Source organism: Tauraco erythrolophus, chromosome 2, assembly GCF_009769465.1.
Source record: "Tauraco erythrolophus isolate bTauEry1 chromosome 2, bTauEry1.pri, whole genome shotgun sequence".
NCBI classification, from domain to species: domain Eukaryota; kingdom Metazoa; phylum Chordata; class Aves; order Musophagiformes; family Musophagidae; genus Tauraco; species Tauraco erythrolophus.
Window position 1 is genome coordinate 93,913,313 of NC_141466.1, and position 72,089 is coordinate 93,985,401.

At 44.0% G+C, this 72,089-nt stretch overlaps 1 protein-coding gene across 1 annotated transcript; it reads right to left on the reverse strand.

The window, feature by feature from the left end:
* Nucleotides 1-18,546: 18,546 nt before the first annotated feature.
* Nucleotides 18,547-50,674, reverse strand: SRD5A2 (steroid 5 alpha-reductase 2). The gene is given in 9 exon segments (XM_086627998.1): nucleotides 18,547-18,613; nucleotides 19,181-19,271; nucleotides 19,274-19,306; nucleotides 19,309-19,329; nucleotides 20,290-20,322; nucleotides 20,325-20,387; nucleotides 22,310-22,475; nucleotide 49,359; nucleotides 50,385-50,674. Coding segments are annotated over 9 exon segments (759 nt in total). The 5' UTR covers nucleotides 50,669-50,674.
* Nucleotides 50,675-72,089: the final 21,415 nt, after the last annotated feature.

Sequence of the window (72,089 nt, forward strand, 5' to 3'; positions counted from 1 at the left end):
GGCTCTGACAACCCCCTATCACCTTTCATATTGAAACAAAGGAATAATGAATTTGCACATTTGGAAAAAAAAGATGTGAATCATAAAGAGTAGGGTCTCAAAATCTAAATTTGAAATACAGTTTCCCCGTTATTTCTGGTACAGACGGATTTTTAAACTCAATTTGTGTGGCACAATAGCAGCAGACAGTGCACTGGAACTGAGAAGTGGGCTGCTATGCTGAGGTGCTGCAAACTAGCCTGCAGATGCTTTCCGAGGTCTGAAATAAAAATGCTCCAATAATTAAAAGGAGTGTTTGTTTCATTGGCACCAAAATCACTCTGCCGACTACAGTTCATTATCACTGTGCAAATACTGCATGTGTGAGGTGGTTTATAACGTGTTCAAATTCTGAGTGCCCTAATTTAACACAGCTTGAGCTGGGAAGGGATCAGTCCGAGATTGTTGGTATTAGGCATTTTCTTTGGTGGTTGTAGTCTCCTCATGTGACCTTAGGTCAAAATACCAAAAGGTGTAAACTAGAAAAATTAGAGACAATCAAATCCAAATTTGTGTAGCAAAAACCCGAATGCTGGAAAATACAACCTGAAAAAGGGAAAAAAATCAGACCAGCTTCTTCTCGTAGGGAATGTGGTCATAGATGTTGAAACGACTGTCAAGTACAGATTTTTAAAAAGCATGACGTGCACAGCAGTTCCTCTCTAAGCAGACAAAGCAAATTACAAAAGTTCCTCGTGGCTGTGTCCAGGAGATTGGCAATCCATATTGCATCAAACTGTCTGCATCACACTGTCTCTTGAAAACATTGAGAGAAAAAGCCATTTCCCCGTGCAGGTACGGTTTAATGTCCGTGTGCCCAGCTGCATGAGAAGCACTGCCGAGTGTGAGCGCCTAATACATTTGCCAGCGCAGCAACTGCGATGTCTAATTTATTGCTGTGTGGGCTGTCTGGGTAGCTTAGCCCTGCAGCCTTTTCTTCTGCCAGATGCTGATCACCTCCTGAGAGGTGCGAAGACACCTCATTCGTCAATGGGTGCTCGGCGCCTTGCAGAAAATGATCAGCGCCTTGTTGGGTTTCACCCTCGAGTGCCGACAATAAAGGTTATCCATCCTCTGGTGTAGAGAGACAGCTAACACAAAGCCGGTGCCCTTGAAAGAGCCGCTGTGACCTCTGGTGTGAGCAATTTGGAGGAGGAGACATCACTCACTCTGCTGAATCTGCTCGTTAGCTGCTGGAACAAAGATTCACTGTGAATAAACAGTCCTTTTAGCTTCTCCTACTCCACCATTTCAAAGCTAGAAACTGTTTCCCTGGAAGTGGCATAATGGAAGTGAACTGAGTGCCACCAGCTTGAGGGTCTCCACAGGCAGCCTCAGGCACGGGGCGATGCCCCGCCGGGCTCCAAGGGATGCTGCGGAGGTTCACCCCGTGCTTTGCCCTCCTGCCTGGCTGCCCCTGCCTGCATGCGTGGGTTGATTTGTGCTGGGACCATGTCCCCGGCATGGCCGGGGCAGCTTCCAGCACTGACACTACCTGACCTGCATCAGACTTTGCTTCTCTGCCTGGGGCTCCCAGGGGCTTTCTGGGGAGGGGTCTTTTCCCTGCCAGAGAGCTCCAGCTTGTATGTGGCACTAGCTCTGCAGAAGCACATCACCTGAGGCAGGGATCAGCTGGATAATCTCCCTGTCTCCACTAGAAACTCCATCAGCAGCTTGTACTATGCTAATTAAACAAGTTAGTGAAGCTTTCAGGAACAAAACGGATGCTAATGTCCTACAACGAGCATTTGAAAGGAGTTTATTTGCCAGCTTGTGTTGCTGTACCTTTGCTGATTGTAAGAAAATGTTTCTTTTAAGTCAGGAAACAAACAGGTATAGTTACTATTTTCTCCCTTCTGCTAGCAAACGTTCCTGCCGCAGGTAGTATGGCCTTCAGCATCAACCAGTGGGAAGAACATGGGATTTCCTGAAAAAATGCTGACAAAGAAGTAATTTATTTTCTTGTTTCCTTGTCTTCTCCTTGCCCTCTAAGCCTCAAACAGTGGATAAATTTAGGGATTATTTTGCTAGCTCAATAGGGACACAGGGCAGGGCGCTGCCTCCCTGCCGCCAGCGCCTCCAGCAGAGCCAGCTCCTCCGCCTGGGTGCCACCCCATGCAGCACATCTACATGGGACCAGCCGTGCTGCAGTACCGTGGCTGGCACCCTGCTGCCAGGTAAAATTTAAAGGCTAGCAGGGATTTCCAGAGCAAGGAAGAAAAGTGACCCACAGCTGTTTGAGAGCAGGGTGTATGATCTCGTTTTCGATCATTTGTGTTACAGTAGTGTCTAAACCAGCACCAGTGAGAGGACTCTGTTTGGGGATCTCACTTGAAAGATCTCACTTGAAAGCAAGTTTTGCCTGGTTTCGCAGTCCTAGATGGGATCCTAGATTTCTTTGCAGTCTCTCAGTCACTTCAGTATGCCTCTGACTCTCCTGCTGCTGGCAGACAGGCTGCTGAGCCCTGCCTTTTTTTGGGTGTACCTAGCTAAAAAAGCTAAGTTCAACAAGTTTGGTCTGGATGCACAGGCTGAGATCAGAGTCCTATTTCATTAGGCTTCATATAAAGACAGGATTATATTCAGCCTGTCTCACAAAGTGCTTGCAACTTGACAAACTGGAATGGAAGCAGCTATAATGAGAAATGTCTTGCCAAAATTCGTGCAACAGAGCAAACGCTGAGCCAAAAACATTAGCCAAGTATCCCAGTTCTTGCCGTCACTCATTCGAGTAGACCTGCTTTCAAAGTGGGCAGCAGGTGGATCTTGTGTATTTATTCATACCCGTGGCTGCTGCCTCTTAAGAAATATGCCTAAAAAATTATACTACTAATTAAAAATACTTTGGAGGAATTGCTGGCCCCTGGCTGAGCAGCACTTCAGCCAAGGAACCACTCCAGCAGCAGCTGCTCGTGCTGGATGATTAACATCACCTTCCTAGAATTTTGCAAAGCTAACAGTATACAAGGACCTACTGAGGGCCAGATGGCACCATTGACTTATAGTCCACATTCACCCTTCATTTCAACAGGGAATTCTACCTAAAAATAATCACTATGACTTAGCCCTGGCTTTGGAGAATAAAGATGCGTAAATTTTTCAAGCGATAAGAGGCTAATTCAGTATTTCAGTCCCTCTTTCTGCACAAGAACAAATCACTGGATTCTACCTAGCCATTTCCACATCAAGAGTGTGACTTTTTGTGGAATGACAAATTATACTGCTATAGTATGCATGCTAGCTGAGCGCCTCTTACTTCAGCTGGAATTAAAACATGGGAGTGGGAGTCCTCCTCCCAAACTCCCCTGCCCTTCTGAGTGAAGGTGGTTTATCTGAAAGTATCTGAAAGTATTGGGAGTCCTGGTGGATGAGAAGCTCAACAGGAGTCAGCAACGTGCGCTGGCAGCCCAGAAAGCCAAGCGTATCCTGGGCTGCATCAAAAGCAGCGTGGCCAGCAGGTCAAGGGAGGTGATTCTGCCCCTCTACTCCGCTCTCGTGAGACCCCGTCTGGAATACTGCGTTCAGGTCTGGAGTTCCCAACACAAGAAGGACATGGAGCTGCTGGAGTGAGTCCAGAGGAGGGCCACGAAGATGACCCGAGCGAGGGCTGGAACACCTCTGCTATGAAGACAGGCTGAGAGTGTTGGGGCTGTTCAGCCTGCAGAAGAGAAGGCTCCGGGGTGATCTTATCGCAGCCTTCCAGTACTTAAAGGGGGCCTACAGGAAAGCTGGAGAGGGACTTTTTCCAAGGGCGTGTAGTGATAGGACAAGGGGCAATGGCTTTAAACTGAAAGGGGGCAGATTTAGATTAGATATAAGGAAGAAATTTTTCACTCAGAGGGTGGTGAGGCACTGGAACAGGTTGCCCAGAGAAGTTGTAGATGCCCCATCCCTGGAAGTGTTCAAGGCCAGGTTGGATGAGGCTTTGGGCAACCTGGTGTAGTGGAGGGTTTTCCTGCCCATGGCAGGGGGGTTGGAACTTGATGATCTTTGAGATCCTTTCCAACCCTTCTATGATTCTATGGTTCTATTACAAATTATTTTAGCTCCTTGCATACATGATAGATTCTAGCTGCTCTGCACCTTCCGCTTTATTAATCGAAACCAGCTCCCTGGGAAGGAGGATTAGGGCTAGAATTTGCTTTTGACCATGCTGCTCATTAGGTCTACCAGAAAAAAAGTACTGCTGTAACTCCAGAAACATAACCCTGGAGACAGATACACTTGATCCCTGGGCATGCACTTAGAATTACATACTTGAGAGTTCTGCTGTGATTAACCTGCTGCATTTGTAATGAGGGAATTCAAAGTTCTTAATACTAGTCACTCTCTTTTAAGACTATTTTGCAGTGAGCTGATCCAAATTGTTTCACCTCAGCCTGAAGCCTGTTTGGACAGTAGCAGGATATAGTGCAATCTACAGGTGAGACAGACAGAGGGACAAAGGTGAGGTCCTCAGAATGAAAAGGAGAGAAAGAAGGAACTGAACTGTGGAGGTTACATACAGTGTTAAAACCCTTCAGCTAACTGAGGGAAATCAGGGGTGATGCGGAAGATGGTAACTGAACAGCTTGGCTGCAAAAAAGAAGAAAAATCAGAACTCAGGGGTTGCCTGCACTGAAAAGGTGATTTTTTTTTTTTTTTTTTCTGTGATATATAGTAATAGGGATTGGGTTTGCTCAGCAGAGGTTTAGCTGCCCTGTAGGGCTAGCTCTACATGGATTGCTGGTTGCAGTATTACCCAGGCTGCCTTGACAGAGCTTCTCCTGAGAAAAACTGTTCCTGTGGCCATGACACTGAACAATTACAAGAAAAAGCTGTATGCATCACCAAAATGATGTGTTTCCATCTACTTCATCAGCTCAGGTAAGGAAGCATCATGTTTCTGAACCAGACAGGGCTTACAAGTGTCTGTCAGCAGCAGAGAGCCAAGCAGGTGAGCAGCCACACGCCAGGGATCCCCACTGTGCCCTTTAATTGTCACGGGGCAGGTGTTTTCTCATGGCTCAATGTAGAACAAATAAATAAAGCTCCTATCAAGAAAGCGACTTGCAGCCAAGAGGGAGAAGGAGCGCGGTTGTTGATGCAGCAACAGAAAAGGACTTGTAGGAAATCTGAGACAGCGCTCCACCGAGTGACAAGCAGTGGTAATTTCTTCTGCTGCTGCCCTTCTTCCTAGTTTAGTGAAAGCGACAGGTCTGGTTTCAGGGCCATTACGTCTTCATGTGGCCAGATTATTCTTTTTTTCTTATTTGGGTGCCAACTGTGAGAAATGAGTTCGATTCATTGCACAACTTTTACCATTTCGTTGTGTCTTTTTGAGGGTTTTGTGTTTGTTTGGTCTGTTATAAAATTCTGTATGGGATGAGCATCAATAGGGCAAAAATTGCACTTGCCAGAGGCAACAGCTGTTATACTTATGCTTCAAAAGGAAGAAGGAAAATCTTTTTGCCATGACTGCCAACAACTTCTTCATGCTTTTTGGATAACAGTGAAACAACAGCTGGTACAGACATGTGTTCCCCCCTCTCCCTATCTTGCATTATTAGCAACTGTTAGTGCAAGTCAAAATAACAGTCATTTACTGGTAATAAGTAATTGCATCTGACAATAGTTAATTCCCTACATGTGTGAACACGTTCTCAAACGGAAAGATACAAATTAGTCATGGTAATTTTATTGAAGTAAATGGGCTTTTAGGCTGTTTGGACTGAAACTTGCTCAGCATCTGATGTTTATGGCTATAGCAATAAAACAATAATGATATTTTCCTCAAATCATCTGAATGAGAGGTTAGAAACCTGCAATGCTCTGTCTGAGAAGCTAGTAATGTGGCAATACTCTGCATTAAGCAATTGTGACATTGCAGTTGGTAGGAAGCGAGACTGTCAACATCTCCTCAGACTGAGGGACAAAACATCACCAAAACACACTTTGCAGCAATTGAGAAATCCTTCTGGTGAAGAGAAATGAAAGACAATACCAAAGGATTTCAAACCCAGCATCAAGAGCAGGCGACACGCAGCACTTGGCCTGACTCAGGCAACGTGCTGTTGATGAGCGGCTTCTCTGTCTTCTTCGCTCCTTGCGCCTCAGAGAAGAACAGGCCTGAAACACCTTTGCCTCCACCACTTCCACTCAGGATAATGTATCATCGCTTCTGTTACCTTCCTCAACTCATGGAAAAGGCGGGAAAGTAAATCCATGTCCTATCTTAAATGCTTTTTTTTTTTTCAGGGTAAGGAGTCTGCTTTACTCTTTGAGCTCTTCTGAATATGTTTCTAGCCTTTCCTGCCGTTTCCTGTGATAGCAACTGGGTGACTGTCTCCAGCAGGATGAGGAGGGCATTGCATCCACCTCAGGAGAGTGAGCATGCATCTGGCTTTCACATCTTCTCTACGACAGCTCTGGCTGGAGGGTGATACCAAGAGCTGCTTCTGCGTGGATCAGCTGGTAAAGCTGAGCAGTTCTCCAGGCTGGATGAAGCCTCCACATGAGGTCCTCCACTACAGAGATCTCTTGAGCAGGTGTCATGGATGGTCACCACAACACATTAATCAACCACAGGACTATGATGAGACCCAGTGTGATACAGATATGAAACAAGGTAAATATAGTTGTCGGATGTGTCAGGCCAGGCATTTGCAGTAGACTTTGGTGCTATGGCATAGAGGCACAGGTTGAGCCCTCGCCTGCAGTCTCACGACTAAGCCTGGTCACTTACTAATGGGAAGATTAAGTCGGATGGAAGCAGGTGAACATTTGGGACATTTTTTGACAGAGAATGTGCTATAGGTGCCAAGAAGTCACTGCATCCTTTGTCGGGGTTGCTAGTGAGGAGGTTGTGCTGGGAGCTTCTCCAGCCTCACCACTACCTGAGTCAACCGCGCCAGCCCTGTGATATAAGGCTGCAGCAGGCCTGTGAGCCAGCTCTACCTCTGAGTCATGCCTGGTCTCCAGCATGGCTGTGAGTCATCCCTCCTTGGCTGTTCTTCCTCTCAGAGCTTCAGCATGGCAGAAAAACCCAAACAAAAGTGTGTTGGGTAGAGGAAATGTGGTGCTCTCATCAGAAACTGTCACACGCTTGCTACCCTTCTGGAGGATGCCCAGGCAGACCCTCTGTTTCAGTTAAGGTCTTTCCCTCTCTGTAACACGCTAATTTCCCAGGGCATCTGGCATAATCAAATCGTTCCTTTGATTTACTCAAATTCCAGTTTACTCAGTTCCCAGTCACTGCTTCACCCAGGGGAGCAGGAATGGCTGGGGCTGGTGAAGAGTTTGTCATGCCTCTGAGCAGCAGCAGTGACACTGTGTCAGTAGACCTCAGACAGATGTGCTCACAGCTAGAAAAACTGAGGAAACACAGTGCTACAACACTACCTGCCCTGTAAAGCCATGGCTTGGCCAAGAGGTAATCTCTTGGATTACGAGAACAGAAGAAATTCAGACAAATGGATAAGTCTGGGGCAGCGTCAGAACCCACCTTATCTTGTAAAGGAAACTCAATTAGGAAACTTTTTCTTGGTAGCCTTTCTAGCCAGGAGCCATTCATTCAGTCTGGGATAAGTCAAAGATAGACTGGGTCTAAAGAGCCCTGTCCGACAGGGAGTCCCAGGGGACTCACAGCCTGGCATTGCCCACTAGCATCACCCCACTTCAGGAAACATAACACCATGCTTGGAGCAAGGATGATGCCCTGAACACATGGAGCCATCCATTGCTACCTATCAATCAGAGCTGCTGTTAAAGGCACTCCTTTATCCTTAGCTTGAAGAGCTAAGTCTGGGAGTGACTTCTCTGGGCAGGGAGCACTGACTCTGGTGTGCCTTCATGCCATCCCGAACTCCCTCCTCAAAGTTCCCAATGACCTTCCCAGCCACGTGCATGTAGCTTTCCTCTTTCTTGCTGTCATTGAACGTCATATGGAGCTCCTTGTCTGACCTGAGCTGATCTCCCAAGCAAGCTGATCCTGCCACAGACCCCTTGTCCTAGACCAGGAGATGACCCTTTTTGCCCCTCCCAGGGGGCACAAGGAAGTTGCCCCTGTATTCGCCTCCTCCATGAGCTGCTGAAAGGTGGAAATTCAGCTCTCTTCTGGTCTCTTCCAACTTAACTTACTTTTAGAGCAGGAAACTCCATTAGTTTTCTTTCCTCCTGTCCTGGTTTTGACTGGGATAGAGTTAGTTTTTCTTTTTAGCAGCTAGAATAGTGCTATGTTTGGATTTAGTCTAGGATTTGTTATGAGAAGAACGTTGGTAGCCCACTGATGTTTATGATTGCTACTGAGACAGCAAGGACCTTTCAGCTCGCTGTGTTTTTGCCAGCATGCAGGAGCACAGCAGGCTGGGGGAGTGTAACCAGGACAAAGGGCCCACAACTCTCCTTACTTTTTGAACTGAGACTTGGGATTGAGGGTTGAATTGGCCAATAAAGTATTCCATATCATGCAACGTCATGCCCCCGTATAGAGGTGAGGGTTGACTGGGAAGAAACTATTTTCTCTTCTAAGGGCTCTCTCTGACTCTTGATCTGTCGGAGTTCTTTCTCTCTCTTGCTCTCTTTTCAGGCCTCTCACTTGTCTGGGATTGTGGTGTCAGGACTTACCTGTTTTGGGATCACTTGCTGGGATGGGACAGGTGTTGGTCATCAGGTGGTGAGCAATTACACGGTGCATCACTTGCTTGTATATATTATTATCATTACATATTTTTCAAATATTATAATTAGTCTTTCATAATTATTATTTTTAATTACTTTAATCTTATATTTTTGTTATTATTAAATTGCCCTTCTCTCAACCCACAAGTGTCCTTGCCTTTTCCTCTTTAATTCTCTTCTCCATTCCCCAGGGGTGGGGGAAGGTGAGCGAGCAGCTGCATGGCATGTAGTTGCCAGCTGAGCTAAACCATGACACCTCCACTGGCTTTTATTCACCATCTGAGATTGTAGGCTGCATGCTGGGAAGGTGCATAACAGAGGTATGTAGAGTACAGGCTTGCATCTCCAGGATGGCAAAATCCCAACGGCAGCATCCCAGAGAGCCTGAAGCTCATATCCTCCAAATGGAGGGCAAACACTGAGATCTGTTTTACAGGCAGCAGAGGAAAAGCCCAGAGGAGTGGTGAGGGGATGGTAAGGGATGGCAGGGCATTGACCCCACAGGGCCAAGCCACAGCTCAGGGTCTACCAGCTCAGGAGGGGTCTGAAGGGTGACACTGGACTTGCTGACACAGACCCAAACAACACACCACGCGTTTCAGAAGACTTTAGAAACCTTGGAAGGGATTGAAGGAGAGGAGACTCTTCAAAGAGGTTCTTCTTGGCAGGTGAACAAGAGAAAACCAATGAAAACTGTAAGTTAATCAAATGGTATCAAATGCCACAAGGTTTTGCCGTCACAGGATGCTGAGAGAGGAAGAGCTGGTGAGTTGGCCTCCATCCTCAGCTGGGCTGCAGGAGTGGCTGTCTCTGCTTGACCTGGTGGCTAAACCAGACCGGAAAGCGTTATTCTGATAACAAAAGGAAGGGAAAGGCATAGGGGTACAAGCTCAGTCTATTCTACTCCCCCTTGTAGGTAATGCTTTGAGACCCCAAGACTTCAGCAGAGAAATTCTGAAGTTCCTGTGAAACAGCGTCTCCATCAGAAACGTGGGAAAATGGAGATACTGCTTTATGAAAAGAAGCTTTCCTGAGTTCCTGTGGCTAACACATGGCAGGATGCTGGGTAGGAACAGTGCTGAAAATCACTGGCTGCAGGTGACTAATATATCTGAACGAGAAAACGCAGGTGAAACCAGAGCTTTGCTGACATCAGGGAGAATTTTGCCGTTTGACGTGCTGCGAAGCGCTGTCTGCCAAGCCCGAGTTCAGCCCGATGTTACTAGTTCAGCTCCAGGGCGTCCATCTCGGTTTTGGGACAGTCACTGCGTTTTGCTGTTTACGACTTTGTCTACAGATCTGCTAACAACCACCTGGGCTCAGGCTCTGGCTTGCTGGCTGCGAAGCCAAAGTTGTATCGCACGTCAGAGGGCTGCCTGACATAGCTCACTTAACACCCCCAGAAACATTTCTCATGCGAGGCTGCCACAGGTTTCACCCCGCTGCATGGAAGGCAGGATTAGTATGTTCAGTGCTGAAATACCCATTTTCCTATTTACTACCAGAGTGCCAGTTATAAATTCCCAGCAGAGGGAAGAGAGGATTTAGATCAGGCAGCTCCATTGATGCAAATGTATTTTAATTCCTCCGAACCAGCTTTTTATCCCAAGAGTGATGTTTGCTGGTAGTTTAAAAATGTCTGTGGGCCTGCTGGAGCCAGCTTCCCACAGCTCTAGAAATCCGCCGTGAACATTTTCTTGGTTTCCTCTACTTGAATGCCTTCCAAGTTTGTAACTGGTGAAAGGACAGGTTTTCACTTCCTGCGGAGATCCGAGACACAGATTTTCTGGTCAAATGGCAGAGATACTATTTTGGCAGAGGCAGGTTTCCAAATCATCTGCAAGCTGCTCTCTTGCTGAGGAGAAGGAAGTCATTTCAGGAGTTTCCATCACAGAAAACAGATTCACTCAGGATGGTGTGCGTGTAACTGGCCATGCTGGGCGAGGAGAGCTTCACTCTGTTTTAACATCCGGTTAAACCTCTGGTTTAACTGTGGCAGTCCCCTATTAAGGAGGACAAGGATGAGGAAGATGAGGATGAGAACACGGATGATGAGGAGGAAGAAGACTCTCCCGGGGTTACTGGAGAACTGAGTTCCCCTTCACAGGTGTAATACCCTGAGCCCTGTGGGCAGGGGGAGCCCATGGCCAGCTCCCGAGGGCTGGTGGGCACAGCATGGGGGCACAAGGGGCTCATGGAGCTGCTCCTCCTCTGACCGCTTGGCCGGGCAGGGGAAACCCACTCCACCCAGACGGGGTTCAGACCCAAGCAAGGCTGCTGTGAACCCATTAAAATGAACCCCTCAGCAGCCGCCTCCTCTTTTACCACAGTGTAAAAATGCAACACGTCCCTAGATAGTGAAGGGCCTTTCCTTGTGGCAGCAATGCTGCAGGGTGAAAAAAACTCAGCCCAAACAGACATGATGTGTTTGGTATAGTAGGGAAGTGTGGCCATGGCAATATTATGTGTGATCTCACATGGCAAATTTGGGAAAAGTAGGCAAGTAGACTGGAAAGGAACCTGGCAGGCGCCTATGATGCTGGAGCTGATATGAGAAGTGTTCAAACAGGATAACTCAGTTTCTGGGAATGACACTGCAGGTCAGAGTGCCCAAACACAGCCATCTCCCACCTGGCCATCAGCAATGCATATGTCGTTAGTGGATGGAGTAACTCCTGCTCACTGGAGTGTACTTCTAGCATCCCTGACTCCTATGCGGGATTGTAGGCTTCTAGCTTGGGTGTTATGAATTACTCCCTGAAGGAACTAATGTCTCCATGGACTCTGTTGAGGGGGAGAGGCCTCAGCACTTAGCTGAAGGGCATGGTGCTGAGATTATTCCAAACATTGCATAGGTTAAGCTCAGTCTGTTCTCTACTGAATACGCAAAGGAACTAATGTAATGAACTTCTGAAAATTGTGTCATTTCTTTCCCCTTTTAGACTCACAGCGCTAAAGACAGGTTCATTGGAGAGGTGTCGGGGAAGTTTCCCGGCTGCTACAATAGAAAGCACCTGTGCCTTGTTAGGACAGGTGCTGTGAGTCACGTTGGTCAACCGGAAACCACGTGACTCATGGATGGATAAAGGTGGGACACTCCCAGGAGGGAGGGGGGCATTTCCCTCCTGGAGTTTGGAGTGGCAGGAGTCCCCTAGAGAGTGAGAGTTGGAGCTCTCTGTTGGACTAAGATAGCAGTGAGTTTAGAAGAGCCTTCTGACTGTGGAATACGTTGTGGTCGCAACAGCCGTTTGGTTGCGACCCATTGGAAGAAGACACAGGCGGTCCGCGACATCTGGTGACCCTGACGTGATTCGTCGAAACGCGAACTGCCTGAACCGCAGGGTGAACTGCGGTGGAGATAAAACCCAGCGAAGCTTGAGAGCAGCAGGAGCTGCGGATTGACCAGTTTTGACCTAGACACCTGGAACAAGGTGAGCTGCTGGGAATGGACATGAGACAGAACTCTGTAAAGGAAGGCCAGACTTTTGCATTTCTTGAATCTGCGATAATGGCTGCGGGGGCCAATATAAGAAGCAAGGATCTATATAATTTACTTAACTGGGTGGCGGAGCATGAAGACCTAGTGAGTCTCAATACGTCCTTTAGCCTTGAGCTATGGAAGAAGTTGGGGGATAAGTTGCTTTGTGAAGTAGTCTTTGAGAATAAGGACTCGACCAAAACCGACCTGTTGCGTACATGGGGGGCGTTGGATAATATAATTCAAGCAACAGATTATGTATCAATGGGCAAAGGTTTTGAGGAAGACGACGAACTGTCTGAGGGAGGACTGGCCTCAGACAGCACGGACAGTGAATTGGGTTTATCTTCACTGTTCAAGGAGACCAAGGAAGTTGCGGGGACTGTGCAGGGACTTTGCCCCACCCTGCAGGAGGTGTTAAAACGTCCCCCACCCTTTGCCCCAACAGCCCCCCCTTCCCCCATTATTATGCCTACGGCTCCGCCATTTGAGCAATTGGCCCCACCCTTGGCAACTTCATATCCCGCGGTATCTGGTTATCCGGCCCAGGTACGTTTGGTGCAGCCAAATACTACAGCAAGTTATGACAATACTGCAAGGTATATCCCAGCAGTTAGCAGCTGTAGTGGAAACGCTGCAGCAGGCCATGACCCATCCTGCAGCAAGAGAGACTGCAGGAGAAACCTCTCAGCAGGCCATGACCCATCCTGCAGCAAGAGACTGCAGGAGAAACCTCTCAGCAGGCCATGACCCACCCTGCAGCAAGAGAGACTGCAGGAGAAACCTTTGAAGCAAGTGATAGTTCTGCTGGGAAGTTACCAACCGCACCTAGACCAAGGAGAAAGTTGCCAGAATCCGCCTGTTTATTGGAATCAGACCCCTTGGGAGCGACTACAGTAACAGTTCAGCCTCATGACCCAGTTCGCTTCTGGGACGAGGTTAGAACAAAAGCAATAGAGGCCAGGGACTGGGACCTGGCTAAAGCTCTGGGGGTACCAGTTAACAATAAAGAATCATCTATAACAGAAATGAGGGGAGGGCCTAGTGCGTTCCCCCGTGGCACTAGCCCTTCCGGGTTCCCTGCGTGTTAGGAAGCAGAAGTGTTATAGATGTGGAAACCTGGGACATATAAAATCGGAATGCCCAGGACGAAAGGGTCAAAGGCGGACAATAAATGCTGGAAAAAGTTAATGGCTTGGTTAATTGCCATAAATATGGAAAACAGAGATGTTACAGGTGTGGGAAAATAGGCCATATTGCTAGGCAATGCAATTTAGAGTTTACACTAACGGCTGGCTGAGAAATAAAAGAATGAGAAAGTCTATGCAGATGCATAATGGTTGGACAAAACTTTGCGGGAGCGTTATGGCAGCCACAGGTTGATCAACAGAAAAAGCAGCAGCCAAGGTGGATGTATCCGTCGTCGCCGGATCAATGGATATACCCGCCGTCACGTTACGGCAAAAATGAGAATGACTTACAAACGGCGACGGAAAATGGAATTGAAACGTTGGAAACCCCTAAAGGCTGCGAAGCAATTTTTTTTTAAAAAAGAAAACGGGGAATTGTCGGGGAAGTTTCCCGGCTGCTACAATAGAAAGCACCTGTGCCTTGTTAGGACAGGTGCTGTGAGTCACGTTGGTCAACCGGAAACCACGTGACTCATGGATGGATAAAGGTGGGACACTCCCAGGAGGGAGGGGGCATTTCCCTCCTGGAGTTTGGAGTGGCAGGAGCCCCCTAGAGAGTGAGAGTTGGAGCTCTCTGTTGGACTAAGATAGCAGTGAGTTTAGAAGAGCCTTCTGACTGTGGAATACGTTGTGGTCGCAACAGCCGTTTGGTTGCGACCCATTGGAAGAAGACACAGGCAGTCCGCGACAGAGAGGCACTTGTAACTTGTGGTAACATAAACCAGGACCAGACCTGAACGTCTTCCTTTACTTTTCCAGGTGTTACCATTAGGCACTTTTGGCATCTGCCCATGAACTTTGTTTCCCCAGACATCAAACTTCCTACCTCTGTTTGTAGTGAATAGTGGCATATTCTTGAGTGGCTCAGTGACCATCAATGCCTTACTCACAGATTATGGTACTACTCATGAGGAACTGGCAGGCCCTAGCCCTGAATTAGTATCAGATGTTTGTATTTCCTAGATCACAGTACCTATACAAGGACAGCAGTGTTTCAGTTTGAGAGGAAATGTCTCTAGAAAAACTGGTCTAGAAATCGGATCGGTTCAGGAGGACCCCGGAGGTGGCAGAAGAGAGGATATGAGACTTCCAGGAATATGCCTGGATTTAAATGAGACCTTACGGTGATTTGCATTAAAAAGGACGCTGTTAATTTGACTAGTGAATCAAATACAAGCAGCTAATCCTCTGCGGTCAGAAAATGATCCTAAGGTTCAATGGGTGATATGTATTAGTCTTTTTCTGTGATGAAATACCACAGAAATATCTCTTTGAGATGCATTTCAGTACATTTGAAATCTTGTATGTCTTTTGAATATTTGCAATATTATAACAACTCTGTCTCCCAAGAGTATGCAACAGGCTCTATCTTATTTGTGTTATATTAGTATGTACAGGCCTCAACTGATTGTGGGACTGCTTTGCCAAGTACTATGAAAACAAATCCTGGTCTTCAAGACCATTTCATAGACCAGCAACAGAATGGAAAAGAACCTCAAAAGTGGTAACCTCCTGAAGTTCGTGAGTCAATCAGTGATACCATCAAGAGTACAAAAACAGATATTCTTGACCCCAAGCCATAGAGCATTCTACCTATCTAGGGAGAGTTCCTCGGCATTTTGGTTCCAGGACCCACTGTGGTTTGGTATTTCTGCACAAACATCCCGAGCTTCTGGCCAAGCACAAGAGGCTTCGTGTTCCACGAGAGGAGGGGAGCAGGAGTGCAGCTCCCAGATGAGTTCTTTCCTGCCTGAAGACGTCACTCAAGGGCCAAATTTGCGGGGGGTGGGGGGGTGTTGCCTTTTGTGTAAATATGTTATGTAAATAGTGCTTTAAAACAAAAGCTACAAATGCCCTATGTTGCCTGGAACTGGTGTTCTATGTCTTGAGTGACCTGTATCTGAAGCATGGACTGAAGCGTTTGTGGCACAGCGATGGGAACAAGGGCTGGCAAGTGCCATTGTTCTCCTCTTTGCCTCCCAGTGAACAGCGTTTAGTTCTGTTTCCGGTTGTCAGAAGAGATTAGATATCTAAATTCTGATATCAATAAAGGATCTGCCTGATCACTTAGGTGCAGAAAACGCCTTTCACAGAAGAAACTGTCAGATGCATGATTAAGGCATTTGTGTATTACCACAGTGGTACTGCGCATGTTTACGGAAAGTCAGCTTTTGAAAAAAGCACTCAAACAATACAAAAATAATTAAATTAACAAGAGTCCTGGGGATAAAGGATTAATTTTGCCTGCAGGCTGCCAGCAGAGATGAAGGCTGGGTTATTAGCTCCATGTAAGAGAGGTCTTTCTGGCAGAGCAGCCACCATTCAAGCTGTCCTCAGGAAGGTCCTCTCCAGGGGAACAGCACCCAAACAAATGTTCCTCAGAGAGAAATGAAAACTAAAATGTGAGTGATGAGAAGAAACCAAACAGAAAAACAGTATTGCAAAAGGGGGAGAAAAGGAATGAGCTATTATTTTAAATGCTTACCAGCAGAGGACACTTCTGTTTGCTTTTGGCAGAACAAAAGGACATGCAAAGAAGTCAGGAAAGTGCTGCTTTTCAAAACAATTTACAGTCAACTCTGAAATCATATGTGTACATAGCCTCCAGAGGCTTGAGCAGATGGATATGAAAATGTCCCCATGTTTTCTCCCAGAGACAAGGGGAATATATTTTTACTTAAAAAATAAGGGATGATGAAATAAATCTCTCAGCAGCATTGTGCTCCAGGTGTGCTGCCTCGAGGCAGACTGGTGCCCCCACAGGGGAGGGCAGCAAGCCACCAGCCCCACGGAGGAACAGGACACAGGGAGAGCCTGTGTCTCCTTTCCATCAATGTTAACTGCAAGTGTTGCTTGTAGGGTGTTTAAAGCACACGTTTGCTTGCTGCTCTCCAAAACTGCCACGGGGCAGGGCAGAAGGCAGACGTGCTCCTTTCCTACCTGCAGCCCCTTTTCCACGCAGCATGTCCAAGGCCTGTGACAGAGAGATGGACTTGCTCCTGCAAGACGTCTGGCATCCTGAGGCACCCTGTGCTCGGGGACACAGGGCTGCAGGTCCTCACCAGCCTGCAGCCAGGCCAGCTCCCACCTCTGCCAGTTCTCCCCCCTGATCCTGGCTCCTTGCAGCAGGTATCTGGTGCCGGGAATGATAGTGGCAAATAGTAACAGTCTGTTTGATGTAATATATGCAAGAGAAAATAAATGCAGGGAATAGTCCTGTTCTGACAGGAGGGTAGGTAGGAGGGAGGGAGAAGTCTGCGCAAACCCTGTTCTGGTCCAAAGGGTGAGGCAGAGCTGGTCCCTGCTCTCTCCCCAGGCTCAGCAGTAGATGGAGGAGACAGCAGCTATGAGCACTGGCACCCATGGCTATTTGCTCATTCATCACTTGTGAGGGCTTTGGGGGAAAAAAAGCACACAGAGGTATAGTCAAGGAGGGTCTGCTGAGGCAGAGAGTGCTGGGAAGGGAGCACGACCGCTGCTCACACTCGGCATCTGCTCCCTGGGGAAGAGCCATTCCCTCCCACCCGGCATCCTTGTCGCTTCCAGCCTTTCTGTCCCTGACTTCACACTCAGCAACCCCCTTCCAGAATGTTTCCACACGGAGGATTTAAATAGGGAAACAAAAGGAAAATACATTTGTGGTGCTGATGTGAAATTCATGGCCCGTGCAATGACAATTCTGCTTGTGCCTTATTTCATCCTTCCCTGACCTTTGTCTGCACACGGCAAAGGGTCCAGCTCTCCTGTGCACCACACAGGGACTAGTGCAATGGGATCCAGCCTGAGCTGGCCACTCTGCTCTACGGTAATGACAATTAATAATATGAGCAAAGGAGGAGGGTTTGTCCAGAAGGAGGAAGCCAGCGTGAGCAGGACTTGGTAAGCAACATCACAGAGACTTGTTTCTGCAAACAGTAAGTTACAGGCTAGCACAGCTCTGTGTTTACACAAATTTTATTGTGTTTTGGAGAAAATTGTGTACAGTCAATCAGGTTACTCCAGCAGCAGGTAGTATGTGCAGTCTGGTCTTTTTCTTTCTGGCTACTCAGCGTAATTCTTAGCAGGATTTTGTGCTCTAAAACTATCAGCATCCGTGGGGACGTCTATTCCTATTGGGTTAATAACATTTTTGGGAAAATTCCTAACTATATTCTGAAATTAAGAAGAGACATCCTGTGTTTTTGTGAAAATCCAATAATATCTCTATATCATTTCCTAATACGAGTATCTGAAAATGTTCTCCATAGACAAAATGTACTGCCAGTGTGTCAGAGAACATTTTCTTCAACTCAGAGCTTTTATTTGTTATAATTTTTGTCATACATCACCATCTCAAGTCTTTTAGGAATAACAATTGAGTGGTTTTGAGTGGACAAATTTTATTCTGAAAAGAGCTCTGATTTGCAAGAGAAAAAAAATTCTAATGGGGTTGCAATTGCATTAATCAAGCACATTCTAAAAAAAAACCCTGATGGCTGAAGATTAATCATCTGACAGTGAGGAGAGTATTGCTTAAGGAGGAACACAAACATTGTGCTTGTGAGTGCCAGCTCCAGAAACTTCCATTCCATGTACTTTGCATCGCCTCTGTGCCATGGCACACTGCTCCCAACCTTGTGCTGGCACAGGTATCCTCTTGCTGCATTATGGTTCTGGAGGCTAGCTGGCTTTCAGATGAAAAATAATAGGCTGAGTTTTTGTTCATGGCAAAGGAGATCCCGACTCTGGTTTAAAGTGTGGCAACACCTAGGGCAGTGCCGGCAGAGCGAGGACAGGTGTGCTATGGCATGGAGGCAGGAAGAAGCAGCTGCAGAAGTGCTATAAATTGGAGTGGCTGCTGAATGCTGAAGACTTTCTCTGAAGTCATGGGCTTACTTTCTACTTTTCTGCATCAGTTTTTAGACGTATGCTTTTTCTCTGATGTCAGTGCAGTTATATATCCATTTTCAATAGGTAGGTAGAACTCCACTGACAAGCAAACGTGATGTTTGGGGAACCCTTTGCCCACAACTATCTGCAATTTCCCCTGTAATTAAAAACAAGAACTTCAGTTCCAAATTACTTTCTTGTCTCTTACAACCCCAGGTTATCATTTGTACAATTAATTATAGTCAGACCTAACATTAAACTAGGAATTGAAAAAGCCCTATAAAACAGAACACAGAGTCCATATTTCAATCATTAAAAAACAAAAGGAATCAAGGCTTTCCTTGATTTTGGATAGTCCGTAAATGTCTTGAGATAGTACCTGAAAGAAATAAGCAAGAAATTGAACCTGCATACATACAAGGAAACTGCACAGTTTCAATACGCTCAGTTGAGGAACCTTTAAACTCCTCCATACTGCCTTGCTCCGTAACCTCTGTGCATTACTCTGCAAAAGAGCGCTCCAGAACTATTTACACTGGGTTATTTAATTATATGAAAGGTGATAATACTGTTAAAGTTCTAACAGACCTAAAGTCGAAACTTTAGGAATTCGGAGCAGGGGACCATATATGCTCCAAAGGACTGCAGAGGTTGCAACAGAACCTTTAGGAAAGGTTTGCAGTTACAAGGCTCAGTAAAAAGAGGCTTTAACACAGCGGAAGCAATGATGCAACTTATGTCAGATTAAATGACTATCAGACCACTTGACTCAACAGGGGCTCCAGTCGAATGTCTTACTTTCACCCAGCCACAAATAAGCACACTTCTTGTAGTATTAAATTCAATTTCATCTTGAATCCTGGACCTGCTCCTCTGCCCCTCCCTGGTTTTTGCAAACTGCATTCCAAGAGTAAGCAGCAGCATACGGCAAGAAACAGTTTGATACCTGTGATGGTGATAAGCACGTGGCCCGATGCAGCAAAGAGTAACAAAGGCAAAGGCAAAGGCTGGTAGGGACCAGGTTGCTATGGCAAACCAAACCATTCCACAATTTCTCCAAAGTAGTTGGCTCAGAAACGTAGGTGAACAGTCCTCCTGTATCGACAGATAAAATATATATTTTTTACAGTCATCTCATGCACATGGAAAGTTCTTTCTCATCAAGTCAGCAGCAGAATATACTTCTCTCTTGTACAAGCACAAGAATCAAAGGTGATTCTAACTCAGAGGCTCCCAGCACTTTCACAATCATTTATTCTCATTTGGAAAAGGACTTAGAAAGCTTATTATTAGATTTAAATTAAAATTATTAACATTAGTCCATTCTCTTCAGGCCAGAAAAATATTTTGCAACTTCACTACCTTTGGGGAATGCAAAATCGGGATCTGAGCTTTGCATCTTAGCTAATCACAACATCTACAAGAGGCAGGTAAGTATTGAGGTGAGAAGCTCTGGGGGAGAGATAATTACCATCTGTAACAAGCCAGCAGAAGGAGTCAACACCAAAAACCAGGAAACTCCTGGATCCCATCCATATTGCTCTACAGAGCTAGACATTTCCTGTTCACCGCTCGGGCCCACAGCCACTCTTACTCACCAAGCCCACCTTGAAGGAGACGGAAAGGAAATTCTGCACCTTGCATCCTTGGTGTTACTTTTTCACTTAAAGTTTACACTTTGAATCTCTCTTTTGCAATGTAAGAATTCCACTACTACTTCTTACTGGGCACAGAACAGAGTATTTCCTTCTTTGCAGCTGTCTTTTACAAGGCTAAAATCTTTTTCCTATGTCCCACTTCAATCTTCTCAAAATTATGCAGCCCATTTCCTAAAACCTCTCCTCACAGCTCACGTTTTCCAGATACTCTTGTTGCTTCTCATGGACTGTCTGCAGCCAGCTCGCACTAGTCCCTGCAGCTCAGAGTTATGAACCGAGTAACTGCGCGATACCGGCATCTCTGCTATGATTGTAGCTTTGCTGTGAATTCAGTCAGAAAACATTATCTATCCTGCCACCCTACTTTCTCCAAGGAGGGTGGCGGATAAGAATATACCTTGAGGAATCTTGTAAGTGACTTCCCCGGGTTCCTCAGCTGGCGCAGCAGGAGATCACTGTGAATGTTGATTCCCATTCCCAGTAGAAACAAGAGAGGCCTAAGAAGCAAACAAGAAATGGATTAGAAAGACAGCTTTGCCTAGTTATTGCTACTCAAGCACGTATGTGAGGTTTATCTTTGGACCAGAAAGACAGGAGACCTAACGTGAGATGGGTGGATTCTTTTTCAGTCAAAAGATGCACCGCTACTGAGAAGGCCACTGAACTGAAGAAGAATAGGTGACCGGTGACAAATAACGCTATATCTCTGTGTCAGTTGTGGATCGCAGTTCTCCGGGATCACCTGTGTGGATAGCTTCAGTGTGGAGGGCAACTCTGGACAGAACGATGATCATCCTGAGCACACTGTTTTGTTGGTGAGACCAGAGCACTTTCAGCTGGTGTGAGAAAAAGCTGAACTTCCCAGATGGCCATAGTCATCATTTATTGAGCATCAAGAGGGGGACAAAGTACCCAACTGCTACTCCTGGCTGATGGCAGCAAGCCACAGCTGTGGACATTACTGCAGAGTAACCACTGAGCTCTAGGCAAGTACCATTATTCATATTCTACATCTCACGGCGGGGGAAGAGAAGCACAGAGAACACAAACTCATCCAGCACATCACGGGGGCTGGGAAGAGAACTACATCTCAGTGCAGCTCAGGTCCCCTGCCGGCGAGGCTGCTTGGACAGACTTATGGGCATGCACATGGAGCAGTGACTTGCTGAAGGATGCTGACGGCTTATGGCCAGAATGATTCATTGACCAGATTCCATTTAGCTGAAAGACTAGAGGCATTTGATTGAGAAACGCTGCAGGTGACATGCCCTACATTTCATGCCACATTAGACACTGAGAAAACGACCTCTGATGATGACTGGGAGGCAAGGAAAGAAATAGAGCTGGTGCGTGCTAAGAAGTATAGAAAAAAGACTAAGTGCTGATAAAAGCTCAGCACTTCCAGTAGCAACAGAAAGTTCTAAGAGTCTGTAGAGGAAGAATGTGCTGGGTTTTGTTTAATATTTCAAGTACTGCTAGTGCCGATTTCCTTTGTTTAAATTAAATATATATTTTATTTTTCATGAAAATTATGTGATGTGGTGTTTTCTTTGTGGCTATGTGAGCTCTTTACTAAAAAACATCCAGGATTTTTAACATGTGATGCTATCTGAAAAGACTGAACTTACCTCCACGGCCTGAAACGGGTAAGAAAAGTACCTTGGTTATTTGTACTTGTCGTATCCAAAACATTTCCTCAGACCTCCATGGTAATCTTCACTTCTATGTGTGTATTTAGAAAACATCCTCTGTGCAGCACCAAATATGTAATGCCACCTAGCTGCTCTTGCTCAGTTGTTCTCTTAGGGATTTTACAGGGTGAAAATTCAGCTAGGCTATTAAGTCACAGAATATAAAGGAACCATATTAGCATACAACCAGACTGTGCGTGATCTTTAATCTTCCCATGTGCCTTACACGAGAAAAAAGAGTCCTTTGTCTCTAAAGCCTCATTTATGCTGGGGTTTTGCCCTTCTTTTCCCTCTCAGTTGGAATAGCTGCATCAAGTGCAAAGCTCCCTGGCAGGGAAGAGAAAGCCATAGTTTGTGCTCGCACATGGCCACTGCTGGCTGGGCATTTTTGGCTGAGCAAAGGCACATCCCGTTCAGCTGAGGCCTGAGATTGCATCTCCGCAGCCTGTAGCAGTGGGAGGCTCTAGAGCGGTGTCAGGAAAACAAGGCTGGTGATTTGGGACTAGCACATTACATCGTACGCCTTCAAAGGTGCCTGCCTAGCCAAAAAAAAAAAGAAAAAAAAAGTCACTGTATGTTTATTTGTTTTATCTGGGCCAGCGGGCAGGTTTATGCTGATTTCCATCACAATTGATTTGACTCGCATGTTCAGTGAAGATTAGGACATAATTCAAAATGCTTACAAATTGCTTGGAGATTAGATCTTGGGAATCCTGCAGCTGTAATTACCTGATGTAAATCTGATGTCGGTGCACCAATCGTTTGGATATTCAGCGCAGTAAATCAGGTAGTACCCCTGGAGGAAGCCATTATAGATACAGAATAACGTGCCAAAGAAAAGCAATTGCAGTGGGAAAGGTCTGCCTCTAGTGAAGAAGGGGTAAATAATGTCCTAAGGTAGATAAGAAAACAAGTCAGCACATGACTCACGATAACGTTGTATTTGCAATTTCTCTGCTGTAGGAGAAAAAAAGAATTAACAAAACACAAAATATAAAAAGATCAGTAAAGATAAAAAAAAGAAGAAAAAACAACTGTAACAAAATGAGATCAGTACAATGGGAAGAATAAATACTGCAGATACCCACGTTTTTCTGATCCTCAGGACTGAACACAAGGTGGGAAGCTAGCAATCTCATCCAGAGTCACTGCCGCCTCGGGAATGTCTCTCTGCCTTCCTTCTCCTTTGTTGGTGAAATGGGGAACTCATGCCCACAAACAGCATGTTCGTTTTAAGATCTTGGCTGCCCTTTGCTGTAATGCTGCAGAGGGCTGAGCACAGGATGCTGTGGAGGCACAGGGGCACACTCATGTTCAAACCAAAGTACTGCGGGGCAGTACCACTTGCAATATTGATTCCTCAAACGAGCATCACTATGCCACAAGCACTGCAGAGGAGCTTTGTTACGGAGAACACATTTTCTGATCCCACTATGAGGACCAATCCCTGAGGGCTTTAGCCCATGGTGGCAGATGGAGTCAAAGGCAGTGTTGAGACCCCTCTGGCTCTCTCATCCCCTGCAGTGTACAGCCTGAGGTGTAATCCCCTTTGCCAGCCTCTCCTGCTCCGCTCAGAGACCTCCGCTCATCTCCACCACACAGCGGCTCTGTCCTGGTCTGCTCGGACATTGCGATGCAGAGGCAGAGCAATGTTGTTGGCTGCCTGGGGAGCTGCTTTGCCTCCAGTCCCTGCCTCTCCTCCATGCTTTCAAACTTTTCTTTAAAATAGGAAGAGCTAAAAACCTAAGTTTAATATGCTCATCACCAAGACTTCCATGCAACAGCAACTAGGGCTTCCTTAGACAAAGCTGTGCTAACACTAGCATTAACTAGTTGCTAGTGTAGGAGCAATAAATAGGCTTGTATAGTTTCAATCTTCACATATCTTTGGTTCAGGTGGGTGTATCCCTCTTGACACTTCGGACAACTCACATCATCCTTGGGACAATGAAGCAGAGAAGTTATATTCATATCTGTTAGGCATCTCTACCTGGCCAATTAACTTCTTTATGTGGTAAAATCTACACTCTTAGTTTTTTCTTTGGCCCTCTTGGGCTTTGGATAGTGCTCAACATAGCAAGGATATAAGCACTCCTGATTAGTAATCCACACCCCAGGTTGCCAATATCAACTTAAGCAAGCTAAAGGCATAAAATGGCATAACATTATAAATCTAGTTTAAATCATACTGGGCATGTCTAAAAGTGAGTAAGCAGAGTACAAGCAACAACATGTATTCCTGCTTTCCAAAGCAGGGAAGCCAGATTGCCAGCAGTTAGACAGTTATGATGCAGAAGTGCTAAATATTTCAAAATATAGTGAGACCTAAGAGGTAGGGAGAATATTTTCAGACAGTGATATCACATTTGTCATATTTATTACAGTACAGAAAAGTATGCTCTTTGGAGTATGTTACCAATAATTAGTGAGTTTGCCCTTCAGGAATGAGATGCTGGAGTTACGGATACATAAGGTCAGCTCTAGCAATCTGACCTGCCTGTTAAAGTAATATTGACAAATTGGACCCGAACAGCTATGAGAAGAAGTGGGAAACTTGCAAATGGAAATTCAGAGAAAGCAAATTGTATAGAAGACAGGATGAGATCAAACCACACAAAGTGAGTTTAAATGTGGATTTATACAGCAGATCAGAGCAGACTTGCACTGCTTCATCCTTTGTCAAAACCAGTTATGTTTGAGAGCCTGTTAATTTTACAGATGACGCAAACAGAAGTTTCTAGCACTAGCTGGCATTTCCCAGCTCCCAGCAAAGTTCCTTGTTGCCATGGTGCTTCTTGATGCTGCTGTTGCAGGATAAAGGTTATAGGGCCTTGAAAGGTGACTTGTCCTGCTGTAACAGGAGGGAAAAATCAGCCGTAGACCTATCTACCATGGATGTAGTGGACGCAGGACAGAAAGAGCCAGCATGTGAAGTATAACTTCAATTGCAGGGGAGCCAGAAGGTATTAGTTTTTTGGTGTTGACAGAGTGAAATCCTGGCCTTGCTGAAATCCCACCTCATGGCAGTTTTGAAAATCCAAGTCAGGAGTTCATCCAAGAATCTTGTTGCGGAGCAACTTCTCTGAGGAAATCTGCTTGGGTCTATAAATCCAGAGGCCGGATTCAGTTCCCTATACCTGAATAATGCCTTAACCCTTTGTTTTAATACAGCACTTGTCAGCTTGTACTACATAGCTACCTGAGGGTGCACAAACTATTCCTGATGGATTTTGAAAAGGCAACAAAGTGGGAACATTTAATAGGTTTAACTATTCCATGGAAGAGTCTGCATCTCCACTGGAATTATTTTGCATTGTGAAAATCAAAGGGGGACCAAAGGCCACCATTTTAGAATAACAGAATAAAAAACTGGCCTTTTGGATTTAGACCAATGACAAATTTGACCTTTTTCTTTCAGTGCAGTATTGATGACTAATCCTTTATTCCTTTATTATCTTTACTGGCCAAAGGCACTGCATCTGACTAAACCATTGCCAACAGCTTCTTTTTAAATGAGTGAATAATAATTATTCATCTTCTTCTCCATAATTTATTTCCAGAAGAACAGGTTTTGAAGAGAAAATAATTTGACATTGCATCAAATTTTATCTTAAAGCTATTAGTCCAGCTCCTTGAAAACTCCAGAGACCCTCACCCAAACAGGGAGAAAATATAGGTTTGTTCTTCTTTCCACAGAAGGTGGAAATCTCTTCACAAATGTTACCATGATCCACTATAAGTGGGCTCTCAGTCCTTCTCTGACAGCTTGTTAATTGGAGATGTTTATGCTGCTGCTGTGCCTTCTCCTCTCCAGGGCCCAGATGCAGCAGGTCAAACAGCAGCAGCTCACATTTTCCAGTCTGAAACTCGAGGCTTTTCCAGTGCTTGTGAGGTGTTTTACACCTGGGGCAATGGGGTCACGGGCTCAGGGCTGGCGGCTAAGAATGGGGGACTCTTGGCTCCCTCCCAGCCTGTGCATCACCAGCCTACTGCTGTATCCGCCACTTAGCCCTCTGCCATCAGCCCCTCTCCTGGGTCCATCCAGGATGAACTAGGGGCCAGGAATCGGAGATATTGCAGAGGTGGGTGGGGACTGATGTGGTGCCTTTCCCTTTGAAAGGCGGGTGCTGGCCATCACCCAGCTTATCCTACCCATGCTAGGGCACTGTCTGAATGCCCTGGCCCATCCCCTGAGACCCTGGCCAGCCTCCAGAACAGCATATGTACTTCTCTTGACCAGGGCTGCTCTGAGTCCATGCAGGGATTTTCCAGCTCCCCTGCATCCCTGATGGAGATGAACCAACGTGGTGAATGGTGCCTGAGAACCATTTCCACACGGTCCGGGCTCCATGCACTCTGGTTTTCTCGCTTGTCCCACATGGACGTGCTAATGGCTGGTGATCCAAGCGAGGCCAGGCAGCCCTGTGAGGGCGATGCCTTTGGGGACCTCGCAGCTCACATGTATGCCATGCTGCTGTGGGCCGCACGTTGGAAAACGCTCCACAGAGCAGTGGGTATGGGTGCGTTCATTGCAGGGGTCAGGCAGGTGGGCAAGCCGTGCTCGTCCCGCAGGGCAGAGACACCCTGCTACATCAAGAGCACATGTTGCAGTCCCTTTTCTCACTCCCTGAAAACTCCTTGCTGAGGTGCTGTTTGCAGTTCTCACCGCTTTATTGGTACCTTCTCAATCAAAGGCCTCTCTAAACCAGTGGACACTTCTCCAGACTCTTTGCTGCATCTCCCTTCTTAGGAGGGCACTTTCAGTTTTTCTTCGTTTGTACAAATATCTGTACTGCAGGTGATAAGCAAAACTACGTGATCTGCGTTACACTAACTACAGACCAGTCAGACCTGAAAGGACTTCTCTGCTGTGAAACAGCAGAGTTCTCTTCGATCTATCTTGCACACAGGTTGAAAGATCGGTGTCCAAACCTGGGGAGATTACACCAACTTCTAACCAGTTTTATTTGCACTGGCAATTAACAGCAGAGGAGCCTTTACTGTAGGTTGTCACTGGAACCACATTTCTGGGAAGCTGCTGGCACCTTTGGCGTACCTGATCACTTTGATGAAGGCTGAAGATGTTCACAAACATGAGGGACTTCTACCTGGGGTATCTGTGATGCCCTGCAAAAAGCCTCTAATTATTCTGGAGACTTATGGATGTCGTATGACATGTCCCAAAAGCATCTGCTGCTGAAGAGTCTGTGCTAAAATCTGTACATACTTTCTCTTTTGAGCCCAATCCTACAGGGTTTTTGTGAATTGCACTCTGAGGTAATTTTTAACTTTTACTATTTTTGAGTTGTGTTGCACTGATTCCCGTTGAATACTTACAGAAGAAGACTGTCAACTCTATGTGTAGACAATCTGGCACCTGATTTTCTTGTGCCCAATTCAAAATATTTCAGTTATCCCAGACTGGGTTTAAATAAATGTAACAGTTAAAATGTCAGTTCCAAGCAGTAAGCAATCTTGCTTTCAGTTCAAAGGGAAAGTATACCAAAACACCCCAAAATACTTTCAAAACTGAAACGAAGCATTTTAGCCCTCCCTCATCATGATGTCTACATATGCCCGGGTGTCACAAACCAGGGTAGAGCCTCCTTACCCCTCATTTTCCTCTCCTCAAACATCTTACCCTGAGATGCTTTGCCTTTCCCCACTTACTCTTATGGACTTTGCGGTAGCCCAAAAAGGTCAACAAGCCAGGAATATTTAACAAGGAGAGCTAATAGGTTATTAGCAGCCATCTGTACTGCGCAGGGTGGACCGTGTCCCTTTTGCTAAGAAGGTGTACACAGTGAGACATGCTCTGGTGCAGCCTCAGGAAGAAAATCTGAGCTATGACCCAGGTCACACACACACCAGCAATGCTGGCAGGCAGGAATGCCGGACTGGCCATTAAGCCTCCGGCAATACCCACTGCAGGTACGGGACAGACGGCAGATCTCTTGACTACAGTAGTGCAGTTGTATCACAGCTCCTGATGTACTGAAGGCTGTAAATTCAGGAGCTGGGCATTTTCTGGAGCATTATTGGTAACAAAATAAATTGATTTTTCTGGAGCTGATGTCTAGCTGCAACTGCCTGTGGAGCCCTCCAGCACAGAGGGTGCGCAGTGTCTGTGTGTGCTAGCTGCGGGGCACATCTTCCTCGCTGGGGTGGAGGGCCGCTCTGTGCCCAATTCCTGCATCGCTGGAACTGTCTGAAACCATCAGGTAACTGTAATCACTCGCTGGTCCAAGGCCCAGTTTGTAAACTCATCTTAAATCATTGTCTAGTGACTGTGATGGGAGCAAGAGAACTTCCTTTTTATTTTAATCATGCAGATTTACAGATCTAGCTACGTCTAACACAAAGTTGGAATTAGGTCTCCTTTCCAAACCACATGCAAAATATCCTACTTCCATGTTCCTTCAAAGATCTTTGGACAAACATTTGATTATTATAATTAAGGAATGAGAAACCTACCTACTACTAAAAAGTTTACAATTCATCTGTATAAAACAATCATAAACCTGTCATGTCAGGTTCCTTTCCGAGTATTCTGTCTAAAAAAATTTGCTCGGTCTATAATTCTTGGACTGTTTGTAGCTCACTTATGAAATTCATCCAACCTGAAGCCCGTTTGTCGGGATGCTCTTTCTCTGCAGTCTCTTAGTAGCAGGTTCAGGTTTGGATGAAGACTTCCAGTAGGAGCAGACTCATCTTTCCGGAGCAGGAGACACAGGCACACATCTGGTAAAGGGATGAGAGAAGGACTGAGGAAACCTTGAGACAGATGGCACCATGCTTGGGTTTGAGGAGTTCTTGAGAAGAAGGGCAGTGGAGAGCAGAAAGCCTGGGCAGCACTGATTTAAGGCAAAACCAGCAGAAACACAGCAGGATTCAGTGGCAAAATAAGAAGAGGCAGGGAAGAGACTAACACACCGAATCTTTGGGGCTGCTGAATTTGGACAGGAGATAATAAGAACAGACATATAAGAGATGAAAAATAACATACAATATTGAAAATAATTTATTTGGGAGAGCTGAATAGCTGTGACCAAGAGCTTTCATGATATTGAAAGGAAGTTTGAATGCAATGAAAAGAAATTTCTGTTAAATGCAATATAGAAACATTGAAGTAAAGGGCTTAGTAGGACTGGGAAAAGGAAGATAACCACAGGTTACAGACACAGGCCAGTCCTTTAATAAAGACAAGAAAAGGTCTAAAGGTTTGGAATCCATGTTAATTTTCATATTTCAGAGGATAAATCATATTCCATTTAAGAGAGGCAGAAGGTAGCAGCTGCCAAGGACAACTGGCTACCATTTACTGCACTTTCTTTAAATGATCCGATATTGGCTTCTGCTGACTGTGAAGGACCTCTGCTCTAATCCAGTATGATAGCTTCAGGGTTTCATAATGGCTCACTGTGCTGTGTTTAAGTGGTGGGGTTTCAGTAGCAGGGGAGGGGCTGCAGAGATAGCCCCTGTAAGGAGACGCAAGAAGCTTCCCCGGCTCCAAAAGTCTCTTGCCAGGGTTGAGCCTATCAGTGCCTCTGCAAATAACATATTTAAGAAGGGGACAAAGGAATCTGCACCATGCGGGACCTGCAGCAAAGAGAGGGGGGAGGCGGGGGGGCCTGGCCCTCAGCCTCCCACATGGGTGGCTGCCCGCACTGGGTCACTGCCGCTCAACCTGTGGCAGCCGCAGTGGCACAGCTTGGAGTGCTCCGAAGCGCCCCAATCCCAGGGCGCCCACTGGGTGGAGTTCGCCCTCTGGGACCGTCAAGGTTTATTGGGCCGACTGGGCCCAGCATGGCTGCAACGGAGAGAGGAGTGGGATGTGAGAGAAACAACTACGCAGACACCATGGTCAGTGAAGAAGGAGGGTGAGGAGTGCCGGAGCGGAGATGCCCCTGCAGCGCGTGGTGAGACAGCAGGGTGCCCCCTGCAGCCCATGGAGATTAATGGTGAAGCAGAGATCCACCTGCAGCCCGTGGGGGACTCCATGCCAGAGCAGATGTCTGTACCCGAAGGAGCTTGTAGAGGACTGTCTCCAACAAGAAAGGACTCCACGCTGCTAGAGATCAACAGTGGAGCAGAGATCTGTCTGCAGTCCATGGAGGATCCCAAGCCAGAGCAGGTGGCTGCACTCAAAGAAGCCGTGACCCCATGGGAAAGCTGGTGCTGGAACAGTCTGATGGGTAAGGATTGCATCCTGTGGGACTCATGTCAGAGAAGTTTGTGAAGAACCGTCTCCGATGGGAAGGGACCCCATGCTGGAGCACGAGAAGAATGTGAGGAGTCCTCCCCCTGAAGAAGAAGGAGCAGCTGAAACAGTGTGTGATGAACTGACCCCATTCCTCATCCTCCTGTATTGCTGTGGGGGAGAAGGTAGAACTGGGAAGAAAAGAGGAGTGAGGGGAAGGTGTTTTTGTGGTCCGGCTTTGTTTCTCATTATCTTCTCTGATATGATTGGTAACAAAATAAATTGATTTTTTTCCCCAAGTTGCATCTGTTTTGCCCGTGACTATAAATGGTGAGTGATCCTTCCCTGTTCCTATCTCAACCCTCAAGCCTTTTGTTACATTTTCTCCTCTCCATCCCACTGCAGGGCAGAGAGGAGTGAGCAAGTGGCTACACGGTCCTTAGTTGCTAGCTGGGCTAAACCACAACACTCATGACTCATCTAATACAAACTGAAAAAGTTAAAAAAGATAGAGTAAACTCCTAGAATAGATAAGCAATTGCTTAACACCAGCAAAGCTCCAGAGTGATACTCACTATCCCAGGAAGGCTAACACCATGGATGACAGCACTTGCAGAAGTCAACTTCATCAAGACTGACAGGCAAAGGGAACCAGCAACTGCACTTGACTTCTGGCCACAGAGTTAAATACAGACTTCAGGTTGAATCCTTGGTGCCGGGTCAGAAAAGCTCAGTTGCTTACAACTGCATTTGAATGAAGTGGGATTATAGGAAAGAAAAATCCAAATATTTGCAAAAGCATGTGCATCTGTTGTGAATGGCTAAAAATAAAACGCTGCTTCTCTATTACTTTTGATAATTTCTGAAAAAAAAGCACATGATGCATTTGACTTTGGACGAATGTCAGGAATCCGAGCTATGCAAAGCTCAGTTCCAACACTATAAACACCTAAAGTCAGTCATTCTGACTATCTGGCACTAGTCAGTAGTGCCTCATTGATTGCTATGAATTTTGGGTGTGCTATACAGTTAGCAAAGTAAGGACAAATACAGTTTAGGGATGAAACTGAGTCCTCTTCACATCGCATACAGGAATTATTAGATGTGCTATACTTAACAAAATATAAGTGGTTGAAAAAGGAAAGAAAAGGAAAGGAAGAGGACTTAAGAATGGGTATTTGGTTTTAATTATGAAAGAAGAACTGTGTAGGCTCGACTCCAAGGCAAAAATTTTTGCTCCTCTACATTCACTACAAAAGCAGCCAGGTTTCAAAAGTGTTTTGCAAATTGTTTATAAATTACTTCCTTACTCCTCTTGTTCTTCTTCCATTATTTCTGAAACTGTCACTGGAAAATCTGGTATCTCCCAGGGATTGCCAACATCTAGTTAGAACCAACAATGGAGAATTCTTCCTTGTCACTTGTAAAAAAGGCATTGAATTGTGAAAAGCGTTGATCTTTTCCACTGGCTTTAGCAGCTATAGAACAAAACTCTATACTTCAATTATTATGCATTTTCTAAAGGGAAACGAAGAACAGAATTGTTCTGTTTGGTGCATTAACGAGCTGCACCAGTAAATCACAATGCATCAGCAAGTTACACTCAGTATACATTTATATTGTATATTTGTTTCCTAAATGTTTCCATTTTAGTGTACAAACACCAAATAGGTTTTAAATACCCTTAATTGCAAAATATTATTCTATCTGTATTTGCCATTATCTAACCACTAATTTCCTCCTTTTTGTTTGTAATGTGGAAAGGAGATATAAATGAGAGCTGAACCAAACATTGGGAAAAATTGATTTAATGCCCACAACCCAAGGTAACTGAAGCAAGAGCCTAGAACCAGCTGTTAATATCTTTCTTGCCATCATCTGCCAAACTCGGCAAATTAATTGGAAAGACAGGGACTTGTTTTTAAAATATTTTGCTCTTTCATAGCCAAAGAAGGTAAAGTGAAGCTAATAGAGCAAAGGAAATGCATGCTCTGTACAGATCCCTGTTGAAATCAGTTCCATCCCACACAGCCCCCCAGTTTGTCCTCAGACACTACACAGGCAATTACTGGAGTCCAGGATGTATGGCATGATGGACCTTTTGTCTAAAAAGCCAAACACTAATACTTGTAACAGCCTCCTTGACTGGGAGTCCTATGTATCTACAACAGCAGGAGGCAGGACTCATTTCTATATTTAACTCAGGTAATCCTATTTTCTTAAAATAGATTTGTTGAGTGAAAGAATTGACATAAATTGGATATATTATAGGAGAGACACAGTAGCAGTAGAAGGTGTCCCATGTCTTGACCTTAGTAAGATTTTTTACACATATCTCACATGTCAATCTTACAAGTAACTCAGGGTGTCCTGGTTTAGAGATTGTTATTTTTCAGTGACTGCAAAATTGTTTGATAAATTATATCAAGGGATACAGCTGAGCACACGAGTGGGGGCTAGAGTTTACAACAAACTTGAAACATTGGTCTCATAGTTTTAAAACAGTAGATTTGATTCAATAAAGACAACGGCAAAATACTACACTTGGGTAGAACTGACCAAATGTAAAAGACAAGCTGGAGAACAGGCTGGACAGTAGAGGGAGTGCTGGTAGTTAGCAAAATGAGGATGAGCTAACGATGTCAGGCTGTTGCAAAAAAAAAAGCAAATGTTAAAATGTAATGTGGGAATGGGAGTGCTGTTGGAGATATCTGAAGTAATCTTTCCCCTTTGTATGGTGTTAATAAGAACTTAAATTATACTGTGTCCAGCTGAATTCTGCACTTTATAAAAGACAAGGACAAAGCTGAAGCAGCTCAGAGGAAAACAACGGTGATCTAGAAAATGTGACATGTAGAAAGGCTGATGGACTCAAGGTTATCTAAGCTAACTAAGAGAAAACGAGAGGAAGACATTATAACAACATACAACTGTATAAAATGTTGCTGCAAAGAAGAAAGGAGTAAAACATTCTGCTTGTCTACTGGGAACATAATAAGAAGTAACAGGTTTAAATAGCTATACAGAAAATGCAGCTTAGACATTAGGGAAGGACAGAGAAGCACTGGAACATACTAGCTGAAGGGTTGGAGGAATCTCCATCAATGGCAATCATTAAGGACAAGTCAGACAGATGTCCATCAGGAATGGCACACACAGTCGTTAGACTGATCATCTTTCGTTATTCTATGTGTTTTACACACCAGTTGGAATTCTGGGCTGTTGCAGGCTTGGTCGTTACAGAGCACTGGAGGTCATAGAGCTCTCTCCTATGCTAATTGCTTCTGTACAGGCCAAAACACTGAGAAGAAAATTTGAGGACTATATGTGGCCAGGAACTGTCTGAGAATTGGAACTTGGAGCTATCTTGGTGAGAGAGATGCTTTGACAAGAAGCCGGGGTGCAGGGACAAGATCTGGAATTAGCTGAACAAAAAAACTAGCATGAAAAAAACCTTTTGCTCAGGCTACAGACTGAACTCAACGCCAGGCCATATATCTCAGGTGAAACCCAACTAAACTTGTACAGATTTATATTCATGTAGGAATAGAGGACAGGATGAGAGTCAACACGACCAGACGGATTGTGGTAATGACAAATGTGCAGATCCCACGGCGCTTCATGCTTAGCTCTACTACTTGATAGTAGCTAAAGGGCAGTAGTACTTAAAGATTATGGAATGTTTGTTGTTTTATCTAAGCAATGGTGTGTCAAAAGCTTAGCCAGCAAAGCATATATTTCAGCAAGGTATCTCACTCTTTTCTTCTCCAGAAATAACCACTTGATATTTATGAAGACAGATCACTTTGTTCCTATTGCTAAACTGTGGATGTCTGCCAAAGCATGAAACGTGCCAGAAGTACTTAACCAGACACTACGCTAGCACTTCGAAAGCTCACTGCTCTGCTGGAGCAGAGAGTTCAAAGAGTTCACAGAGGCTGAGAGCGTGAGCAGAACAAAAGGATGCATCTACATGAAAAATGGTACAAATCCAAGGATGCACAAATCTGTGCTCTTACAACTGCACTTATCAGAGAAAGGGCAATTATTTTCCATGAATGGTCCTCATGGGGCTGAGAAATGACCAAAGGAAACCAGACATTTGCTAAGCTATGCCTGTCCAAAGCTAAATCTTTGCCAGACTGTATCTGACCAACACATGCCAGACTCTAGGTTGCACTAGAGTTGCAAGACATATTGTTAATAGTTTTTAAAATACTCTTAACTGTTTTTTTTCACTCTAGTAATTCCTTATTTTCCTCTTTCACGCCTAAACTTCTGCTCTGCTTCCATTTTGCTCTTCCAGCCTTCATGACTATCCTTTCTCTGTCCTTCCTTCTTCAGATTCTTACCTCCTTTATGACTCTTCACGTTCTTTTTTTCCAACTAGGAGCTGTCCCTCTCACTGCCCTAGTTGTCTCTTTCATTGTAGTTCTCTCACCTTTGTCCCTCTCCCTTTGCAGTTATGGCTGTGTATCTTTAGCAACAGGATTGCTCCTCTTGGACTTCCTAACAGGTCTTTGGTCCCTCTGCAGCTGCTTTTCTGGATGCTCTAGCTGGAAAACACTCAGCAAGGACACAGGATTAGTATGGTTTATATTGACCTGTACATGAAAATGCATCATGTTTCCTATACTATTTAACCTCCACATTCCATTGGTTTTGCACTGCCTCCATAGTGTCATGTTTCAATAAACTACAAACTCTTTGCATGATTGAGACATATAACAGCATCGATCTACACAGCTGCTGCAACAGAAGCTGGCTGTTTGTTCCAGAGCAACACTGGGCACCTGTGAACATCAGGGGAGGTGCAGATCTCCTGGCATCCTCTCTCCCAAGTGTCCATGCAATTGTTTTTTGTGAGGGAGGAACAGGCCAGGTACTTGGTGGTGGAGGGTTTCTGGTGCCAGTCTTTAGCTGGGGAGCATGTCCACCCTTGGGGACCTGTGAGTGTGTGTTCAGAGTTAGAGGCAGCATGCTTACTGCTCCCACGGAAAGCAAGCAGGCTCCCAACTACTTCGCTGGTCAGCCCAAGCAGCCGTGTCTAGCGGAGGAGGTCACAGAGTAGGAGAGATGCTTTGGGGCTATAGGAGACTGAGATACACATCTAAGGGCACAGGTGCACAAGGTGGCAGCCAGCTGCAGGACTCTCACCCCCAGCACATGAAACTTGGCACATCTGGTTGTTTATTCTGCTACATGAAGTAGTTTAAGATTGTAAGATATGTGTTGCTGGAAAAAAAATGTGTGAGAAAATTGAGGTGGTAAACTAAAGCAGTTTCTCTCTAGCTCTATTTTATAGATGCTCCTGTCAAAAGAGAAATCCTGCCTCTGCTGAGAGTGCATCTTTCAGCTTGCAGCAGGGTAATGGTAGGAGGATTTTTGAGCATTTCACCACAGTCCACAGAGTTCAGAAATGCAGCACCAGGTCATCTCCTTCCTTATTGTTAGTATGCAAAGAAATTCTCTAAGGACCTGAAAGATTCAGCAATAAACCTCTGCAGAAGTTTAGACTTAGTTGGGAAGTCTCCTTCATAACTGAAATGGCCAGAACCACTGCATACATTTTTTTCCAAAACAGTAAAAAATGTTAAAGCTGAAAATTGTAATTTCTAAATCCTTATGCTCACATTTTGAAGAACATTGATTGAAATGTCTTACATTTGGAAAGGTAGTAATCCAAATTTCTTCTGAACCTGTACGACCTCATGGCATCCGTAGCAGTACACATACACAGAGAAGAACAGAATTTGAAATGACCAGGTCAGGTCTTGAGTTGTGCTAACATTAAAATGATCAGAGGACTTAATGTCTTCTCTTTTTCTCTAAGCAAAACCATTACCATGGGCTGACTCCGAGTCACAGTCATCTTTGCTCCCTCCTAAAATGTGTCAAAAGATTTCCTACCAGTGAAAGCTGCTAAGTGAAACACTCAACACACAGAAAGAGTCAGTATTAAAGTATCCCTTGATCATTGGATTTACCCTGATACTGCCCTCTCACATCATCTCCTTTTCCCTTCCATTTCTTCTCACTCCTGCCTCAACTTCTGCCCGAGCTGTTTTTAACAATTCTTCTACTTGTCCCTTTCTGTGCTACTCTGTGCTACCGGATCATTTATCTCTTCTCACCTTCTAGCCCTGACTGTAAGCCTCACAGTGCTTTTTATTTCTTTGCATTCAATGCAATTTGTATTTTCCTAATCCACACTGCCAGGACTTCAGTTAGGAGACCAATTCTTCCCTGTTGAGTACCCTACCGGCCAGAACTGCATGAAAAGTCCTGCTCTGCCCCTACAGTGCCGGCTTGGACAATACTTGGCTGGATTGCAGGCTTACACAGATGAAGCAGAAAAACTGCTCTGCACAGACAGACTCCTCTAAAGATGTTAGCTGACAAACTTTATGTTTGAACAGATACAAATGAATTTTCTCAGAAACAACTCCACCAAGTTTAAATTGCTTTTCCTGGGAATGGCCAGGACACATCTCTACACCTTAGTAACCTTAGCCCAGAATAAGTTTGAAAACATTAATGCTTTAACGATTCTGTTTTAAAAGAAGATCCTGAAGAGAACCAAACACAAAGAACTCAACATCATAATGTAAATACAGTGTTTTCCCTCTCTTCATTGTTCACAGGAGCATCAAAGTTATAGACACACACGCATTGCCCTCCCCTAGATGCGTGACAGGAGTCACTAGGTTTGCTTGGGAAACAGCGTTCAGAGGTTTTTGATGTGCATCTCTAGCAGGAGACCATGCCAATGTGCTTTGAGTAGCCTATCCAGCTTATTCGAAGCTCTCTTCAGCCTTCCTGTCCCATACCAAATGATGACATGAAGTCTAGCTCAAGGGGATTTGGCTTTCTAGGAAAGCCGCTCAGACCATCTTTACCAGTACATCAAAGTGCTACAGGTCGTTGCTGCCCCAGGATCTGCTCCAGCATAGTCCTACCTGGGAACTGATCCGTTTCTTAACATCTCTGATAGGCAAACCCTCTTTCTTTAGTAGACGACACATGTCTTTGCAGACAACCTCAATACAGTGACATTTCCAAAGACATTTCTGGGAGGCACTCTCCCAGCATACAAAATGTTGGATTAAGTTAAATGGTGATCTGTACCACAGTTATAAGCAAAATGGTGTCTTATATATAGCAAAAGTTGTCTGCAGGTGTTGTTACTCTATTACATGTTTATAAAGAGTAATTAGGAAGGAAGAAGTCAAAATCAACTTCCTTCAAATATGACCTTTTTCATTGTTATTGCAGGTCACATTTTGATGCACCTTTCTAGGAATGGTGAAACTTTCTCCCCATCCTTAGGTATTAATATGGTAGCAATTGATGTTTCCAAAGTTCACATCTAGATAGAATTTAGCTGGGTCTTAAAATGAATTGGGATCTATGGAAAAATATATACATTTTTCCTCTTATCAGGTGACTTTTCCCATCTTCCTGCACTGAATATTTTAACTCAGTTTTAGTATAATTTTCTTTATGAAATAATTTCATGCTATTGTTGTACCTATGAGATGTTTCAAAATAATTACAATGTCAGCTGAGTGATTAGCAAAGATTAACACCGCCCTTATGTTCAAATGGGTGTAGATGTATATTAATTTAATTATTTGACCAAATTCAGTAAGGATCACCCTACTGATCAATCCACCTGCCACATTTGAATCGACATCTAGAGGGACAGAAGGACACTTCAAGGTGTGTAACTTATTTTGAAATATTTCTTTATCACAATTCTTCTTTACCAAAATGACTCTAATTTTGAAGGATATACCAAGAATATAAGTTACACCAAGGAAACAGGTGCAGTGTCTGGGATGGAGGTTATTTCATAAATATTCATTCTTAACCGAGCAGTCCCATGTAGAAGTGACCTAATTGTATAAGCTTTTGAGTACACAAAGGGGCTTGTGAAAATTTGTCCTTTTGTCAAACTATGTTTATTGGCTCAATAAAAAGTGCTACCTCCCCCCATAATGGCTGCCTCTCTTATGATAAGAAATCTAAAAATAGACTTGTGGACATTGAAGACCAAGGGCCATACCAAATTTCCCATTGTGTATATGGAATGAACCTCAACAATTTTCCCTTGCTTTTTATTTCCTACTTAAAAGAGCAGCCCCAATAAGGGAATACTACAGACATCCCATCATTAAAACAAGTAATTTCCTTCTTTGGTGAAAGCATTATTATTTTTAAGTAAAAACGTTTACTGAAATTCCTGTATGTAACTTAATCTTTTTTTCTCTCCGTCTTATTATAGCCCTTTATAACCTTGCTTTTCCAATATCAACAGCAGGAATCTTGTAATGTCCAGATTTTGTAAATCCAGATCTTAACATTCTCATCAGTCTTATCAAAGCTCAGTGGAGTTTGGTGCTCACAACGTATCTTCCAATAAGGCTTTAAACTCCCAGGATATCAAGTGTTGTAACTTCCTCACTGAGCTCAAACCAGATCAGAGGAACCTACTCGTGCCTCAGTGACAGCCTCGTGCAATTTGAACACCTCTCTGCAGAGCAGCTGGGACTGAGCACCCATCAAGCCTTTGTGCCTTTATCACTGACAGGCAAACAGAAATGACAGAGAAGTTTCAGAGCAAACACGAATACTCTTTTAGCTATGGCCCTGCTCCAGGTAGCAGAGATGGAACGAAGAGAAAAACTTCTGTGACCTGCTCTGTGTGTACTGCGCTTCCCTTTACTTCTGGAGGACAGAATAGACATTCCATGTCATGTATGGAGCTCAGGCCAGTGAACTGACTGCAAGACAGCAAATGTTGTCTGGAATCATAAATTACAATAGTGTGCAGCACGCAAGCATACAAAACCTTCTTGAACAACTAGATTAGGGAATCACAGCCTTAGGTGGCACAGTAGGAGTAGGGGTATGATGGGGAACGGAGAGCAGGAGCATGGCACGCAATAATGCCTATCTAGGAAGAAAACCAGGAGTACAAATACAAAACCATAAAGGATTGTAAAGCTGCCTGGTAATGACAAAACAGCACAAATGAATTAGCATCAGATAGAAATATACTGTTAACAGGCATGTTGTCTTGAAAGAAGCGAGTGGCTGTGTGGGATTAGTTGCCAGCTGGGGCTAAACCACGACAGTCCTTTTTGGTGACCCAGATGGGACATAAACCCACAATCCCCAGCTCACTCCTCCTCAGTGGGATGGGGGAGAGAATCAGAAGAGTAAAAGTGAGAAAACTCACGGGTTGAGAAAAAGCCAGTTTAATAGGTAAAGCAAAAGCCACATGTGCAAGCAAACCAAGGAATTCATTCACCACTCCCATGGGCAGGAAGGTATTCAGCCATCTCCAGGAAAGCAGGGCTCCGTCATGCATAACAGTTACTTGGGAAGACAAACGCCATCACTCTGAACGTCTCGCTCTTCCTTCTTCTTTCCCCAGCTTTATATGCTGAGCATGATGTCATATGGTGTGGAATATCCCTTTGGTCAGTTGGAGTCAGCTGTCCCAGCTGTGTCCCCTCCCAACTTCTTGTGCATCCCCAGCCTACTTGCTGGAGGGGTGGTGTGAGAAGCAGAAAAGGCCTCGACTCTGTGTAAGCACTGCTCAGCAGTAACGAAAACATCCCTGTGTTCTCAACACAGTTTGCACCACAAATCCAAATCCCAGCCCCACACTAGCTTCTGTGAAGAAATTAACTCTATCCCAGCTAAACCAGCACAAAAGTGAAGAAAGATAAAAGTCTTAAGTTAACTCTGCACAAATTCTTCCAGTTGGATTGATAAAAGGAAAAATTATATGGGTACACTCTGGACTGGGCAAAAACTATAGGTTTCTGTAATGTTAGCCGACTTCCAATGGGAAAGGAATGTATAGATAGGGTTATTTGTGCTAACAGTTAGGAACAATCAGTTAGTATCTATTATGAGAGCATAACTAGGAAGGTATTTAATAATGCTAGAGGAAACTGCAACGAAGTAAACTCCATACCAGCACTGGGTACATGAACATTTTACACTTCTGTGGCAAAGCATCCAAAGAGATATTTCTGTTGACTGTTCATCCATTAATTTGAAGAACCTGGGTAAAAACAGCAACAAATCTAGTATTTTCACTGAAGAGAAGAAATTAGATACTAGCATTACTGAAACTCACTGGGACAAGCCACACAAAGTTAAAGTCATTGACTGGGGAGCAAGGAACGCATGAAAGAGGCAGAGCGAATGGCCAGCCTCTGACAGGGGTATCACTACCAGATCTAGAGTTAACTGTTAAGTCCAAACAGCAAGAGAGAGGACCCTAATGTATTACTGTGTAGCTGGTGAAAGCCCAAAGGAATCTGGTTAAGGTCTATTGCAAAGCATCAAGGTGAAGCAAAACAGAGAACAGGATCTGTTACTTGTCAAATACCTGCATGTTGTGTACTGGAAGATTAGTGACAGAGATTTCAAGAGGCCAATAATGAAAATGTCTTTAGTTATTGACACTTAAACATGGTGATTTTCTAAGACAAAGGGTAAAATAACTATTTATATGGGGAAAAAAATCATCTCTGGATTGAATCTGGTGGTTATTATATGGTATGATTATATTCAAAATATATTTTTAAGTAAAAACCTTTACTGAAATTCTCGTATACAATTTGATCTTTCTTCTCTCTTAGTATAGCTCTTTATAACCTTGCTTTTCCAGTATCAACAGCAGGAATCTTGTAATGTCCAGATCTTGTAAATTCAAACTTAATCTAATCTCTCTGTTTATCCACCTTGTGTTTCAAAAAAAACCCTGAACACCTAAAATGCCTTATGAACCAATAGAAAATACCTCTAAAAATTATGAACAAATGCATAAATGACTTACTCTTTCGGGGCCTGCATCCACCTGCATTTCTCTGAATGCTTAAGCTGCTTTTCTTACTAATTTGCAAGCAGTCATGAAAAAATGACCAGCATGTCCAGTTAAGTGCTGCACCTGCCTCACCAATCAGGCAGTACAAGCTGGCTTAAAAAAGGGCTACGTGAGCGACATTCTGCAGAGCCAGCGAGGAGGGAGAGTCTTTTTCTTTCTCCCTCCAACTTGGTTTTGGAGGGAGAGGAACTGACCAAAAGAAGTATAAAAACTTATGCAGGGATATTGTTTTCGAATGCTCCATGAAAGCCTGCCTTCCTTGATATTTTCAGAGAGATGCCAATTTGTAGAAAAGCAAGTATCAAATCAATATCACACCAAACAGGTCACCTGCAACCAAGGGGTTTGGGGATCCAGCTGTGTCTGAAGAGCAGCCTGTGAGATTCACCAGAGTACACTTCGGAAATAAAAACAGCGATTTCTTTTCTTTATATACTAACAGAGTAAAAAAATTATGGTTTTGATGGGAACCAAAGTTGCAAAAGAAGAAAAAAAAAACCTAAATGTAACTCTCAATGGTATTTGAAACTGAAATGCTTCTTGAAATTGCTGGTGCCTCAGCTGCTACAGGCAGCAGAGTAGTGGGCAAATGCAGCAGCACCCCATCCTTTACACCAGCATCTTCAGGATTAGCTTTGTAGATCAGTGAGACAAGGCCACCCCCCCCGCCACTGAGCATGGTGGCATCTCCTCTCCTTCCTTGCCACTCTTTCTCACTTCTAAGAGAAACACAGCATTGAGGTTTACGTGGAATTTGATTCTGATGGCTTCCTCTCATCACCTTGTATTTTGTTTCCCGCCTTTGGTTTTTGAAGCTTGACTGCAAAATGGAAATGCAGCAAACTCTTTCATGTGGGCACGAATAACACAGCAAGCAAGAACCTGGGCAGAATCAAGAAAGACTACAAAGCCCTGGGGGTGCAAGCAAAAAGTATTGGTGCCCAAGTTATCTTTTTTTTTGTTTTATCAGTTGGGGAAAGGGTGAAGCCAGAAAGACATTTAATGCAAATGAACTTCTGGCTTCATGGCTGATGTCATTGTCAGGATTTTAGCTTTTATGACAACAGAACATTCTTCAATGACTGTAGCCTGTTAGGGAGAGATGGGATCCACCTGTCTAGAAGGGCCAAGGGAATCTTTGGCAGCAGGCTGGCCAACTTGGTGAGTCAGGCTTTAAACTGAAGGATTCAGCGGTCAGGGTCTAAAGTGGCAACACTCCCACCATTGCAACCAACTGGGGAATATGTCAGGGCCAACCAGAGCAGCAACAATGTTCCTTAGCTGCCTCCCAAGATGAGAAACAGAAAACTAACCACCTCAAGTGTATGTATACCAATGTATGCAGCCTGGGGAATAAACAGGAGGAACTGGAGCTCTGTCCCCAGAAAGTTATGATATCATAGGAACAACTGAAACATGGTGAGACAATTCGTATAACTGGAGGATGGCAACGGATGGCTAGAGGCTGTTTCATAAAGATAGGTGAGGAAGAAGAGAAGGGTCGCCCTCCATGTTAAGGAAAACCTTGAATGTATAGAAGTCAACTATGGCAATTGTGGAAGCCCTATCAAAGCCTCTGGGTCAAGATCAGAGGGGTTGCCTCCAAGGAGGGATCTTACAGTAGGCACCTGCTACCAATCTGCAATCCGAGATGATACGGACAAAGAAGCAGTATTTTGGTCACTTAAGCAAGCTTTAGGCTAACAGAACCTGGTTCTTATGAGTGACTTCAACTACTCAGACATTTTTTGGAACAACAACATAGCAGCTCACACGTCATCCATCAAGTTCCTGGAATGCATAGAGGATGGCTTCCTCATACAGATGTTAGGTGTGCCAACCAAAAATGAGGCACTGCTGGACTTGCTACTCACAAACCAAGAAAACCTGCTTTATAATATCTTGGTCAGTGACAGCCTTGGCTGCAGCGATCACAACATTGTGGAGTCTGAGATCCTGCTGAGCACGCTGAAGGTTAGTACTAAGACAAAGATTTTAGAAGAGCAATCTTCAGCTCGCTCAGAGCTCAGTTGGGAGGGATTTCATGGGAAGTTTCCATGGAGGATAAAGGAGCTAGCAAGTGCTGGGAGTTTTTCAAGAACGCTCTCTTGGAAGCACAAAACTGTTCACCTTCTTTAAAAGTAAACTAAGTAGGTGGAGCAAAAGAACCCCTTGGCTTAACTGTGAGCTTCCGAGTCTGCTCAAAACCAAAAGAGAAGCATACAAGAGATGGAAAAGCAGTCAAATACCCATTCAGAACTACAAGGGCACTGCCAGGGCATGCAGAGATGCAGTTAGAAAAGCAAAAGCTCAGCTGGAATTGAAACTGGCCAGAGATGTCAAAAACTACAAGAAACAGTTCTTCAGGTACATAAACAACCAGAAACAGAAGGAAAATATTGGTCCGCTGTTAAACAGGAGAGGTGAATTAGTCATCAACAATGCTGAAAAAGCAGAGGTTCTCAACATTCTCCACCTGTCTTTACCAGCCATGGGCCTCAGGCCTTAGGAACAAATGGCCAGGTTGATGGCCAGGTTGATGGCCACAGACTCACCATCAGTGAAGGCAGAGTTGGTATGTGAACTGTTACAGGAGTTTGACCCCTACAAATTGAGAGGCCCTGACAATATGCACGCAAGGGTGTTAAAAGAGCTGGCTGACATCGTTGTGAGGCTGCTCTCCATAATCTTTGAGAAATCATGGAGATCGGAGGACATCCCAGAAGACTGGAAGAAGGCTAATGTCACCCCCATCTACAAGAAGGGCTTAAAGAAGGATCCAGGAAATTATAGGCTCATCAGTCTTACTTCAGTCCCTGGAAAAGTTATGGAACAAATCTTCCTGGGGGCTATCTCAAGACAAATGAAGCATGTGATCAGAAAAAGCCAGCACAGATTCACCAAAGGCAAATTGTACTTGACAAACCCGATCGCGTTCTACGATAAAGTAACCTGCTCAGTCGATGTGGAGTAAGCAGTGGGTGTTGTCTACCTGGATTTCTCCAAGGCTTTTGATATGGTTTCCCACAGCCTACTCCTTGAGAAACTGATGTGTTGCAGCCTAGACAAGTGGTCTGTGCGGTGGGTGGGGAACTGGCTGACATGCCACACCCAGAGGGTGGTGATAAACAGCTCATTTTCAAACTGGCAACCCATCACAAATGGAGTCCCCCAGGGACTGATAATGGGCCCAACATTGTTTAATATCTTTGTAAGTGATCTGGATGATGGGATCAAGTGTACCCTGATGAAGTTTGCTGATGATACCAAACCGAGTGGGGAAGTGGACCCTTCAGAAGGGAGAGCCACCCTGCAGGAAGACCTAGATAGGCTGGAAAAGTGGGCTAACAAAAACCTTATGAAGATCAACAAGAACAAGTCTTGCACCTGGGAAAACATAACCCAGGAATGCAGCACAGGCTGGGATCTATCCAGCTGGGGAGAAGCTCTGTGAAAAGTGACCTGGGGGTCTTGGTAGACAATAAGCTCAATATGAGTGAACAGTGTACTGCTGCTGTGGCAAAGAAAATCAACAGGATGATCAATGGACTGGGAAGTCTGACATATGAGGAAAGGCTGAGGCAACTGGGTTTGCTCAGCCTTGAGAAAAGAAGGCTTAGGAGAGACCTTATCACCATGTTCCAGTATGTAAATGGTGGCTATAAAGAAGATGGAGACTCCTTTTTTACAAGGAGCCACATTGAAAAGACATGGAGTAATGGATACAAGCTACTCCTGGGGAGACTCTGATTGGACACAAGAGGAAAATTTTTCATAATGAGAACAATCAATCATTGGAATAATCTCCCCAGGTCAAGTGGTGGATTCCCCAACATTGGACTCTTTTAAGATTCAGTTGGACAAGGTGCTTGGCCATCTTGTCTAGACTGGGCTTTTGCCAAGAGAGGTTGGACCAGATGATCCTTGAGGTTCCTTCCAACCTGGTATTCTATGATTCTATGACTCAAACGGGCTTCTCCTCACCACCTGAAGGCTCCAGCTGACATTCTCACTGTATTCCTTACTCAGCACAGCCCCTCTAGCAGGAAAGGCTGTATTACAAACTACGCCTCAAAGCAAAATACTTTGTAAGTCATTTACCACAAGAAGTATTCCTGTACGTACATCTTATGCTACTCATCATTTTCAGCTCATGGCCAGATTTTCACAGAGACCGCATATACAGATGGCAGACTTGGCATTCAGTGCTTTTCTCACTTTCTTCCTCCTTTTCTCTGCCTTTCCTTCTCATCAGTTTTGGAGGCCCTACCATACGAAAGTGAAGAAGCTATGAGCTTACTTAAAACAGATGTGACAAATTCAGATTTTTATAAGATGTTTGCCTTAGCACCATAGAGCGTTTGGATTTGATTAAATTCACACCATGCTGCAGTAATAAAGTGGACATTGAGAGATGAAGAGCTAGCTAAGGATAGCAGACAAAGAAGCAGGGGATGGGATTCCCTTTCCTCCCTTCAGCATCTGAAGCTGTCTGCCTTCATGAAAGCCTCAGGGAACACAACATCTTGCGCTTGCCACAAAGAGAGAGGCTGCTGCCTAGTGGTGGCAGAGAAAGACGGAGAGCGTACTGTTGTCACAGTTCAACACAGGTCACTGGACTGCTGCTCCTGGGCCAAGGCAGGATGGGGGAAGGTCTCCTGGCTCCATCCACCTCCCTCTTGCACCCTCTCGGGCAGCATATCTTTGCATTAGACTGTGCAAGGGGAGGGTTGGCTCTTTGGCCAGCAGTTGGTACTCAGATGATCAGTGCTGATTCTCTTTCAGCAGTGGGCTATATTGGAGCACACCACTTGACTCCCACGGAGGAAGCAGAGAGGTCCTACAAAGTTTGTCAATGAGGAGCTATCAGCACTAACCTGGGGAGTTTCCAGAAGAGGATTAGAGTGGTCCTTACAACACTCCAGCATATTCCTCAATGATCTGACAATAAATACAAAATTACCACTGATACAGCTGACACATGGCACAATTTCTAGACCAGAGGTGAACATCAATGTGGGTAGTACCACATTACTGAGCACTAAGCCCATACAGAAAATTACTTCAAAATTAAAGAAATACAGCCATACAAACACAAACCGTTCCTAAGGAGTGGTAGATTGTAACCTTGGTTACAACTGTGATTACACCAGCTCTAGAGAGATCAAAGTAGCCTGGAATCACGGGGCTCACTAGTGTGACTCCAAAACGAAAAGCACTCTTCTGATCTGTAAGCACAGGAGTAGCTGATGGGAACAGGAAGGTGATGTCATCCCTACAACATCACTTTGCTACTACAACTCTGGTATTGTATCCTGCATCCAATACTGACATCTTCATTTTAAAATGGATGTAAGAAAAGAAAGGAAAAAAGCCACAGAAATTATCTGAGGGCTGAGGGAAAAAAAATGTCTTGCATTGAGGGCCTTCAGCTGCGATTCACTGACATGATAATCTGGTGTAGGATACCTCAGATCAAATAAAAAATGTCGCAGCTACTTGACACCATGTGCGAAAGCAGGACAAATTAATTTTGCTGTTTTAAACCTGTTCCTAAATTTACGAAAATGTAATTTTATCCTGACCAACTTCATACTGGATGAAGTATCATGTGTCCGCACCACTCTATGTCAGATCAGGTAATGTCTGTTCCCCTGTAGCTGGCATAAATCCACCATAAAAAGATAAATCCAGCACAAACACCATATCATGTCAGTAGCTAATTAATCAGAAATATGATGATGTGCTCCTATACTATCTGGACAACAGTGGCGCAGATGGAGGACCCGACAGCTCTGTACGAGCACATTGAAAGATGATCTGATTACTGTGTAAGTGATACCACGGTAAGAAAATACTAAAGGATACTAAGGAGTGCTTTAAATTAGCACAGAGCGAGAAATAGCAAGCACCACTGGGAAGGAATCAAGGCTAGTCAAATTCAAGCAAGACATTCTAAACACGTTGTTTAAGTGACAGTGAAAGAGTTCAGAAGACTACACTACCAAAGCAGACAGTGGATACCGAAGCAAACAGTGGATTCTCCATAGAAAATGATGGATCCTCCATCTTCTGGGGTCTTCAGATTAAGACTTGAAGTTACTCCAAAATACGTGCTTCAGTCAAACGCAAGCTACTGGGGCAGCACAGTTGGTCATGACACATAGGAAAACAGAACAGCTAGCACAGGGGTCCTTTAAAAATCTATGTTTCTCCGTTACGGACTATATTGTGCTTCAGAGCATACCTCTAATCAAAACTTCCCTCCGCATGCATGTTTGGTGTAACAGATGAGACAAAATTAGGAATGATAAAAGCTTCCCTGTGGAGAGAAAGAAGTCACTAAATTATGCAACAACACATGAAGAAACTTCTCTGTTTCATACAAACATAAGGAATGCTTAAATACAGATGCCAGATGATCAGTAGTAAAAGTAGGAGTAGATTAACAGAATGTATTTATTATTAAAAGTGGAAACACTTTATTCACTTAAAAATTTTTAAGTCAGAAAAACTGCAGTAGGCTACATCCATTAAGTAAACGTAATTTTATTATTGATCAATTGTATGTTTTACTCCTTATACTTGCAGTCAAGTTTAATCACTGAAGCATTTAAAACTGTTGTTAGATTATTTCTAAATAATCTGAAAAAATATCAAGACAAAGTCTGACTGTTGTATCAAACTACTGAACCCTCCTCAAACACTATATGCCAATGAAATGCACTAATGGAGTGTGACCAGTACTCACCCCCTGCTCCTAACCCCTCCTAATATGGTTAGCATAACCAATGCCATTTTATAAGGCAAACGGCCACAACACGTAAGCGCGCTGATCATGTATCACCCCTCCTCCCTTCTTTCTACCCCTTTTTCAATATCGCAATAAGACAATTTGCCCACCAGTCTTGTTGCCAGGATGTGGTGGTACCTGTTATGGAACACGGAAGCGTAACAGCATATGAGATGCTGCCTATAAAATCCAGCAGCTGCAAGTGGGCTTAGACAGGAACTGCTGCTGGACAGCAAACCCTGTGATCACCCTGTGGTCAGGGATGCCTCCACTGTCGTCGTCTTCTTCCTCCGAGAACCAAGTGAGTAACTCATGTTCTTCTAGGTAAACTCTTGAGTCTAGATTACAATTATTGTATCATGTGCTGATCATTAAGAATTTGACCCAATCTGCAGAGGGTTCAGGTGGATAAAAAGTCTACGTAAATAAAAATTCTAGATAATAAGAAACCTATGCAAACTACTAGAAATTCTGTTTCACTGTAAGCTATGCTAATTGCTAAAAATGCTGAGTAATGATAAGCTATGCTAACTGCTAGAAATTGTAGATAACAATAAGCTATGCTGAGTCTTAAAATTTTTATGTAATAATAAAGCTCTAATAATCGCAACCCTGTGGCAATTGGTCATTCTGCCAAGGATCCCTCAAAAAACCTGCCTGATCCCACAGCATCAGATGACACTTAGAAAAACTCCTAATTTTTGATTTTTGTTGCTCTTTTACATAACAATAGAGCAGTAATATTTAATATGACATTTCAAATATTAATTGATTCAGTGAAATCTCGAAACGGCTTGCATGAGAAGAGGCTGCACGCTTTAAGAACAATACTGGAGTAACATGCAGTATTAGAAACAAAATTGGTTGTTATACAGACTTGGTTAAAATGAGGGCTTTTATTTTCACAAGAAAAAAAGTATACTCCAGCCACAGATGAGAAGACCCTCAAACTATTTGAGAAAACTTTGATGATCTACTTAGCGATATGGTTTAATGGGTTTGATTTGATGATCTACTTAGCGATATGGTTTAATGGGATTAGGGACGGTTGGACTCGATGATCTCCAAGCTCTTTTCCAACCTAGAAATCTATGAATCTATGAAAACGACTGTATGAAAACACAGTGCTTCTGCCTAAGTCTAGCAGTAATGCTGAAAAAAGAAGCCACTGACTCAAAAGATGTATGCATACCAGTAAGGTAACATTTCTTTCAGTTGTCTAGTGGTGCTCATTGATTTCTGTGTTTCTGAAATGATCAGAAATTCTTAAGAATAGCAGAATGCATTAAATTAAATTTAGTATAACTACATATATTAATATGCCTAGCTTTCTGCAAGTCAAATATCTTATAGGTAGTGTCCTTCAGGTGATTTATGCAGCAGAGAAAAGACAATATTAGTGACAGCGAATATATCTCTAACATAGTGTCTTAGCACTTTAAACCATTCTCTGTTTTAAACTTATCTACGACAGCCTGGAGTTTCTATCCCTGAACTGTCTGTAGAGATACTTCAGCTGGATTTTCAACATTCTGATTTTGGTTGAGTTGCAAATAATAATTTCTGATCAATTATGACATGAATGTTTCAGATTTCTAGGAAGCAAAATAAAAAAAAAACACAAGTAGAAATTTGGGTAAAAAATGGCAAACCAAGTCAGAAAAAGTTTTGCCTCAGAAGCTGCATAGCTCTTTACTACGTAATGGCATAACATTGTCACATGCACTTGCCATTTGTGAAAAGCTAGATTTTTCCATGAACAGAGAACCAAAAGTCAAATTCCTCATGAAAGAACTCCATAGAAAATGGAAGCGGAGTGGAAGATAAAACACACTCAGCTCAGTGTATCAGGAGATATATTCTGGTGATACACTCTAGAACCAAGTCCTACTGACGGCAGAACCAGGCCACAATTTGTAGAGCTATGTCACTTCAAAGTTATCACCAACAATGGGTCAAAATTCTTCTTCTTCTTTCAGCTCCTGATTAGTAAATACAGAATTAATTAGTTACAGCATTCATTGACACCTGGTATGACAAAGTTTCTAAAAAGAAAAAAAAAAAAAAAGGAAAGAAAAAAGATAAATTGGTACTTCGGTAGTGAAGTGGGAATGATGAATCGAGCATAAAAAAAAAACAGCTTTTGAGTTGTGGTACAGAAAGCCTGCAGTGGCTTTGTTTTTCCCCTGTGCTAGCTGCAGAGCAGTGCGGCTCATTCGGTCCTTGCTCTCTCACTGCTGTAGTGGGTTTGCGTTCGGGCCGTCTTCCCGCGTGTTCCCACGGCTTGCTTTGGCGGCCGGCGCTGCTCCCGGCGCTGCACGTGCTGCGCTTCTCCTGCCCGCAATAAGCACTTCGCATGTTCCTTTACATAAGATCTGGATTAGTTCCATCCAAAACTTTGCTCCATCTTAGCGAAACCTCGTTCTGTTTTTTGTTGTTTTTTTTTTAAGCTAAAAATCCAAAGCATACATCCTCTCCCCTGCTTCAAACACCCGAGTACCACCTGCTCCTTCCTCCGGCGACCAGGACGGGGGAAGAGATGCCGACCCGACCGGCCCCTACGTTTCGAGCAAAGCCTGGGGGCGCGAATCAGCGGCTCCCGCGCTCTCCCGCTGGCGATCCTTAGGAGGACCGCGTCCGACACGGAAGGGAGCGATGCTGCCACCAAGACCTGCCCCAGCCCCACCGCCCTCCTGGCCCCGGCTGCGCCCATTCCCGCAGCTTCCCTTGGTTTATTATTTCCCCTCGTTTCCCGAGGGGAGGCCGCAGCTCTTCGCGGCCGCCGCTCCCCGCCGGAGCGCCGCGGGCCGGTGGCGGGGCGGCTCCGGGCGGCGCCGCGGGCAGGCGGCGGGGGCGGGGGGAGCCGCGGGGGTGCGGGAGCCCTGCCCGGCGGCGGTACCTGTAGAAGTAGTGCCAGCAGAAGAGGCAGCAGAGGAGGCGGCAGCCGAGCGGCTCGAGGCGGGGCGGGCTGCGCAGCGCCAGCAGCAGCGCGGGCACCAGGAAAGAGGGCAGCTCCTGCAGGAACCAGGCGCAGCGCGCCGGCAGCCGGCCCCGCGGCCGGCACAGCCGCTCCTCGTGCTTCCCGTAGCGGGACGGCACCCGGAGGTACAGCGAGAGCTGCAGCAGCGCCAGGGCGCCCAGCAGCGAGCTGAGGGCCAGCACCAGGCTGGGGAAGCACTGCATGCTCGGGGGCGGGCGGCGGCGCCGGGCAGCGCGGGGCACCGAGGCAAACAGCCCTCGGCCAGCGCCAGCCTCAGCCTTATTAGAGCCGCGGCGGTCACCCCGCCCCGCCGCGCTGCCTCCCATCGCCCGGGCTCGTCAGAGGGCGCAGCCCCTCTTGCCGGCGCGGGCGAGGCGCCCCAGCCCGCCCCGAGGGGAGCTGCCCCCCGCGGGGCCCGCTCCGGCCCCTCCCTCAGCCGGCCCGGTTCGGCCCCGCGGGCCGGCGGCGGGGCGGCTGCCCGAGGTGGCGGGCGGCGGGCCGTCTCGGGGGCGTGATTCCCGGCGGGAGGCAACTGCTCCCGGTGAGGTGGGAGCGGCGGCGTTTCCTTCCCTCTGCCCCAGGGAGGTGTTGCAAGGCTCGGCTCGGCTCGGCTCGGCGCGTCGCGGCCCGGCGGTCCCGCCCTGTGTCGCTGCGCCACTTCTGGGCCACCGGGCAGGAGGCGGGTTGCAGGGCGCCCGACGGGTTGCAGCAGCTCGGCCCGCAGCGCTGCTGCTGTCACCGTAAATGCCGTGCCCGGGCTCGCCCGGGCAGCCGGGATGTGCCGGCCGAGCAGCCTTCCGGTAGCAGGGAGCGCTGCTCCGTTTGCGGGCAGGCGGAGAGTCGAGGCAGAGAGGTGCTAAAGGCCGGATGAGAATAAACAAGTGTCGATGCCCGTGGTGGTGCTAGGGAAAGCCGGTCCAAAACCTACGAGTCCAACAACTCCTGCTCGTATTTGGCATAACCAGACCGTGCTTAAGCTTTCGAAGTGCCCCAAGTTTTAGTGAAGATGGTCCTAATGTTAAGCGCTGGCTTTGGAGTGCGCTCAGAAACCCTTCAGTCTCAATGACATGAGGCAGTTTTGACAGCAGATTACGCAAAACTACAGCCCAGGAGTTAGGCTTTTCTTAGCCTGTTTCCTGAGGGTCTTCATTTGGTAAGGATTGCCAGGGCTTTGAATTACTGCAGGAGGACTAACAGAACATTAAACTCTCTATTGCTACTGGCTATTACTGTGTATCACCTCAAGGCCATGAATTACAGTTGCATCCATGTCATTTTGCAACTTCTCTGAGGAAGTGGTTGGATCCAGCCCCACAAAGGATTAGACGCCACACAAAATGCTTTTATGGAGCAGAAGTGGCACTAATCTAGGATGTGGGAGACTTGGTGTTCAATAGCCTCCTTTGTTTAAGGGGATTCTCTTGCTGCAGAGGCTGACCAAGCCACCAGGCTACAGACTGTCCTGTAGTCCAGAAGGCACTTGTACATTAGGTTGGCTGTTCTATGGGTAGTTACTTAAAACAGAGCTCTTTTGGCCATGGACAGTTTCCCCCTTGTCCTTGAGGAGTGTTGTAGTTGCTAAGGTCATGTTCATTGCAGTAAGTAAAACAGGTCAAGGCTTTTCCGGACCTGGAGATGTGTGGCATATTATGGCTGTCAGCCATAATGCCAGAGCACTCTTCCCCCACAGAAGATGCCTGTCTCTCTCCAAGCTGCCTGCTGGAGACAGCCTCTGGCCCATGCCGTCTCCCAGCTGCGTATAAAAGAGGGCTAGCTCGGCTGGACCAGAAGTGTGCTGGGTGTGCTGGCCATAAAACAGTGTAGGTGATGGGAGACTAATGGCATAGGCACCTATGTTTGAGAAACGATTCCTGATTGTGAACTATACTATCAGTGGTGGAAGATGCCTGTTTCTTGAAGCAAATCAAACTCAGTCGTTAGTTGGGGATGATTGTGATCTGATCTAGGTGGTCCTGCTCCGGCAGGGAGATTGGACTAGATGATCCTTTGAGGTCCCTTCCTATCCCTAACATTCTGTGATTCTGTGTGATTGTGGGAATGACTTCAAAAGTATGCTTTGGATTCAAACTGAAACTCTGAAGGAGACACAGCATAAGAGCTAGAGTGAACTGTGATCTCAAACACAGCACTGGTAGCTTCAGATAGTCCCGTGCTCATCATCCTGGCTGGTTGGATTCAAGCTGAAGAGGCCTAGTTCTACTCATTTACAGAGGAAGACAAACAGAGCAGGAGTTCTTCTAATCTTTAAAAACTGAGCTAGTCACATAGAAACCATTTCTAGTCCATGGAGCGAAGGAGGCACTTTTAAGGTGAGATTCATCTCATCCAAAAAGGTAATAAAACATGAATCATAATGTAGAAAAGCCTGTTTCTCTCCATTAGCTCTGATGGGTGTCTAGACAAATGTGTCAGCAGAACTGAATCCCACTCTTGCTATATAAATTAGTGCTCTGAAATAATATCTGCGGACAGACACTCCTCTAAATTAAGTGCCACGATATTTATGTTCGTTGTTGGAAACAAGCACTGCGTGATTATTGATCACACTCAACCGCTGGACAAATCTTCCTCTGAGAATTCCTTCTTCTTGCCTAAGTACCACACCAGGGATTGATGATGAGAAAGGTGAAAGAAGTGCGGCAGAAGCATGCTTTGTATACATTGGTGGGTTTTGAGAAGGCAGCAAGGTGCAGTGCTGAAAGAGTATGATTTGTATAGGATCACCAAAACTTTATTTTAAAACAAATTTTATTTTTCCTGTGGGTGCATATGTGGAGGTTTGTTTCACCAGCCCAAAGGAGCACCAGGCAGTAATGAATCTTGCCCTGAAATTACCTCGAGCCAGCATGGTCAAGCTACAAAATACAGACCATTTAATTCAGACTTTTTCTCCTCCAGTAAATTACGGATATTCTGAATGCTTCTTTATGTCTCAACAGTAAATAATTCAATGGGAGTATTTGTTGGGAAAAAAAATACTTCAACAGTAAAGTGTTTGCAGGCCAGCTGAATTTAAAGGGAGAGAGGAAAATCATACTGTTTACCCCTGTTTGCATATCTGATAAAACTTCAGAACTCTTGGCTTATTTTATCTTTGAAGAGAAAATCCAACTCTTCTGAAGAATTGAATTGTACAAAATATACAGGAGGTAGAAAATGAGGGATGTCAGAGGTATAAATTTATAAATAGGAATCATCTGGAGGAAAGCTGTGGGTCATTTATAAATCTAGAGGTCTGTGGATTTAAGAGGCTTTTCAAAAGAAAATTATAGATGGAAATCAAGGTGGTTTTGTACTACTGCAGGTCTCTTCCCTGAGTTCAGGAGGTAGCCAAGAATCATTATGGCCTACTGCAGAAACCCACAATGGCTGGAGTGTCGCATTCCCAAAGCACAGCCTGCCTTCTTCTGACACACCTGCGCCTCCTCTGATCCCATGGTGTACATCCCTGCTCTGGTAGCTCTGAGTGAAAACAGAGTGGTTCTGTTTGATTGCTTTTCTGTGGTTTGGAGAAGTTTCTTACCTGAGAGAGCACCTGTAAACCAGAGTCAGAGCACAGTGGAAGTTAAGAAATGGTCTATCACTTTTACCAAAAGGACCTGGAGCTGCAGGTTAGGTGTGCAGTCCTTGCAGTTGCACATATGTAATCTTTAGGAAGGGCTGCAGGATTAAGTTCAGAATGAGAACACTCACTAAGATGAACAGTTGCTTAAGGTAGTTCCTTAAATTTCCCGGAAGTTATATGTGTGCACTGGAGCAATTTTGAACAAATCTCTTTCCAGTGCTGGCATGAATGCAGCTAGAGCCATCAGCTGCTGTTGCCACTTTGTTTTACATCACACGTATCCTGAGCTGGATAAGAAACCGTTTGTTTCCTCGTGGTTCATTTCCTATTGTGCTATCCTCATACAATTTTTAATGCTGCAAGAGCAGAGTGTTAATAATCTGATACAGACGTTTCCCTCCCAGTCACATGTAGTCTTTTACTACTTAGCAGGATTTGTCGTCTACTGACATGAAACTGCATTACTATCACTTTGCATCAGTGTTAGATCCAGCGAATGAGATTTAAAACATTTTTTTAAAAGAGAAAATTCTTTTCATTTTTCTTCAGTCAAAGATGTTGGTGCTCAGAAAGAGTAGGAACCAAATGACATGTGGTTAGTAAAACTACATTTCTGAAGGCCTGTTCTGTAACTTGTGCAAGCAACTATAGAAAAGCAATTAAAACTGTAGAAGTGTGCATTAATTTCGCTTGTGAAATGTAATAAATAAGCTGCTGCTGTTGTTTGTGCACCTAACACTGATGGAAGTGTGAGAATAGGTTTTGAGGAAGACAGGGCAGATTACTCCATCATGTGTGAAAAAGTAAGAATAAATCTCTTGCAGGATTAACTTTAACCTGGTGTACACAGAGTTTTGCAGCGAGTTATTTTTAATAGTGTGTTCGTATCATTACTGGGATGAATATAAAAACTATGACAAACAAAAGCCCCAAAACAATATGGAGAGACTTCATATTTTAGGGCTGGCTTTCCTTTTATTTCAGATTTTCTTGAACAGCATCTATATCAATCAGCCACAAGATCGGAATCTGATCCCCAGTTCTCTCCTTTAATTTATCTTGTTTTATCTAGTGACATTCTTGCTGTGTTGTCTGTTTTTCGTCTTCTGAACCCTGAGAACACAGTTCTTTCAGCAGAAAAGGAAGATACCTACACTGCCTCGCCCATTCCAGTTAGTTATCACTAAAACTTCGGAGGCGCTGAGTGTTACAAGATGAGGAAACACACTGAAGTTAACTCTCTGGCTTATTGAAGCTGAGCCAGAGAATCACAGAATGGAAAGCAGGGGGAGCTTGAGGAGCACAAGAGAATCTTCCTCATCTGGTGTCTGGTGTAAAGCACTGCAATTTCTGTGCTCGCCAGAAGCTGGGACATTGTCGTTGCAGACAGTCTCTCCTGGGAAATTAGCTATAAACTCTAACATGTTTCTCCTCATCACTGTAAACGACATATTTTCAAAGCCTTCTTGCTTGGCGTGTCCCAGACGGAAAGGCCACCTCCTGACAAATTTCATGTAAACGCTCCAAAGCTTGGGGGTGCTAGAGCAGCTCAAAGAAAATGTCACTATTTTTTTAACGTGGTTAGTTACTTTCTTTTCAGAAACAGTTGAATTGTTGGCTGACCTTTTCCAAAAACTTTGAGCAGGCACCCAACTTGGAAAATGGTAGACTGTATGGTTATAGCTGGCAAAGTTAGAAACAACTTAAGATGAGGCCTAAAAACGGGAAATGCCATGCATTGTTAATGATTTTTGGTATTTTTTCCCGCTATCTGCCATGTATGGAAGTAAGAAATGAGGTAAAGCAGCCCATCCGCTTCTATGTTTTCCTGCCTGAATCCCAGCCGCAGAGGTTGCCACTGTATAACTGTTGTCATCTGCTCAGTCTATGACTCCGTGGTGTCGGTGGTTTGAGCCAGCAGTGCACCCTGTGGAAACTCTGGCTACGCTGGGTTGTAGGGAAGATGCCTTCCCTGGAGGTCCTAGGCCCTTTCCTGTTAAAATCAGGAACCCACCTAGAGTGTGCCACAGCTTCCAGCTCATGCAACTGCGTTTATCCTCCTTGGAAATGGAGTGTCCAGGAGGGGGACAGGACTTGGACAGAATAGAGCTGGTGTCCTGATATAGAGTTGACTGGGTAGTAACTCTGAGTACCGAGGTCCTGCAGATACATATTTATGCTTCAGTTGCCTGTGTACGGTCTGTTTCTAACCATGTACATCAGAGGGGTTTTGGGTTCTGAGCTCTTAAAATGGTTAGCAAGTTCCAAAACAGGAAATTTGATGAATACTTTAGTTTGTGGCTTGCTAAACATCTAGCAATTGTATTGTGTAACTGGGAGGCATGGAAAGTTTCTTTTCTCACCAGCAAGCACCCACCTTCCTAGCTGGCTGTGCTGTTTCATTTTGCCTCTTCGCTCTGCACTGAGGCTGCAGTCTCACTTTGGCTACTCTGAGCCACTCCAGTATCAAATTACCTCCTGAAGGCTCTCCATATCTAAGGAGATTCCACAGGTGACGTCTGAACTGCAGCAGTCCCCAGATGCTAGAAAACCATAGGTAGCCTGAAACAAACCAGGGTAGCCCAAGCACTAACTCACAGAAGAGTGAGTAAGCTGCTTGGGGTTGTTGGACTAAATGACCTCCAGAGGTCCCTTCCAACCTCAGCCATTCTGTGTTTCCATGAAATTCTGTGGCAATTTCTTTTAAACTGAAATAGGGAAGTTACCACGTGAACAATTTGTTATTTGAATGTTGCTAACACATTTATTTTAGTAACTGGATGGATCTGGTTTTGCTTTCGGTGCATTTTAATTTTACCACAGATTTTGATTATAATCACAGTATATATACTCACATTTAGACACAAAGATTGCTTGTCTTTCATGATATTTTGTTTCCCATTTCAAGTTGTTTGTTCTACCAGAATTACAAGACTTGAATGAAGCTAAAGTCTTCATGTAATCTCTTGATCTTAATATTTAGGGCATTTTGACAAACCTCAATTAAAGTAAAAGTTGCAATAAAATTAAGATGATAATACTGTATCACTAATATGAGTTGTTTGGTTTGGACAAGTGCGTAAGCCTCATCTAAATCAGGACCAAAAAAACCCCTTAGTGAAGCAGCTGAGAATACTGGCACGTGAATCGCAATCCCCAAGTATAGCTTTAGCAGCCCATGGGGAGGAATGGGCCAGTTTGTAACTTTCACTGATGATGCTCCAGGCAGTCTGCAGACTCCTGGACCTATTTCTGCATTAGTCTGCTGTGAGCAAATGTTCAAAGATCAGCTGCAAACTATGTTGTTAAACTAACAGGACTGTTTTCTAGCACAGTGACCAGCAGCATGAAACTGATGGTGTTGGTGTTATTAAACTTTCCTAACCTCCAAAACAGGGCAGTTGCATGCAAGCTGTCTGTAGGGAACAGACCCTTGCCAACGCTGACTGCCAAGGCATGCCTTATAATCCCAGCTAAGAGTTATTTGGTTTAGGCCAAAACTGTGCCAAGGATCACTCTAGCAATTTAACAGTTGCCCTTTAGTCCCAGGGGCAATTCATGGCGTCGTCCAATTCAGCGAAGTAGATGCAGCCAAACATTTCCAGAGTGTTTTTATTTTTAATGAAAGATTAGATTCCTCTACACCAGTCTGAAGCCAGTAACAGTTTTGAAAACAAATTTGATAGTCACAAAATCAACATATTATTGTTTCTTATGCTTTTAAAGACAATTTAGTAAGTCAAATCAGCAGAGTGCAGCTAGTGAAAGAGAAGTTTCTCCTTGAACCATGTACCTGAGCAAGAAGAGTAATTATGGGTGTCTGTCATTCCAGCCTCAGCTTCTGCAGAGTCACTGAGGCTCCATCTGTTGACTCCTGGGACCTGGATATCCTCCCTTCTACCTGGCAGGATAGTGCCTCTCTAATTTTTGGCTTCTTATCTTTTGAAAGTTTGTTCTTCACGAACTATTTAAGTTCAGCATCTCATTTATTTCTCTAAAACAAATGTTAACAACTGTTTCAAATGAATTTGCTTTCTCTTCGTGAGACCTAACAGAAGCCACTTTATTTTATCCAACTAGTCATGTATTGAACTCAGTAGTTATACTCACTGGAAGTATATCTTCTGGAAATGCAGCCAGCCATTTCTGAAACAGAGCCTGGATTCAAGTACTCACAAACAGCAAGTCACTGTCTCCAACCATGGAGGAGATACCAACTTACAGACAACGAGTGGGCCTGTGAGAAGCAAGAAGAAGCCATTGCTGGATCTGTTAAAGTCACTTCTGTTCTGGTTAAAAGCATGAGGTCATGAAGCTGTACTGTTCATACTGGAAACATGGTTCACTTCTTTGGTCATTCAAGAAGTCAGGATGCAGAATAGGAATAAAGTGCTCTTCAGAACAGTATGACACGCTAACAATACCCAGCCACCTCCATCTGTCATATGGAGCATGGATGAGTTTCTCCAGCAGAATCCAAAGAAAGTAAATAGAGGCACAAAGTCACCAAAGCAACTACCAACACGTACACTTAGCAGCACAGTTAGATTTGCAGCAACAGTAAGGATAATATGATATTAGATTATTTAAGATAGTTTATGTGATCAAGTAGTCAGGCAGATGGTTGCATGCTTATGGTTACATATCTACTTGTAAATAATTAAATGTGTTTAATTTAAATAGGGCAGTGGTGACAGAAAAGATTGTGCAATGTGGAAGCTGGAAAAACAGTCTCATTTGACTTGGTCTGCTGGAAGCTGATATCTTTGATTATACCTCTAATTGTTTCTTGGTGTATTTTGTTATCCTCACAGTTTGTTTTAATTTTGGTTCATTTATTATTTGGCACTTGATCTAGTACCAGGACACCACATGTTGCTGTGTTGTGACTTCTAAAAGCCTGGCTGGAGTATCACTATTTGCCAATTTCTACTTTCACTTCTGTCAATATAATAAGGAGTGGACAGACCTTATGAAAGTATCGTGCACAATGAGAATCAGTTTTGTCTGGCAGTTACATTAAGAATCTGGGTAACATGCCATCTGGATAATAAAAGGCACCCAGACCCTTGTGTTACCTTTATACAAAAATCTGAAAAAGGCAATTAGATTTCTGTCATTACAGCTAAAGATCTACAGTCCAGCATCTGAAGTGCCAGCGTGAACAGGAGGGGAGACACAAGGAGGGTTGGTCATGGATTGAGCAGAGAGCAGTGGCTGCTAGATCTGTGTCTTGATTCAGTCACTTTTTCCCTCAGTCCCTGGTTTGTGAAACGGCAATTACAGCCTCTATTAAGTCACGGTTCCCTGGTTTGTAAGAAGGCTAGTGTGTTCAGGACTATGAGATTCTGGAACGATACAATACTATGAGCTACTTGCTTAAAATAAACCACAAGGAACTAAAACACAGGAAGTGTGCATCACTAACCCTGCGAGACCTTGTCATTAGCAGCACAGCCCTGGCATTCCTGGCACAGCCCGTGCGTGTGCCTTGGTGCACAAAGCAAGCTCCAGCTCCGGAGAATTTCTGACTTCACAGTCTGCGGGGCTGACGTATTCCTGGCATGACCTTAAACAACATGGGCCACACTGATTTTATGACTCTGCTATTGAAATGTAATTATTTTATTTTACCCCCGGCAGTATTCTTTTAGGAATAATTTGTCATTTTTCTTACTTATGTTATAAGCAGCTTTGGTTGTTCTTCTGTTTCAGCATTTCCCTTTTGTGTGCTTGCAAGTCTGGTATACAAGTGGTGCTAATGGAGGGGCCATGATAATGTTACCTCTCTTTTCCCAGGCTGCTCGGACTATCATACAGCAAGTAGAAATCTGATTGTTCGGTACATCAATCATTTGATTGCTTTCTGATTGCTTCCTTTCTGGAGCTGCTGAGCATGCCTGTCTAAAAGATTGGTTGTAGCTAAAGGATGTGTCAAGCTTACACTGACTGCTTAGATATTGGTATTTTTTGTAATGTGCTCCTGATGTGTTTCTTGAGGGTGTCCAGAGACACCGTCCATCCTGTTGTCCATTTTGGAACCACAAACTGCCCCAGTTCTTGCAGAGATCCTTCTACCTGACGCTGACATCCAATACTCCCTGCAACCATGCTGTGGAGCCCTGGGTAAAGTTCACTGTCTGATTCCTTTCACTAGCCCCCACAAACTTGTAGCAAAGGTGGGGTGAATGGAAAGGAATGGGAGGGAGGAAGCATGTAAACCAAAAATTGCGTTTTTAAAGTCACAGTTGCCTGTAAGCAGATTTCCTCCTATGTAAAACAGGGTTGACAACAACCATCCCCAGGAGCTTGGCTTAGCTTGAACGCCTGAGCAGAGCAGGGAGGCCCTTCCTGCCAAGCCTCTTCTTGGGTCACATTGGCAGTATCTCTGGCTTTCCTCCAGCATCTCCCGATCAGCTGCGCTCTCCCTCACAGTGAGCTTACAAGCCTGGTCCAAAACCAACATAGCTCAACAGTACACTGAGACTTGGCATGGGCTGGGGGAAGAGAAGGGGACATGACCTCTTCTTGGGGGTACTCTGGCAACATTTTCTTTAAGATGTGTCTCCTCCATGGTTGTAGACAGGGACTTGCTTTTTGGGAGTACTTGAATCTAGGCTCTGTTTCAGAAATGTGTCATTTGTCCTTCTCTTTAATATCCACATACATTTGTTCAAGTTAAAAGTATTGTTATCATTAACTGGAGCTAAAATAAAAATTTATGGCTTTTATTAAGAGAATTAGAATAAGATCAACATGATTCTGGCAGAATTAGAGGACAACCATAGCTGAAGTGCTGACCTACATAAAGAAAAAGAACAAAGTGAGAACATTTTCACATGGTGTCAGTGACAGGAGAGAAGCAACTTTGCCCGCATTAGGCCATATGCCAAGACCCGTAACTTAGAAGTTCTACATATTGGCAAGCACGTAGAACTCATACACTTCTAAAACTTATCAAATGTTACTTACAGCTTTATAGAAACTCTAAAAATGACTAATTTTAATAATAAGTGGAATATGAATTCAAATGGACTAAAATTAAATTTCCAGAACTAGAACGAGCACTTAAACTAGCACATATCCAGGAACAATTCAGGGTAAATTTTAGTTTCTCTTAGCAAAACATTCTGAATTCCTGTGCTATAGGTCAAATACTATATTTTACAAATACGCATGCAATTCATCGTACATGAAATTGTAAATATATGTTTCTACGTGATGCTTTTAATATAAATCCCATCAGTCCCAATGAATTTATCTAAATGAGTGACTGACTGACCTGTGGACTTGCTGTATTGACTCAGTATGAAACTGTGCCTTTTCCTTGCTATAAGATAGAAGTGGATACAGAAACATCAACTTTACTTGGACAGGCACAGGCTGGCTGTTCAATTGCCAGCCAGCTGTCTGTCTGACTACATATGTCAGCTGTAGTTTAGTTAGTGCACATAGCTAATAGCTAGCTTCTGGTTGCATTAAGAACTGAACGAGAACTGATCTGCACACAGGATAGAATACGAACTGGAACCAGTTCTTTACTCTGGAATGAAAAGACTATTATTGGAAGCCTTTGGGAAAAAAATCTGATTTAAACATCACATTCTAATATGAACACTGAAAAAGATAAACATTTTCGTGTGGAATTAAATGAGCGATCACAAAGGCAATCATCACAATTAGGATCCACAGAGCCACAGGAACTGAACTTGAGTTGGTGGAACTAGTGTTACAAGTAGCAGGTTGCTGTCGCTGTTGACCTCCTGCCTCCTGAGGAGGGATGGAGGCACCCACATTGTCGTCACACACCATAAGTGTTTGGAAAACTCCATGAGAAGGGTGAGAAAGATCCTACTGAATTTTCAGGCATGGGATGGAGGCTGTTCAGCCATTTGGTGGAGTCAAGCATATTCTGCCTGCTGGGAGGGACTAGGCTATACTCATTACAGATAGGTGTTTGGAGAATTAGCTGGCAAATTTTTAAAAGTTTCTAAAGAACGTACAAGTCATCTGAAGTGTGAAGTTGGGATACATTTTGCTATATTCCAGAGGGGATTGGCACCAGGGTAAATCACTGCCAAGTGAAAACTGCCAGCTCTGAAACATGGAGGGTTTTTTTTTCTCTATTTGACAAACTAGTTTTAAGAGTTTTCTATGAGGGAAAAGACATTCATTTTCCCTTCATCTCATGCTCAGAAAAGCTGATGTCTTTCTCAGAATGAATTTTTGAATGATTTTACTTTAAATTACCATATTTTAACTAAAATATTGTGGTTTTCCTGAAACTGAAGGGAAATGTATTGGTTTTCTTATATGAGCGATGTCCCCAAAAATGCTGAACATTTCACCTATCCTTTTCATCAGTCTTAGATAGATAACAAGCAGGGAAAATATAGGAAGGAAGAAAATAGGGAAGTGTCAGCAACAAGAAGCAGGGGCATTATTATTGGCACTGCTTATAATGGCTTCTGGAATAGCGGAAACAAGCTAGGTCTATTTATCCCCCTTTCCACTATGCTTATTTTATTTAGGCAAATGAGTTTTCTTCATCTATGTTATAATATGAACATTTGAATGGAGAAGAGACACTGCTGAAACATTACAGGCAACTAAAAAGGAACACAGTGGTAACTGTGGATTGTTTTTTCCTGTAGAGAAAAAAAAAGACCTTTACTGATATTGTCCCTTTTCTTCCGATTTAACCCATATTTTTTCTCAAAATAATTGGAAAGAACTTTGCCTCTTTGTTAGGAGTTGAAAGCAAAATATGTAAAAATGCCATGCTGATGTACATTAGTGATGGGTGATAGAACAAGAGGAAATGGGTATAAGCTTAGTCAGGGGAGATTCAGGTTGGATGTTAGGAAGTATTTCTTCTCTGAAAGGGTTGTCAGCCACTGGAATAGGCTGCCCAGGGAGGTGGTTGAGTCCTCATCCCTGGATGTGTTTAAGAATAAGGTGGATGATCTACTTGAGGATATGGTTTAATGGGGATTAGGGATGGTTGGACTCGATGATCTCTAAGGTCTTTTCCAACCTAGAAATCTATGAAATCTATGAATATGCGAGCTTGAGCAACTGCTTCTGCAATTATTCCAGCCTCTGCCATCCCACAAGACCTTAGCTTGTTCTAGGCTTGGCCTGCTTAATCACATTGTTCTGGCACAGCCTGAGCTGAACGTCCCACTTTCCTCTGAATGTTGTTGGCATATGCCAAAGAGCTCATGGAGGAAATTACAGAGGATCAGAATCTTATCATCTTGTTGAGGGGTCTTTCCATGGAAGCATGCCTCCTCATTGGCTTTTTCCCAGCAATCACAGAATGCTAAAATATATCAAGAGCAGTAAACTATATGTGGGAAATATGGTGAAATGCACCAGGTGTTCTGACAAAACCAGTGAATTGCATTACATCTGTACAAAAATAAAAAGTAAGGATAATGTCATCTAATCATCGTCTTCAGAACATCTCCAGTAGAACTCATCTGACAAAGTAGTGTTAAATTAGAGGACATAACAATGCTACAAGAGGTTTGCCAGGAGATTTAACTGGAAAAACGCCTTTCCATTTGCAGGCACACCCCACAATGGCAAGAGTAAAAAGAAATTAAATTCCAAAACTGAAAAAAATTAAGAGAAAATAACATTTTATCTATGCTGGCAGTTGGCTGACATTGTTATGCCATGTAGCCATGTGGTTTCTCTGTTCTGGTAACCCCTGCCTGGGCACAGCCTATATAGAGTGCTTGTTGATCTCATGAGTCATTCTCAGTTGATGGCAAACCTGACTAAAAGACTGGAAGACAAGACACACACTACAGGATGAGAACCAAAAGAACTGGAGGGTGATTGAAAAGCTGTCAAGAGACTATCTGTGCAGTGACTAGGCAAGGAAAAGGATATGAAGAAAAGATGCAGAGCATGATCACAGCACCCTTTTGCTCCTGGTCCTCCATAGCTGCTACTCCTGTGCAGGGGATCCCTGGTGTAGAGCTGAGGAGGGAGACAGTTGTCTCAGTGGTCCCAGCCCCAAGACGAGGAGACCGGTAATGGTCCCCCTGGCATATACCTACCATTCTCCATTACACACGTACCGTAGCACTATAGTAAGCTGCAATGGTTTGCTTGGCTCGGGGTTGACATTGTCTTGCTATTTATGAAATCAATAAAAGCTTTTTGTTTATTGAGCATATGTTCTTAGTTAAAAGGTTTATTGAAGCACACTCGTCCTTCATAAACATGTGGATGTCTTTTGGGACAGACAGTCAGATTTTTAATGTCACAGGAGGTCATGTTCAATTACAAATACCATAGCATATTAACAACACATGTACAGCAGCTTCAAAATTGTCAATGTGCTATAACAATCTATTAAACTTCATAAAAAAGGTTGGATGCTTTTTTGTGAATCGATGCATGAAGAAGTACTGGGGCACATTTAATGCCCCTGCACCCTGCTTTTGAAGAGAAAAGTGTCACCACACACTTGCCCAACTGATGGAGGCACTGAGCAGTCACCTCTCCTTCTGTACTCTCCTAGGAAGAGCTTTCTGCTATTCTGCCACCCACTGAGTAGACATTTGGCTTTAGAAACTTCTAAAATACAATATGCATTGGTAGCACAAGGCAGAAATTTCTCAAATGCTTCAAGCCATGTCCTGACATGTTTCCATTTTTCTTTCCTGCTTCCAGAATTCATGGTCATTCTTCAGACATTGGTACTGTAGCTCAGAAGATATTTTTCTCAGATTTCCACTTACTGAAAAGCCTATCACCCTGAGAGCAGAGAAAATGAGATTTCTCAAAATAACTGTACTATTAACATACCGTTTAATGTCTACAATATGAGGCCGTGGGAAGTGGAGGATGCAATATTTATGCAACCAAACTAGAGTTTTGAAACATCTTGGCATCAGAGACTATTCCAGTACTTTGTAGACCATGTAGCTTAAAGCAATTCAGGGAGAGAAATATGGAAACATGTTTTCAGGTTCAGTTCAGCATTTCAACAAAAGAGAAGCAAACGAAGAGAAAAGATTAGTCAATGTAAGTCAATTATGCATTTGAAAAGCGTGTTTTCATTTAAAACCTGAAAAAATAGTATTAATACTAAAGCTGCTTAAATCTACAAAGCATAAGCTAATATATCATCCAAATTTTAAAAATAAAATAAGATCCTATTTTGCCTGGATTTTGTTTTGTTGAAAAAGAGAAGCCATTAATCAATTATTTGTTTAGCTCCATCTGAGGCTGGCTGCTGTATGACATTTCCTGTTCCCTTTGTTTCAGTTTTAGCACCTGTTTTGCACTTTCGTACACTCCATCTTATGATCTCCGTTTCATTCTGCACCTTTCCTTTTAGATAAAAAAATTGATTTTTTTTACTTACTTTGAATCTAGCAGTGAAAGATGATATTTTATATAGATGTGTCTGCTTGCTTGCTTGCTTGCTCGAACAGCAGAGATAGCATTCTCAGCTATGTTCTTTAACAACAGTTTTTGACCCAGAATTCTGTGTAAAAAAAGGAGCATAAAAGTTGGCATTGTAAATTAATTCTACATGACCAAAACCAAGTTTTAAAAACACAGCAGCTTATTCTATAACACATTATTGTATTGAATAACTTCAGCCAATGTGGGTTGTTGATTTTATGTTGTAAGGTTTTGAGAGGTGAAAAAGTACACTAAGTATATTAGAGATAAATATATTACCATTGATTTATCCATTTAAAGATGTGGATCAGTTGGCAAATGATCGTCTTCTCTTTCTTGGTGCAAAATCTAACAAGAACAAATTGTAGTAGATCTAAGCACCTGCTATATGTTGTTTGTTAGCACAATTATGTTCAAAGCTTTGTCTTAATTTCCTAAAGACCAAATTAGACATACATTCAACCATAGTGCCGCTGAATTTCCATTTATGTCAGTAGCACAATCAATTGATACAACACCACATTCTTGCATTTTTTTTCTGTGGAATAAAGAAAAGCAGGTTTGGCAGTAAAGGAATGTTGCAGCAGAAAGATTCACAAGATAATAAGAGCTGGTTGAAAACCAGGACTGTCACTGTGACCAAAAAAAAAAGTAATCTAAATTGGTTTTATTTCAAATTTCAATTGTGTTTAAATTTAATTGCAATTTCATGATAGAATTTCCTTGCTTTATGTAAGAGTGGCTAGTAATAGTGAGTTTTACTTTGGAAAGGTAAACTTGGGTTTACTTTGGGTTTGTGAAGACCTTTTTTTCCTTACCCTAACCCTGTCAGTACAGACTGAATAGGGTTTCCTTTTGTATTTTTCCATGCTCTTTGCTTGTTTGAAAAGTGTCAGAGAAATTTTCATTTCTTGAGACACTGACATCTAATGGTCACTGTTACAAATCAATTGTTAAAGAAATTCCTCCTCCACATAGAAGCTTAATTTTTCTAATTGCAGTAATTTCTGTGATGCATAGAGCAGGATGCTCAAGTAAGATTTGGGAAGACTTCCTAGCTTTAACAGATGTTAAGCATAGGGTGACTTTAGATCTTTTGTTTATTTCTGAAATTACAGTGCTTTTAAAAGTGTTTTGTTTTGAATTCTTAGACAACTCTGGGAAAGTGTGACCTGAGTCCATCAGGGACACCTGCATGGGAGGTGTGGGTGTATAGAATCATAGAATCGTCTGGTTGGAAGAGACCTTCAGGATCATCGAGTCCAACCATTCACCCTGCACTGTCAGGGTCCCTAAACCATGTTGCTCAACACCAAATCTACACGGTTTTTAAACACCTCCAGGGATGGGGACTCCACCACCTCCCTGGGCAGCCTGTTCCAATACTTCACAACCCTCTCTGTAAAGAAATTTTTCCTGATATCTAACCTAAATTTCTCCTGGCGTAACTTGAGGCCATTCCTTCTCGTCCTGTACTTGAGGCCATTCCTTCTCATCCTGTACTTTGGCTTTGTATTCCTGTTGCCTGGAGCAGTGACTCATGACATTCAGGTACAACACGCTGGCTCCTGTGGAAACCCTGCTGACTCCCTCCCTGCAAGCCCCTCAGTAGGTGGCCTTGCCAGTGGACTGTGGGGTCCCAGGGCTGCCCAGGCCTGAGGTGTGGGGCAGACATAGGATAATGCAGTGACCACAGCCCTCCATGCTGACCAATGGACATTGGAGGCCCTTGGATCTGGGGCATCCTGGAAGCCGAGCTGTCCTAGACCCATGTGGCTTTACCTCCCTTTGATGAGGATACTTTTAAGTTGATATTCCTTCCCATGTCAGAAAGAAACATTTCCCCTCCCCCCAAAAAATGAACTGCCTCGTTCCATTCATCACTATGAAAGGGGCTGAAAGGAGTGCAGGACAGCAACATGCCATAGTCCTACTGAATGCCACTGGGAAGCGGGTACCTAACCACTTGAGGTGCCTTGGAAAATCCCAGACAATTACCGAAATGAAGCGATACTCAGCTGTCATCAGACATCCCAGCAAAGGCTGTACGTCTCTCATTTGCAGGCTCCAGACTGTCTGCTACAATTTGTGTCTCTCTTTTTAATATGGGAACAGTGCTGATTCAAGGAACAACGACACGTTCCTGGTGCATTACAAAGTAAACCCCTTGCTGCTCTGAAAGTGCCCGTGGCCTGCAATGTGGGGACAACAGATCCCACTGAAGATAGGTTCATACTCTGGGTGTCAAAATGTTTCTCAAAATGGGCTTCCTGTTCAAGCTTTTGCTGTGTTCCCTGGTTTGCGTTTTGCCACTCATTTTTTCCATTCTTCTGCTGCTAGCTATTCTTCATGAATATCTAGTCAGCAGGAACCTACCCTACTTCAACTTTACAAGAATTTTGACAATTGAAATTCACGCCGTCATGTGTTTCAAAGCAAATCTCAACAATTCTTCATCTATTCCTAGCTGTGAATTGCCCAGACATCTGACCCAAATTATGGCTTCAGCTGGCAAGAACAGGAATTTGCTCAATGGAAATCAGTTGCTTCTAAAGACTTTGTTTCATCCATGCAAAATTTTTAAATGCAGTTTGAAGACCAGATTGGTAAAAACACTTTGTTATCACTTATTGCCAACTAAAGACTGTGATTTCCTCCACTATTTTCAAAACAGATGGAAAATTAATTTCCCTGAAATTTCATTTTTAAATGGGAATGTATTAATTCTGATGCAAAATGTCAAAAGAATAATATTGGAATGACTTAAAATGAAAATGGAAGATTGCAGCCCTACTCTCTCTTTTTATTTTCAGCCTTGTCATTTCCCATTCATTGTTACATTGCAATATTTTAATGTCAGAAATGCTGTTATAAGGTGGTTTCTGGGTTTTTGATACAATTTTATCCTTCTCCTAACATCTTTATTCTAGATTTTGTTTATTCATTTAGATTTTGACTTTTCATCCTAAAAGAGAATGAAAACAAGATTAAAAATGCAAGAATTTGTCTTGGGATTAAATTACTTTCTTTCACCAGCTCAGAATTTGATCACAGCTGAATCATCCCTGTAACAGGTCTTGTATCACACATCAGATTCCAAAGAACTGACTGCAGTTCATCTCCATCTTGAGACAGATGCGCTATCTTCTTCTCAGGCTGTCTGAACGTAGGTTAGTACCCATCTGCCATACTGAGGAACTTTTATTGAGGACCCACGTGCCTCTAGGCAGATGGAGTGCAGTTACAGCTCATCACCAATTTCAGCTCTAGGGTGCCTTCAGCCAGCCTTTCCTTAGGGTGTGAAACCCCATATGCAAGCTCTCCCAGGTACTGAAACTAGTGGCACGGGTCACTGGTTGCCCTTCTTGCCTAGTCTCATTTCTTGGAGATCCACCTATGCATGGAAGCTCACATCTCATCGCTTATTTTCTCCGGGATAATAGATTAAAAAAGAGTGCAATGCAGGTGCAACAAAGGATGCCTTAGCCACTTTAATATCCTGGGAAATTATTCACAAAAGTATGCTGAGCTGTGACATCCCCACAGCAGGTCTCATACCTGTTTGTAAGCAGACACAGCAAAAGCTGCGATGGAGACCTCGCCGTAGTGCAAAGCCCCACTTAATGTGCCCTGTGGATATGCATAAGCTCACTGAAAAGTAAACACAGTTCTTCAATGACTGTTCGGACCTTCAGGGTTTCTCTGTGTTCTGCATCTCTTTTTTTATTGGCATCTCAGTGAATCTATATTTTGTCTGGGGTTTCCATAGAGGAGTTCATGTCTTACTCAAACACTGTGCTTTGTGACAGCAAACAACTCTTAACAACACCTTGTAAAGTCCTGTGAAAGCAATACTCTCAGATGCACCTCATTAGCTGTCCTGACAGCTGTATCCTTAGGAAGAGTCTTGATCCAGCTGCCATAAATGCTAATGTAAACAGAGCAGGGGCTGCCACAGTGTGCAGCCAGAGTGAGACAGGGTTGCTGGGCAAGCCATCCATGCCCAGAGGTGGAGTAACATGAGCATTGACATTTCTTAGTTCCTTGCCCTCTCCAAGTCAGCATATCATTTGAGGTTAGAGAAAACTAGGAAGCACAGGAAGGTTGGGAAGCAGGTCCTTAAACATAGGTGTCTACTGCCATTTTACACGTAGGACCTACATGGCCTTGTGCGTGGCAAAGAGACATAGGGTTTTGCATGTCTCTCTCCCTCTATAGTGGACCCGTCAGTTCCATTTGGCTTTAATCCAGCTGCACCAAAATCTAGCCACATGCCATCCCTTGTGCTTTCACAGCATGAGTCGTCCACCAGTGATAATGGCCTCCTGGTGCCAGATCAGGTGCTCATCAGTTCTGTCCCTGCCTATACAAAATCAAGCCTTTCCACATCATGGCTTATGTGCCAAGGATCATCATCCAAACACAAACAGACGTCGTGGGTGGTGCAAGGAATGGTATTTGGTGACACCACTTCCAATCCACCTCAGAGTTTCTGAGTGCCTACCTTGAAGCATGAGGTTATTCTCAAACCTATTTCAAAAAAACAGTTACACTAAGCATGGATTTAAGAGCTATTAATTTACTTGTTGCTGCAACGATAAGGTTTAAAACTAATTTGCTCAAACAAATCCTTGTACCAAAACATCAGCATCATGTTTTAGCCAACAACTGGTGCCATATCTTACCTAGATCTCCAAGGCAAATTTCCACCATGTTATTTGGGAGTGAAGGAATTGCCACATAGAAGAAGGTCCAGAGCCCCTTGGCCTCCAACAGCTGGGTGCATCAGAGGAACCATTCAGTTGACACTCCTGGACCCACCCAGGGCTTCTTTTGACACGTGAGATGCAAGACATCTGATTTTAATGACAAGACCCAAGGATGCTGCTTTAGAAACTTCTCTTGCAATTAATGTTAATGAAAGTATTCTCCACTCAGTGTCTAATTTCTGTATGAGCCGCGAGTTGTTTGTCTGAGTGACAACTGGTTTGGCAGAGGGTTACAAGTTCAAGCTTGAGAGCAGGGAATCAGGGATGCTTTTGATCTCCCCATGCTCTGAGGAGGGTATGCTCAGTTGTTTTTTTTTTTGATGGTTCTGAAGATGGGATAAGGGTGAGATTTGTTTCTGGATTTTACCTCGTTTTACTTGTCTGGTCAATGCATTGTGAGACATGTCTCTACACCTAAAGCCTGTCAAGTGGGAGTGATACAGGCTAACGAGAATGATACCTGCTGTGCCTGTTGGGCAGTGATGATGCTGAGGATTACTGACTATCAACTGTTTTAGTTTCAATAGTGTTTCTGAGGCTTGGCAGTTGGCTCCTTTTTAGCCTCTGTAAAAAGTGTCTTGTGAACAATTCGAAGTGTGAGTCTCTGCAGATATGTTTCTTTAGAGACACTCTTCTTTTCATAGCACATGTTCCAAGAGACAATAGATCTATATTTTGTGCCAGAGGTGCACTTGGGTAAAGACAATTGAACTGACTGGTTTACTGAGAAGGGAAGGGAATTTTTTCTTAGTTGTGATGTAGAGCTTGCAGCTCTGGCTTGATGTGATTTCTGTTCAGGAAGTTATTTCAGGTTGTTTATTGGTGTTTTGAGTTCCTCTTTTGATCAACGTAATCTTTTCTTTAATTAATGTTTATGTTTCTTCATAGGGATAATTTGGGGTTTTGGCAAATTGTTTAATGACTGACCTTTTATTCTGGGCAAGTGATTTGAAACACTCTTAACGAGATGTTACACGGGAAACATTTGGAACTGCCTCCTCTTGCTCAGTGATTTACTCTTGGCTGATGCTTGGTGACATTTCCACCCACAGGAACGACAGTATAACTCACAGCGTTTTAGTGCCACTCTCTTTGTAGCTCATTGGGCAGGTTTTAATGCAATGATAGATAATTTATCTTCCATTTTTATTGTCTCTAACAGAGCTGTAGATCAGAGTTTGAACTTGTACCTTATAGCTTGAGTTTTCTTTCAAACCTTTTCCTCTCATGACTTTCTAAGACTCACCTTATATAAAACATGTAATTGTGGTACTGTGGGGATTTCTCCTAAAGAGATGAGTTTGCTTTCAGGGATGGCTTTTCCTCCATTTAAGCAGTGCTGGGAAGTAGGAAAGTGAATATTAATTTTCTGTAACAAACATGTAGACTAGACAGCTCTGAGTCTTTGCGACCATGTGGAGAAGTTCTGGGATCAACAGAGCTAACGAAAAACCCTTTTGATGTAACCTTGGGCACTACCAAGAGTACAAAATAACAAAAAACAATCTTATAGGAAGTGTGGGCTGACAAAGTTTGGGGTAAGCATCTGGGCTTGGCTCCTGAGTCCCCGAATTTCTGCACCAGCTCCCTTCTACCTTTCTCTGGGCTAAAGTGTGGGGCACAGAAGGCAAATGGCAATGTCAAGGGCCTTGGGGGATTAGCTCTTCTTGGACCTACGTTTTGCAGAATGTGTGTCCACTGGTGACTCACTAGATCTTGTCAAGATCCTAACAGTATCTCAGCTTTGGACCTGTAAGGATTGCACAGGAGTTTGTTCTCTCCACATTGACCCTTGACTCAAGCAGCTGTGTTCCTGGGATGGCACCCAGCACTAGT